At 54.1% G+C, this 61,706-nt stretch overlaps 2 protein-coding genes and 1 long non-coding RNA gene across 11 annotated transcripts; 2 read left to right on the top strand and 1 right to left on the bottom strand.

Annotated features, from left to right (window-relative positions):
- Nucleotides 1-1,604: 1,604 nt before the first annotated feature.
- On the top strand, nt 1,605-7,979 carry LOC148758271 (uncharacterized). The gene is made up of 2 exons (XR_016021343.1): nt 1,605-2,190; nt 3,552-7,979. It is a non-coding gene; the product is annotated as an uncharacterized LOC148758271 (long non-coding RNA).
- A 2,912-nt stretch (nt 7,980-10,891) lies between these two features.
- Nucleotides 10,892-59,501, top strand: JADE2 (jade family PHD finger 2). Of its 7 annotated transcripts, none has more exons than XM_019740277.3 (13): nt 10,892-11,034; nt 16,283-16,466; nt 21,389-21,446; nt 23,300-23,388; nt 33,477-33,634; nt 38,087-38,247; nt 38,938-39,149; nt 40,334-40,501; nt 42,203-42,319; nt 43,462-43,926; nt 50,746-50,863; nt 53,536-53,664; nt 54,915-59,501. In XM_019740277.3, exons 3-13 carry the CDS (start codon nt 21,389-21,391, stop codon nt 55,721-55,723), a joined length of 2,484 nt encoding a protein of 827 aa, XP_019595836.1. In that variant the 5' UTR covers nt 10,892-11,034; nt 16,283-16,466; the 3' UTR covers nt 55,724-59,501. The 7 variants fall into 7 exon arrangements, with proteins under 7 accessions (XP_019595836.1, XP_019595837.1, XP_074169623.1 ...); XM_074313522.2 differs by lacking the exon at nt 10,892-11,034 and adding an exon at nt 11,858-12,595; XM_074313523.2 differs by lacking the exon at nt 10,892-11,034 and adding an exon at nt 12,741-12,875.
- LOC148758272 (uncharacterized) lies at nt 12,877-14,628 on the bottom strand. 3 transcript variants are annotated; one of them, XM_088798612.1, is made up of 4 exons: nt 14,123-14,628; nt 13,843-14,002; nt 13,415-13,617; nt 12,877-13,299 (listed from the first exon to the last, which is right to left on the bottom strand). In XM_088798612.1, the coding sequence occupies exons 1-4, from the start codon at nt 14,126-14,128 to the stop codon at nt 13,168-13,170; spliced, it is 501 nt and encodes a 166-aa protein (XP_088654738.1). In that variant the 5' UTR covers nt 14,129-14,628; the 3' UTR covers nt 12,877-13,167. The 3 variants fall into 3 exon arrangements, 2 of the variants coding, with proteins under 2 accessions (XP_088654738.1, XP_088654737.1); XM_088798611.1 differs by lacking the exon at nt 14,123-14,628 and having other exon boundaries at nt 13,843-14,104; XR_016021344.1 differs by lacking the exon at nt 13,843-14,002 and having other exon boundaries at nt 13,162-13,299; nt 13,538-13,617; nt 14,123-14,624.
- Nucleotides 59,502-61,706: the final 2,205 nt, after the last annotated feature.

Genomic DNA, 61,706 nt, shown 5'->3' on the forward strand with positions numbered 1-61,706 from the left:
CCAGGCTGCCAAGCTCCAAAGGCAAGTCCCTGCCCAGCTACTCTTGGCAGACCGTCTCCCCTCCAGGGCACTTTGGCCTTATCAGGGCTGGATGCTGTTAGACTTGCCAATGGTGGAATTTCTGACCCAGGGCAGGTGGGAGAGGGAGATCATTTGGGTCAGGGGACCCTTTGCAAGCCCCTCAAATTGCCTCAGGTGGGCAGTGCTGCACTGCAGTCCTGGTCACTAGTGGAGCCGATAGGCTCGATGGGGCCCCAAGTGGTGGGAGCAGGGGGACCTCAAAACTCACAAGGAGCTCTTTGGAGATGCAGTGTGGCCAGAGCAAGGGAGACTGTCGAGCAGTCAGGGCTGTTTGTGTGGGATAGCTCTGCCTCAGAGGTGGTAAGTGCCCATCGTGGGGACATCCAGGCACAGTGAGAAGGCTGGGCAGGGATGGAGAGGAGGGAATTTGGGAATGGATGAGGGGCTGGACTCCAGGCCTCGGGCTCCCTGACTCTGGGTTTGGCACGGAATAGGGAGGGGGCTGAAAGGGACAGGGAAGAAGACACCCATCTGGGTACCGTGTTGCAGACTAAATGAGCCTTCAGACTGCGAGGATCTCAGAAATCAGAGGAAGGCACCAGCGCTTCCTGGTCAGTGTCTGACACTGTTTCTTGAAGAGGTAGGCGGCTGATCGAGAAAGAAAAGCTGTCAGGACAGGGGGACTATGGGAGCAAGAGTCTGGAGGTGGGAGCATTCCAGGCAGGTGTAAGGACCAGAGAGCCACCCAGGGGAAATGTTTACAAAGCTTGAGTAATGAGGTGGCAAGTGGTGGAGAGCTCTGGCCCTTCCAAGCTCTTGCCCACTGTTATGGGTTGAATTGTGTGCCCACAAAAAGGTACATTAAAGTCCTAATACCCCTTATTTGAATGTGACCTTGTTTGGAAATAGGGTCTTTGCAGATTTAAGTGAGTTAAGATAAAGTCATCAAGGTGGGCCTTAATCCGGTATGACCGAGATCCTTGTAGAAGTGGGAAATTTGGACACAGACATAGGCACACATGAAGAACGCCACGTGAAGACACAGAGACACACAGACACAGAAGGAAGACGGCCATGTGAAGATGGAGGCAGAGATTGTAGTTATGCTGCCACAAGCCAAGGAACACCAGCCAGGAGTCACCAGAAGCTGGAAGAGGCAAGGAAGGATCCTCCACGGGAGGCTTTAGAGGGAATGTGGCCCTGCTAACACCTTGATTTCGAACTTCCAGCCTCCAGGACCATGAGAGAACACATTTCTGTTGTTTTAAGCCACCCAGTTTGTGGTACATACTTTGTTACAGCAGCCCTAGGAAACTACCACACCAGGCTGGTTCTGCTGCCGAGAATACGCTTCCACCTCGTCCCTTCTGGCCAGCCCTCTCACCTGCTTCCCGTCCCATCACCTGTCCCACGCAGGCAGAGTTGAGTGCGGTGTCTCTGCGTAACCCCATGCCGAGCCCTTGTGCATTAGATCTGTAAGGTTTGCTGGCCAGCCTGCATCCCCAGCTACCCTGTAAGCTCCTCAGGGCAGGGCCTGGCCTGTAGTAGGGCAGCATGGTGCCTGGTACACAGTGGGTGCTCAGTCAAGGTGAGGGGAATGGAGGAGGAGTCGAGAAGTTTTGAGCCCCTTTCAATCAGGGATGAGCCATCTGCTCCTCCACAGCCTGGCCTAGCTCAGGTGGGTTCAGGTCAGTCCGAAGAGAGGTAATAGCATCACCCACATGGGCCACTGCCGGCCCCCTCCTGGCCCTGTGTGAGTCTGAATAATGGGGAAATTCCTAAACTTCCCTTGCAATTAGGCCATTAGCCCTCGGAGTTTGCCACAACATCACTGCTCAGGTCCCTCCAACAAGGGGACTGTGTCTGTGGCTTGATGACTCATCCCGCAGCCTTGGGCGGGACCCAGGCCTGGGGACTGTGCCAGCCAGAGCGGGCTAGGCACTTGGACAGCCCGTTGCCCTGACCCAGGCCCCAGGAACGGAGTGTACTCAAGGCTTGAGGACAAAAATCTGGAGGCAGGGAGGCGACTCTCCTTTGGACTGAGATCTGAGTGACGAAAAGGAGCAGGCAGAGGAAACCGTGAATTCAAAGGCCCTGAGGCAGGAATGAGTGTGGCACGATCAGGAACTGAAAAGAAGGCAGGAGAGGCTGGAACATGGCGAAAGAGAGGTCAGTGGTAAGACGTGTGGTCATCCACCTGGATGATCCAGAACAATCTCTCCATCTCAACATCCTTAAATTAATCATATCTGCAAAGTCCCTGTTGCTATATGTAAGTGTAATACATTCCAGGTTCTGGGGAGCCCATCGGAGCCATCTTATGGGGGGGACACACTGTCCTCTCTCATTCTCTTGTCTGTCTCTCTCACTTTCTTGCTACATTTCTGTTTTCCCATCTATCTATTGGGATCTGACCACGGATCTATTGACCTGTCACCTGGCCACAATTTATCTCTCTTCCTACCCCTTTATCAAGTATCAACAAGTTATTTTTCAATCTATCATTCCTCCATGGCCTGAATCTTTCAATTGATAACTGCCTCACCCCTCAGCCATTTATCTAACAAACTGGCTTTTAAATTCAATCTATCATTTAGTTGTCCTCTGTCCATGATGAATTATCTATCAACCATCTAGCTCCATATTTGTACATGTGTCACATATGTGGACGTTCTTTCTCAATGTCTACAAATAAATTATTAATAAATAAATAGCCCCTGAGTGCTTGCCATGTGTCCAATTCTACATCATGGGTGGGTGAGATAAAGGGTTGATGACACCCCAGTAGCCATATGAGGTCCTTTTTTGTCGTCGTCGTCATCATCACCATCACCACCACCATTAATGTCATCACTGCCAATCCATGCGCACTGTTTTTATATGGACTTTCCAGCCAAATCCAGGCTGTTCTAGTCGGCCTTTTGCTTACTAGCCATCCTGTGTATGAATAAATAATGCAGACTCATTTGAACTCGATCTTAGATAGAGTGGGGGTAGAAAAGTATATCTGCTGGGCAAGCATCTTATGCATGAAATAACAAATCCTAAAGTTAAGTGGAAATTATTTTTAGGTTGTCTGGGCAGATAGCACGGAAGATGGGGACTCCAGGCATGTGTGGGCACATGCAGACACACAACACAAACACACATGCATGTGGGTACCCACAGATGCACATGTGTACATGCAAACACATGTGTGCCTTCTCTCTTCCCTCTTCCCTGACATAATGGCTCCTTCCTGGCTCCCTCCTCCTCCCATGCACACACAGGGCCAAAGCAGACATCTCAGCACTGATTCACATCCTACCTCATCTTGTTTCCAGTCTAGGAATCTCGCCTCCCCCCGGGACACCTAAGATCTGCTTGCCTTTCCTTGAACTTTGTGGGCAGTTACGGAACAGGGATGTCCAATGGCAGAGGTTCTCCAGAGACGCCCCCACTGCCCAACATAGCTCCCTCTGTCCCCCAGGAATCTGCCTCTCTTGCCCCAGCTGGATGCCAGGATAATGCAGGGTTTTCTTCTTCTGCAGGACTCTCCTAGAGGAGCTGTATTAGGTGGATAATCGGCCTGGAGCTGGCCTAGCTGAGGATCAGCTCGACAAGAATTCCTCTGTCCAAGCATCTTCATTGCACAGGCATTCAGTGCCACTTCCTTTCCAGGCCTCTCCCGCAGACCCTGGCTGGAGATCCAGCACATTTGGAAGCAGCTCGCCACCTGCCAGAGCTGCAGGTCCTGGATGGCCAGCAGTTACAGTGTCCAAGGCCAGCCCAAGCCCACAAGTCACTCTGTCCACAGCACGAAGGAAGAAACAGCTTGCTCACTAGTGCCTGCAGGAGGCTCCCAAGGCAACCGCCTCGCACTCTGGAGCGCTTCCCAGCAGTGGGAGGCTGCTGAAGGCCAGGACACCATTTAGGAAGCCTGGACTGGGGTGAGGCACCTCTTGGGGCCAGCTGGCCTTGCTGCTTCTGGTTCCACACTGAACCTTGATCCTATCCTATACTCGACGCCATCCAAATCCAATATATGTCTCTGTCCCATCCGGTGGTACCTTCAGGGAGGGACCTCACCTAACACATCTCTGCAGCCTGCAGCCAGCCTAGAGTAACCACAGGAATTGTATGAGAACAGATCTGCACCTGCGTACAGCTCACACCATCTCAGGCCCAGAGCCCAAGTCTCGGCCTCAAGCATTCTCCGTCTCTCTCACTCAGCCCGGAGCTCCATCAGTCAGTATCATTAACCGTTTATGGCCCACCAGGTAATGAACCACCCCCACATTTGCTCCCTAAGGAGTCAGGCTGGGTCAGGTATCCTCAAGCCAAATGTGCTTGGCAGAAATGGTACTCCACCTGTCAAAGGAGGGAGCTCCCCCAGGAGGCCATGCTGCTCAGGAACTTCTCTCTTCCCACACTGGGTCCCAGCCCCAGCAAGGCCCATGCCCAAGTGCCAGCAGACCAAAGGCCAAGTGGGGCTTCTCCTGCTCCTGCTGGAGCTCAACGTCCATGGGAAGGCTCTGGAATGGACCTGGAATCTCAGGCGGGGCCCGATGGGACCTTGATGTTGGGGCCCAGAGGGGGCCAGTTGGGGCCCAGGCCACCCAGGAGTCAGCACTGAGGCTTAGACCAGAGGGCAGGCTTCTTGCCCCTGGCCACCAGGACGACACTCTAGCCCATCATTGGGCTGGGAGAGTATGTCCTTCCACCCAGCAATGCTTCTGTCCCTGGAGAAGTCTAAGCACCTGGGGGGCAACGAGCGCTGCCCAAATGCAAAGGGCTTCTTGGGGCTCCCCCAGCATCACAGGGTCAGCCCTTCCTCTCCATCTCCACAGCCCAGCCCTTCACCCCTTCCCAGCCTCATCCCTACATTCCAACACAGGCATCCGGTCATCAATGTGACGAGTATCTTTCCAAATACTTGGTTTTCTCTATGAAATCACATAGATCTGTGTGTCTGTATTTGCATAAAAATGTAGACTTTTGTAGCTATTTTTTTTAACGTGAATATTAGCCTGAAACTTGCTTTTTTTTCCAGGTGTACAATAAAGTGATTCAATGAAACTTACTTTTCACTTAACACTTTCATTAGGGCTCTTTTTACATCAGACACACAAAACCACATAATTCTTTTTCCTTTTGCCTTCTCTTTTGCGCTGTGGTTGATTTCGCCCATTTTCTAGTGATGGACATTCGTTATTTCCACTTTTTCTCTGTTACAAACAATGCTATAATGACGTTCTTAAACAGATCTTGTGTCCACATCAGAATGTCTCTCGGGGGTAGATTTCCTGGAAGGAGACTGTATGTTGTCGTCTCCTTCCACCCTGGGGCTCACCTTTCGCCTGCAAGCAGCTTACTAGTATATTCTCCTGTACAAAGGGCAGTTCCCTCTTCAGGAAGAAACCTAGGGCCCGCTATTAGCATCATATTCTATATCTCACTGCACTGCTGTGGACCAGGCAGACTCCGCCCATCTCTCTGGATCTGAATTGCCATCTCCATGCACGTCCATCTGTGGGCCTTCTCAGGAAGCTGACGGCCATTCTATCCCACAGGCTCCCAAGACAGCTTGTTTTACCTTGACTGTCCTGCAGATGCTTAAGGACTTGTCTTCCTAAATGGACCTAAGTCCCTTGAAGACAGATCTGGACCTGGAACCCACTGCCCTAAGATAGAGCCTTGTTTGTATAGGTGCTTGTTAAATGCGTGCTATTTCCAATAAAACCAAGTGACCTCCCGCGTGGCTATGAACTCATCAGTAAATGCAGGGGAGGGTCTTTGAAAGACTGCCAGATGGGAGGAGATTTACTTTGATTTATCAGAAACCCTGGAAAAGGTGACAGGGTTTTGCTTGGACTGTTCAGCTTGACTTGGAGCCAGTGCCTTTGGTTCTTGGTGGTTCTTGGATTAGGCCAGGGCCCTCACCTCCGAATGGGGCGTCTCACACTTCGATTCTGGTCAAGCTGGTCCCTGACTTGGCTGGAGTTACTGTGTGCTGCCAGCTTCCGGGGAGGCATTTAGAAACTCCAGGGATCTACTTTGCCTTCTGCCATCTGTGACCACTGGGCTGGGTCTGAGAGTCTGAGAAGGGACAGGTGGCCTGGCTGGCACATCATCCAGACATCTCCTAGGGCTGGTCACTACCATCCCTACACCAACTGGCAAAGGCTCTGGAGGGGTGCCTCTCCCAGGCATGCATTTATAGTGCACCACAGAAAGAGCCAAGGCTAGGTTTTGCCAGGGCAGTGTCTTCAGCCGCAGACACAGCCCTGGGCAGCTTTCCTGTCTGTCCCAAACTCCAGCTGCAGCCCCTGCCTGGAGCCTAGGAGGCAGAAGCTGCTGGATTTGTCCTCTCGTGAATGCCGAATTATGTGCTTTGCACAGGGCTTGTCGCAGAGTAGACAGCCGGCAAATATTTACCAAATGACCAACAGAATGAATGTTCTCCCTCCTTTAGAGGGGGCCACCTAATGCCACTCACTATATGTGGGAGGATAAGGATTGGATTCCAGAAATAGAGGAGACAGAAGAAAGTGTGAGTAAACCTCACCTGCATTTGTACAGTCTTCCCAGATTTCATTTTTTTCCCCTTCAGGATTCTCCAGAATTCTCCAGAAACTCTACTGTGAGGGCAAGTGTTGTGACCCCATTTTCCTACCCCATCTAAACCTGTGCTACAAGTGTGATCTGTGGACCAGCAGCATCTGGGGCTTGTTAGAAATGCAGACTCTCGTGCCCTAATGACTCAGAATCTGCACTTGAACAAGATTCCAGGTGGTACATGTGCACGTGCATCTTTGAACAAGTACGGCTTTAAGCAGCTAGTGATTGAACATAGGACTTCTCACCTGGCACAGAGACTAGCTCCTAGAGCATGTGGCTAACTCCGGGGCTTCTGCGTACCTTGATGATTGAGACAAATTATTGAGTCAGGTACTTTCTGTCTCTCCAGCCTTTGAATACTGTCTAGAACATAGTAGGCACTCAGTAAATATTTGATGAATAAATGTTGAATGATTCTCGTGCTGTTTTCTCCATTTTGTGCTTAGGTATGCTGGACCTCTGCTTCTGGACATAAATTACAAATTATTAGAAAAGAATTTTTATTCCTAATAAGGACCCCTGGAAGAACAGCTTTTGTCAAATGGGCAATTATTGGTGCCAGGCCAATGCTTGGTACCCGGTGGATAAGCTCTCTGTGTTTTACAAAGTGTGGTTCAAGGCCAAGGGCATCAAGCATGACCAGGTGCTTATTAAAAATGCTTAACATGTCCAACGCTGAGCCCCTTATCCTTTCCTAAAACCTCCTCCTCCTAGTTTCCCCCATCTCGGTTAATAACAACTCCATCTTTCCACTGGCTTAAGGCAAAACTCTGTCCTCATCTCTGACTCCTTGTTTTCTCATACCCCATCAACAAATTCTGCAAAATATATACAGAATGTCACTGCTTCCACTGCTACCACTCTAGTCCAAATCTCTTACCTGGTTTATTTCAGTGACCTCCTAACGGGTCTTCCTGCTTCAGCCTTTCCCCCTTGCGTCTGTCCTCCCTCTAGCAGCAGAATAACCTGTAAAATCCAGTGTCAGATTGTGTCACTCTTCTGCTCCAAACTCTCCATTTTACTCTTAGCAAAAGCCAAATTTCTAACAATACCTATATGATCTTTTCTTTGCATGTATACATATCAAGCACATTCCTGCCTCAGGGCCTTGGTACTTGCTGGTCTCCCTATAGACAGGGAGATTCTTAACCTTGGAATTTGTGCCATGGGCCCTTTATCAGTTTGTGATACCTGTGGACTCCTTCTGAGTATAATATCTTCAAATCCATAAAACCAGTTACATAAATTATAAAGAAAACCAATTCTATGGACATGCAACTCTAAAAATACTTGTAAATGTGTAATATAGTAATATGTATTTCTTTAAATTCATTAAATTACAAGAGCTGGCAGCATAATTTTGAAGTAGTGATGTGTATGATATTTTAAGCGATTTGCCAAAACTATAATGTGGTATGAAAATATCTGTGATTTCTACTAGCAACAAGTCACAGGTGCTGCTAATATCACTGTGATTTGTTGTCTGCATTCATAATTGAAGGACATGCTTTCAATTGAAGTGAAAATACAGGTATAATCTTTTTTCCCGTCTAAGGTGAAGACCCCCATGAATTCTATCCACAGACCTCTGGAGGGGGGTGTCTGTGGACTCCAGGTTAAGAATCCTGGGCTTAGCATGCTCTTCCCCCATAAACCCTCATAGCTCACTCCTTCACCTCCTTTGACTCAAAAGCCATCTTCTCACTGAGCTCTTCCCTGAGGACTCTTTTTAACTTATATCCCCACATTCTCCTACCCTCCTTTCCCATTTAATTTATCTCCATCGCACTTACCTTCAAATACAATATTTTAAAACCTTTTTTTTTCATTGTGTATCTCTTTCCACTAAAAAATAAGTTCCATGAGAAAAGGCATTTTTGTCTGTCATGTCTGTACAGTGTCCCCAGCACCTAGAATGGTGCCTGGCATACAGAAGACACTCGATAAATATTTGTTGAAAAAAATGAATGATTGTATCTCCAAGAACTCTGTTTCTTTTCTTTTCTTTTTTTTTTTTGTAAAAAGTTAATGATTTGTGAGACTTTTAATAAACATTTAAGAGTTATAATTAGCTTTACAGCTATCATTCTGTTAACATTTCCAAGGTTAACCTTAAACAGTAGCAGAGAGCTGTGGAGAACCCAAGGATGGCGGTCCTAAACAAGTCCTTCCAAGGACTCTTTAGGGCACCTGGGTCATACCCAAACTCAGAGAATCACCTCACAGGCAAAGTGCTGCCCATAAAATTCTTTCTTGCCTATACAGCAATCAGGCCTCCAACCCTAATCAAACCAATAATACTAATACTTTTCATTTCTGGCAGTGTGGTAAATGGAAAACACATAGCGTGTTTCCCCCAAAATAAGACCTAGCTGGACAATCAGCTCTAATGCGTCTTTTGGAGCAAAAAATTAATATAAGCCCCGGTCTTATTTTACTATAAGACCGGGTATAATATAATATAATATAATAAATACTAGGTCTTATAAAATATAAGACCAGGAATATAATAATATAATATAATATAATATAATATAATATAATATAATATAATATAATATAATATAATATAATATAATATAATATAATATAAATGATATAATAAATACAATACAATATAATAACATAATACCAGGTCTTATATTAATTTTTGCTCCAAAAGACGCATTAGAGCTGATTGTCTGTCTAGGTCTTATTTTCCGGGAAACACGGTGGGTCTCAAAGTCAGCTGGACTAGATGCCAGTTCTGCCACCACTTGCTAGCTGTGTGACTGTTGGTAAGTTACTAACCCTTTCTGGATAGGTAAGATGGGGTTTTGCAGGGATGAAATGGGTTGGCTCACACAGTGCACAGCAGTCTGTGCTCTATAGATGGTCATCCCCTCCCTCTTTAGGTCATTTTTCAGCTGCTTGCCAAGGATCGTGAGACCTGATGGCTAAGAGGAGCCTGTGCAGTCCTCTCCTGCGTGTAAGCCCTCTGCGACTAGACCTAACCAGAGCAGTCCCCTTGGACTGGCGCATTAGAAATTGGTGCCTTCACTCCCACCTCAGATGTGTGGCTAGACTGCCATCTGGACCTTGACCATGAAGTCCTTGACCATCTATCACAGCTTTTTCTCCTGGCCTTCCCTTTTGACCACACTGGGAGATCTTGTATATGTCCTCAAGGCGGGTAAAACAGAAATCACTGTCCCCCAGTTTTTCAGTGTTAAGAGCTTTCAGAGGGCAGAGAACACACTCACCTTTCTAAAAGGTAAGCACCAGGGAAAGTGCTAACGTGCACTACGCACTGAGCAGGCCCTGCTTTACAAATATAGCATGTCTATGTACACATATACATATATGTCTGTGTGCACACATGGCCTCAGGAACCCTGCCACCACCATTGTACAGAAGAGGAGAAAGCGAACCAGACAGATGAATTAACTTGCCTACATCAAGCAGTTTCTGAACTAACTGCAGAGCCAGGATTAGAACCCAAGTATTTAAGCATTTTGTTACATGCTCACAGCCACATCCGTCTCCAGGCACTGAGCTTGGGGTTGGGCAAATTCTACCAACTGACCACTGAGAGCTAGAACCAGGTCTAACTGGGAGGTGATACCCAGCCCCTCAATCTTGCGGGGCAAGCTTCCCCAGACTTTGTGAATGAAGGCCAAGGAAATGTTGCACTGACTCCCTTTGAGCTCCTATTTCTTTCTTGTAAAATGTGCTTATTTCAGCATCCATCATCTCCCTTTTGGTTGTGTAGACAATCCACTGTCAGATGGTTTGTGCTGTTATTATGAGTTTGTTTATTATTAGATTTATTTCTCCTATAGGCAAATGTGTTCACAACATTCCATTGGGGAATCTTAATTGTCACATAAATGTCATCTTATGTAAATTGAATATTTATCTTTCTATGGAAGGGGGTGTAGGGGAAAGAAAGAATAAACAACCTTCAGTCTTGGAGAGGGAAGGCGGTTCTGTCCCAGTTCACAACTCACCCATGTGCCTTCAAAGCCAAAGGTGAGCTGAAAAATTATTCGATCATCTTTGAGGGGCAGCCAAAACGGAGGGGGAAGAAAAAGTTGGCAATGATACTTTTGGGATGTTGGGCCAGGCTCCCAGGTCTCCCCCCGCCAAACCCCGCCTGAGACCAGACCACCCCCTCCCCAGCTGAGAGCATCCGGAGAAGGCAGCAGCTTGCCCCTCACTCCTCCCCATCCAGGAGGCCAGCCCTACTCCTTCCTCGAGAGAAGGTGAGCGCGGCGGGCGCAGCGAGTTGAGTGGGTGTGGCCCACGGCTCCGGGAACCGACCCAAGGCCCCGCCACCGCCCGCAAGCCGCCCGACAGTCCGCCCGCCTGGCGAGCGCAAGCTCTTCTTCCAGAAACTGCGAGGATCCGAGCGCACTGTTTGTGCACCACAAGGTCAAGTCGGGAAGTGGAGCCGGAGGAGGAGGGGCGAGGAGACGAAGGGTGGGGAGAGGGGCGTCCCGCTTCCTCGCCAAGTGCCAGCCCTTGGAAGTTGCCCCTCGGTTTTTAACCCTTTAGGGAGAATGGGAAGGACAAGCAAGGGGAACGAGATACCCCAGGGCAAACTCCTACTGGGGCCAGGACGTGCAGCCACCCACCCACCCATCACTGCGTTCCCCACCCCCCGGAAATGCGGGGCAGAGATGGGTGCCAGGAGGCACCGGGCGGGGGGAGGGGGCGACGAACCCGAGAGGGACCCTCTCTAAGGACCGCCCCTCCTTTCTTCAGGTCGCCCACAATTTCAAGTTTCCCCCGCCCGGGATGTTACGTTCCATCTGCTGTGGGTGGGGGAGGAGGGCCGCGCCCCCTCCCCCAGACTCGCGCGCGCCCCTCCCCTCTGCTCCTGCCAGCACTTTCTGCTCACTTCTGGCGTTGTAAAACGCCACGCGTTTTATTCGAGTCGCATTTTTAAACCAGCGATTCAGGAGCAGGGCCTAGGGCGAGGGTCTTTCAGCGCCGGAGCCCTGGGAGGCGGGGTGCTCAGTGCAAACCTCGTTCGCTCCGCGAGTGTCGCCTTCAGGCTGTTATTTGCAAAGAAACGTCTTTTTGACGCAGGGAGAAATGGCAAATTTTAAGTACGTCATTAATATGGCGCCAAAAGATTTTTTTAAGTATAAGCTTGCTTTTTTTTTTTTTTAAGGTTGCGGGGGGCACCGCCCGGGTCTGGGGCGCAAAGGGGGCGGGGTGTGAGCAGAAAGTGTGAGTGAGAGAGTGGAGGGGCGGGGTATGTGTGTGAGTGTGTGAAGTGTGAGCAGACCTGATGGGACTTGCACGGGCGCAGCCGCCGCTCGGGCCCGGCCCTGGGGACAGGGCGGGCTGGGGGCGCCTCAGAGCCCTTGGGGAGTCCGAGCTCGAGGTGTAGGCAGGCGGGCGGCCCGGCAGGGCACCCTTCTCCCAAGGCCTTGAACGCTACCTGGACCCGTTGCTGAAGCCAAACAACTGGGTGCAGGGGGTGGGGGGGCGGGCGACGGGGGGGTGTCAGGAGTGGAGATCCGAGTGAATAAGAAAAAAGTGGCTACTCCCCCTCCCTTGCTCCTCCCGCCCGCCCCCACCCCCACCCCAACACATTTTTTTTTTCTAAAGAGATCACAAGGAAGTCTTGGTTTAAAAAGAAACAGAAACATACACAGGGGGTTGGTGAATGGTGCCGACCGCGGCCATCGCAGTTGGAAGCTATATTTTGGGGGGGTGAGTAGCGTCCATGGAGTTACTTTGCTCCCACTCCTAGCGGCAAGGGGTCGGGTCCGGCAGGCTGACCGTCCCCAGTAGGGGTGCGGGGCCGGGGACACCGCGGGCCCCGCCGCCTCCCTCGCCGCGACCCCGGATGGATGCGCGCCCCCCGCCCGCCCGTGCCGGCCCCTGGAGCTCCGGATTTCGGGAGCATCCTTCCCGCGCCGGCCCCCGCCGCGGCGCGTAGCCGAGGGCAGCGCCCCTTGGAAGGGCACCACAGAGCAAGGTAAGATCCAGCCCCCAGCGATGGGCCCTGCGCATCTCCACAGCGTTATTTTGTGTTTTTGCAACAGATCTGCCAGCGCTCCTCGCTCCCTCGCTCTCTCTCTTGCTCACTCGCTCCCTCTCTCCCCTGCTGGCTGCCTGTTCTAGGAAGCCAGCGCGCGGGGGGGAGGGGGGGATGCACAGCACAGGGGAGAGAGATTGCGCATGTTGGTCAGTCGTGTTTTAAAGAGTACATTGCGGGGAGGCTGAGAGGGGCGCATGCAACAACAACTTTTGGAAGGGTGAGCTTGGCGACCTTCTTTATTAATGACTGCGGCAAAGCGCCCCCGGGCCGGCGAGGGGGCGCGGGCGGGCGGGGGCGCGCCGGGGCTGCAACTTGCCCCGCGGGCTCCAGCCGGGCGGAGGGACTGCGGCGGGAGACCGGTGTGGAGGGGAGGTCGCGCGGCCGGGGACGGGGGTTCGGAGGACCCAGAGCCAACTGCCCTCCTGTCGCCTCGAGTTTCATTTTGTTGATACGCAGCACGTCCGGGCGCCGAACCGGGCTGAGCCGGTGCACATGACCCCGCGCTGGGCTCACGTGCAGCCGGCCGGGTCCCAGACACCTTCCGGGGGCCACTGCCTCCGCCCTGTCGCCCCCTCTCCGGGTTGGGTGCACGCGGGCGCTGCACGCGGGGGCAGCATGCTCCGCTCCCGGGCGCGGAGGCACTGCACAAATTAAAACAGTTTTTTGGAGGGGTGGGGGACGCCCTTTCCAGGTGAGTATGGAGGGTGCGCGGCCCCGGCGCAGGGGGTGCGGGTTGGGGTCGGGGGCAGCTCCCACCTCCAGGGCTGCGCGGGAGTCCGGCGGGGGAGAAGCGCTGAGAGAGTGGAAATGTACCGGCGGCGGCCGGAGCGGCGGGTGCGCGCCCGCGGGGCGACGGCAGGGGGCGTGGCCCTTGTTTACCTTATCCCAACTCAGCCGGTTCGCGTCCCACTCCGGGGATGGTTCTGCAGTCCCCGGCCCTTCGCCTCCGCCCCTGCGCCCTGGGTGGTACCGGGAAGACGTAGGCAAGTGGCGGCCCCAGCCTGGGACTTACACACCTGACCCCCAAATGTGTGACACTGCAGCCCCCGCCCCCACCAAGCGCCGCTGCAGTCCCTCTCCCGGATCCCGGTCCGGCCCCGCCCCCGGCAGTGGCATCTTCCCGGCCTCACCTCCTTCCTCCCTCTCTTCCTCTCTCTCTCCCTCCCTCCTTCCCACCCACTCGCCTGCGCCTGCGGAGCGGCTCCCGCCCGCTGCCTCCCCGCCAGTGTGCGGACTTGTGGCTCCCTCTATCCATGGGCCCTGAGACACCCTCTTCTCCAGGCCAAGGGATGAGAGGGGGTCAGCTAGGCCATCAGTAGCTGTTGTGTCAGAAGATGGGGTTGTCTGCGAGACAGGCAGGAAGGCTTCACTGTAGCTTCCAGACGCCCAGGACATCTCCACACACGCACCATGTACCCCACCACACACAGCTGCCCACCCCCCAAGGGGATCGGTAGCCCTTACCCGCATCACCTAAACCCCTTCCTCCGCCCCGGGCGTCTAGTCCACCTCCCGGCGCCGCCCCGGGCCCGAACCGCCTCTTGCCCTTCCTTCGCCTAGGCTGGAGCCCCCCGCAGCCACCTCCGGCTCCTCCTCCCGGCTCCTGCGGTCGGAATCACGCCGGCGCGCCTCCAGCCTGCTGTCCCGCGGACTACCTCCAGGGGCAGGCTGGAGGCGCCTGCCACCCCACTCCCAATCCCCTTAGCTTCTGCCGTCGGCCCGGGCACTTGACTTTTTTTTACCACCTTCGCCGCAAGTCTCGTGCCCAGGGCTAGTGGGGGCGGGAAGGGCTATGTTTTCCTTTGCCCCGTGCCAAGGGCAGGCTGCAGCCGGCAACTCCGATCTCTGCAGATTTGCAAACCTTGCCCCTGCACTTGGCAACCCCCACCCCCATATACTGCGGGATTCCGAGACACAGACGAAGTTTCACCCAGGGGCTGATTTGCAGGGGGTCATCAGGAGGCATCCTGTTTGCACTCAGCATTGCCAAAGGGGAGGGGCTGAATGGGCACGACTGACCTGTCACCTTGCTTTTGTTGGAAGGGGAGGAGCGCTGAGCTTTGAGCCCAGAGAAGCTGTCAGGAGAATCCCCTTAACGGTTCTGTAGCAAACTGAATTCTGGGCCCGTGTGGTGGTAGGGCTGCCTGGCCCCTCCTCTCCAGGGTGGCATTAACTCCCTTCACTGGTAAAATTCCCAGTAGGACATTTGGCAAAAGGGCCAGGCAGGGAACTGCCAACCGGGTCTGGCCCCGTTTCCTGGGTTCCCAGGGTGCTGGCTTCTCCCCTACCCTGACTTCCTCTCTCACCTTTGGGCCCCAAGTGAACATCCCTCCTGTCCCATCTTCCTGGGGCGGGTTGGGACTTGCAGAGCCATCTAACAAGCAGAGGAGGGAAATAACAACAGAATAACTGTAAGGGGAAGGAATGAGTAATAAAGCCGACCCAGGCAGGGAGGAGGGCTTTCATGTTTAAGAGATGCTATTTGCTTTTTAGGTCACAGGCTGCAAAAACAAGCTTTGATCCGAAGTGGGCGAATAATTTATTGAGAAAGTTTGCATGGTAGAAAAAAAAGGGATGTTTGTTTGATCTGGAGCCCTCTCAGTTGTCCCAAGTGCTATTGGCTGTTGTTTAGAGTGGAAAAGCATTTGGTTCCACAGCAAATGCCTCGCAGAGGGAAGTCCTCGCAGCAGGACTCGCAGTGAATGTTGGATTTGAAACTGTTTGGCCAGGGGTCTCCCCAGCACTTTTGGAGATGAAGTGTTTAAGGATAAAGTTGTTTGGGCTCAGGATGCAGCAAATGTTTCCAGAACATTTCCCATCCAACATGCTTTTCCTTTCCCTAAATTGCCTGGCTAAATGGCCAGTAACACTGTTCCAAGAGGCGGTTAGAAATCTCCACTTAGCTTTCATTGACAGGTGAGGTGGGACTGCTGCTCCCAGTCCCCAGGTGCATCCCAGAGTCCTGACGTTAGGCCTTTGACTGACTTCCATGTCCTTGAGAGTGGGGGCAGGGAGTTCTGGTTAACTGGTAGTTAACTGGTATTCCGGTTACCAGGGAGGTAGTTTTCTGATACCCAAGATTCAGGTCAGGTTTCCAGTCCATATTCTTCACAGCTCATCCAGCAGGCTCCTTGTGGGCTTCACAGTTCTCCCTTTAAGTTATCTGAGGGGAGTCCACATCAGAATTGTGAGGAGAGAGGGTACTCCTGGCTTTCCCTGACCTCCACATAGGACCCTTACTATGTGGCTCAAAGCTTAGGAATCCAGGAAGGTTCTCAGACAACCCATAGGACTCTGGAGTACCCCAGCCACACTCTGGAGTGGCATTGTAACCTAGTGGGACAGGGCATGCCATCTGGAGTCAGATAGCTTAGATTTAAATGCTGCCTATGCAGTCACCAATGATGACAGTTATTCTGTGTCTCAGTTTCTTCATCTACAAATAGGGTCAATAACAGTACGTACCTCATGGTGGGTGTATAGGTTAAGCAATATGGCATAAAAAAGAATAAACCGAAAGGCAGGTTTGTGGGAAGCACTTGATTAGTTAGTATTAGTTTTACTATTATGAATGATCTGGAGAGGGCCCAGATACAGTTTTGACCTTTGATCTCTCCCCTTTAGGCTGGGCTGAAGAGCCAGCTCCCTTCTCTGAAGAAGGGATGAGAAGCACTCTGCAGTTGCCAGTGGGCAGCCATCTGTGGGAGCAAGCGGACTGAGCTCTGCCCTCTCTGAGGTGGAGGGTAGGGTGAGAGGTGCTGAAGGACAAAGTAGACAAAGCCCCTTTCATTCTCCCAGGAGCTCCTCGGTATGTCCCCAGAACTGGGCCTGGAGAGTGGGTGTGGGCAGCATCTTTGAGGGAAGCTGGGTGCACTCTGGGACACTTGGAATTGCAGGTGGGCCATGATGGGTGTCGGAGGAGAGTTCGGGCTTCCTTGTGCTTGGAGAAGCAAGTTTGAGGATCTTGTGTACAAAATCATTTTTGTAACGGCAATTACTGTCCCTGAGAAGGCATTAAAGTTAATGAGAGATAGGAAAGAGTGGGGCTCTGACCCCCGTTTAAAGCCATTTAAGAGTGTGCAGTTCTTGTTTTCTGAATGTCTGGCCTTGCCGACACAAGGAGGCACTGAGGACAGGTTTTCCAGCCGAAATATCATTAAATTGTATTAGCATCTTATTACACACACGCCTTAGTGGTCTGCCTCAGACAGGGAGAGTTTTTGTTTCTCTTTGAAAGATTGTGTCTGGAATGGTAAATTGCCTGTTTGAAAGCCTCCCCCTACCCACCCACCCCCCTTTTTTAAGGAGGAAGACGAAATCCTGCTGTGTGTGGTGGCAGTCAGGGCAGGCCTGGTGGCCCCAGAGAGGAGAGTCCAGAGGCCACGTTGGGGTATTTTAACTGCCCAGGGAGCGGCTGCAGTAGCAGGCCTGAAAGGCCCACTGTTCCCAGGGTCAGCTGGAAGGGCGTTAATGGAGGCCCAGGGTGTTTATTTGAGTTTATTTGCAGAAAGGTCTTTAAAGGGGGCTGGCATTGGGCATTGGTGTTTCAAGTCCAGACCTGAGGCCCCCTCTAAGACCAATGACTAGTGCTGCCAAGAAAACATCTGCCACCAAATTGCTGCCCTATTACTGAGTTGACATTGATCATTAGCCAGGAGTCCAACCAAATAAAGCCTCCTGGAAAATGTGTGAGGTGAAGACGGGGAAGGGGGCTGTGAAAACAGGACGAAATCTTGGGCTGGGGTGTTTGTTCCTGCACACTACAGGCAGGCCAGCTGGGCTGTGTGGTCCCTACTCTTCTGGAGGGAGGGAACAAGAATACACTCAGTATTCTAGTAGACATGTCTCGTGTCCCTATTATGTGTGGCGTGCAACGTGAGGAGGGCCTTGGGGCTCCAGCGGGGATCCACACAGACTTAACTCTCATGGAACATACATTCTGTAGAAGGACATTCAACAAGTAGCTCAACAGGTACAAATTAGGGTGGATACTGTAAAGGTGGTGAATAACGGTTGATGAGCTTTCTTTAGACAAGGCACAGCCTCTGTGACATTTACACTGAAACCTGAAAGATGAAAAGTCAGACACGCATAGACTGCATAAACCATTATAGGCAGAGAGCCCAACCTGTGCACAGGTCTTGAAGCATGGACTGTTAGGCTTGTTTCAGGAAATGAAAGGAGGCCTGTGTGGCTAGAAAGTGGTGGGGAAGGGGTAGTGGTTCGTGTGAACTTGTGAGGTAGGCAGGGGCCAAATTATATAGGTTCTCGTGGTCAGGAGCTTGAGTTTTGTCCTTTGGTCAGCAGGGAAGCCTTTGAAAGATTTTAAATAGGAGCATGACATGATCTGATTTATGCTTTTTAAAGATCATTCTGGCTGCTGTGTGGATCCTGGATTAGGAGGGAGCGATAGTAGAAGCTGGGAGATAAATGAGGAGTCTGGGTCTGGACTAGTGTGGTAGAAGTAGAGATGGGGGAAAAAGGGGTGATTCACGGTATGTTCTGGAGGGAGAGCCCACTGGACTTGCCAAGGGTTGGCTGTGGGGTGGACGATGCACAGAGAGGCCGTGGTGCTCTTCCATTGAGGGGACCCTCTGATACCCACACTCCCAAAGAAGAGATTCCTATCTGTGTCTCCATGCTGGGGATGGTGTGGGGGGTACAAATGGAGGGAAAAGGGGACTCTTTCCTAGAGTCTCGTTTGTAGGAAGGGTTTCAGGAGCACTTTCTGTCCCCAGAAGCAACTACCTTGTGATACGGAGGTTTTCTGCCAGAGCAGACCTTGCTTGGGAGAGATTGGAAGGGCCAGTGGAGGGAAAACCCAGAGGCCAAGGTCAACTTTCGGTGCCTGCCACCTGCATATGCAGCCCTGGATTTCAGCTTTGGGGAAGGAGTCCTCCCTGTCCCCCGGTTGGGGTGGGGGTGGGGGGGTCATGGGGCAAAGGGCTGTCCCACAGGGACGCCCAGGTCTCATCTAGGGCTTTATTAGCCACTGACAGTGGAGGCCCACCTGAGGCAGGGGAGGCCTTTGGAACAGACTTGGTTCAAAGGAAAGAAGCCTCACTTGCAAAACAGTGGCTTCCCTCTGAAGCCTAGTTATTATTCCAATTAAGCCGCCACAAAATCTGCTCCCTTAATAGCATCCTGCTAGGAGGACTCTGGGGCATTTCATGGAGGGCAGGTTGGATGGGGAACTGGCCGAGGGTGGGGTGCAGGTCTGCATGCTGGCAGGTCACTGGTCCTAGGCAGCAGGAAACAGCATTATGAGAAGGGTGGCAGCGGTCGGGGATCATGCTCCAGAGGACCTTCCTTACTGTATAGTTACTGCTCCCTGTCAGGTAGGCGCTGGTAGGACTGTCCACCTGGCCAAGGTGTTAATAACTAGCACCTATGTGGAGAGCGGACCACTGTGCTAAGGGCCTTAGGCTGCTCTCATTTATGCTCACCAGCTGATTCAGCCCACAGATCTGTTTAGTTTGGCCCTCTCAAAGTGTTTTAAAAATTCTGAATCAGTTGCCAACATTTTAAGTTCAGGAGATTTACATGAAAATCCAGATCCAGTTTGTGTCCTCTGGGAGGTGTATCTTTTCCATGGTCCCTAGTCTAGTGAGGGGTAGAGCTAGGATATGAACTCGGCACCGCTGAATCTAGAGCTGCTGCTTTTATGCTATGGGGGAGCCTGGCTTGGAAATGCCCGCTTTGCTAGAAATGAAGAGCAAGGCAATTCCTGGACAGCCCATTGCAGGGGAAAACAGGTGGGTGCACTTATAGCACCTCCTACTCCTACCCAACCTGTGGCAGGGCTGGTTGGTAAGGTACAGGCTAGAGTCGGGGTTCTGTTCAAGTCACCTTTGTCACCCTCAGACCCCAGAGGACAATGAGGATGGGCTGCCGTGGATGGTGGGGCATCATTGCCCCATTTAGTCTGTGACCTGGGCCACTGGCCTGATTGCACTCTGCTGCACAGAGGCAGGGAGGTTTAAGGTCAAGAGCATGGTCTCCTGAGTCAAATAGACTTCTTATGAGCACTGCAATCTGGGGCAAGTCACTTAACCTCTCAGCTTCGTTTTCTTCTGCAAAAGGGAAGCAACTGTCTTGCCTACCGGCACCTAAGGTTTGCGCTGAGGGCTTAGTGAGGTCCCGTGTACCAGGATGTCTCCCTCCCCTGTTGCCATGTGTGCTCTCGTTGTTCCCACCACCCTGCTATCCCTGCTGCCCACACCAGCAGGCGTCCCTCCGTACCTCCACACCCTCTGTAGAGCTGCAGAGCTGGGCAACAAGCAGCCCCCATGAACCTGTCATCCTGATCCCCGCTGCGGGACTAGGGTGGAGAGAAGCTCCTGGCTGAGGTCAAGCCCGAGGCAAGCCAGTCCTCCTGGTCAGCTCAGAGGTCTGGGGAGTCACGCTCTGCCGCAGGTCCCGGTCTCTGCAGGGCTGCAGTAGGAGAAGGGGAAACGCAGACTTGGGCAGCAGCAGGTAGCAGGTGGGATCCCAGGCAGGGTGGGGAGCCTGGTTGGCCTGCAGCTGGGCTGGGTAGCGAGGCTTGCTCCCTGCTGACCCTGGCTCCTTGTCCTATGCTGTGGGGAGTGAGGCAGCCCAGGGTCCAGACTAACAGGAGCATGGTGGAAAGCGCTCTGGGCCGGAGCCCCAGATCTGTTCTCACGTGAGGACTCAGCCACTGGCTAGCTGTGAGACCCAGGGCGTGTTAACAAGCCGCTCGGTGTGCTGCTCTCCAAGAGGGCCCGGGAGCCAGCTCTGCCACCCAGGACTCTGCAGGATTAGAGGACATAGTCAGTAGAAAAGCACTTCCAACAGGCAGGAGCTGACAAGGGCACAAAGTCAGCTCAGTGTGGGCTCAGGGATCAGGCCACATGGACTCAAATCCCAGTTCAGCCGGTTACTAACTAGCAGGACGAGGCACTGAGCCTCCCCAGTAAGCGAAGCTAATAGCTTACAACTCACAGGGCTGTTAGGAGCAGGGGTGGCTGAGATGGTGTGGGGAAAGGGATGAGCCCGGCATGGGAGAGCTGCCCTGCTTACCTTGAAGTGAAATACTGCAGTCGAGATAAAATTGGTTTGTACTTCTATCTGGAGAAGAACACTGGGGTAGAGAGGGAGCCTAGCCCAGGACGAGTTACCCTGGGCCTGGTGTGTCTCAGGGAGTCAGCTTGGAGCCTCCCTGCCCCCACCCCCATTTCCACACTCCTCTGGCTGCCCCGCTCAGGATGTGTCCTCAGTGCTATCTTGGCTGGCTTGTCCTTAGATAGCATGGTCCTACTGGAAAAATCAGTCTTGTTTTCTCTGCCCTTCCCTTCCTTGGCGCCCAGCGGGGCACCAGTTGCAACTCATGGGTGATAGTGGATTCGCAGGAGGGCATGAGTTTCCTTGAGTGGAAGCTGGGGCTGGGCAGGTCCTAGTCGCTGTTTAGCCTGGGATGCTGACTCCCCGCCCCTCCCCCCCCCCCCAGCCCTCCCTCTTTTCTTAGACTCCAACTTCTTTGAGGCTCAGGGCTCAGGAGGTGGGGGATGCAGCCTCTTCTCCTCCTACCCCACCCCTCCCTAGGGTGGGTGGGGAGGGGGTGGGACTGGCTGAGGAGAAGCCTGGGGCAGGGCCTTGTTCTCTTCTGCTGCAGCCGGTGAGTGTGGGGAGGTAGGTTCCTGGTGATTTTCTGAGAGAGTGAGGATTTCCCAAGCCGCCTGTGAGTATAATGGGGTCTGCCTTTTGTTGCAGATGGAAGAGAAGAGGCGAAAATACTCCATCAGCAGCGACAACTCTGACACCACTGACAGTAAGGTCTTCCATTTGGGGCTCCTGCAGGGAAAGCATTTGAATACTTGCCAGGCCCAGATTGGGGAAGGCTGCCCCGTGGTCTCAATGTTGGTTAAAGTATAAGTCAGATCAGGTCCCCCTTCTCCTAAGGAAGTCCCCACACCACTCTGGCTCCCGGGGCCTTGCTGTCCTCTTCACTCTAGGATCACATCTCTGGCCCTGTGGTTCTCCTGTTGGGTCAGGGCCCTAGAGGAGGTCTCGACACAACCGGAGACTTGTCACTATTCTAATTATCTGATAAGTATCATTTCCTAATCACTGGTAAGCTCCTTGATAAGAGGGGTCATGTCTTGCTCACTGCCTTATCCCCAGTTAGATCAGACATGTAATAGGTGTTCAGTAAATATTCGCCTTACATATTAATGGAGTCTGACTTTCATGGGATGTCGGTAATAGAACCCAGAGGTAGACTTGTGTATGGGCCCAGAGTGTTATTTGGATGTCTTGGAGAGGGAAGGCATTATCAATGAGAAAATAGGGCTTAGGGCGCCTCTTCTGACATTGGGGGGGACGTTTGTGTACGGTGAGAGCTTTTCTCAGAAGGCAGCTCTTCTCAGCTGCCCAGGAACCTGGGCCTGCATGAACTGGTTGGAGTAAGGAGTTCCCTTCTACCCGGTGTAGGGAGAGAACACTGCCGGCAGGATCCCACCTAGTGGTGCAGCCTGGTGACTGCCAGGGAGGCCGTGCCTGGAGCCCTGCAACTCCAGACCCTAGTGTGTTCACATATGTGGTGAGCACCTGGGATTAGGAAGATCACCAAGGCCTCTTAGAGCTCCCAGGGGTCCGCACCCCTCCCTCTGAACAGGAGCCTGAGACAGATGCACTAGGATAGTGGGTCAGGTCCTAGTCCCTTCCCCTCCTCCAGGTCTCGTTTGCTGTCCTTTGGGGTCTGTTTGCTCAGCTTGGCTCTGGTGTCTAACCTGGCCAGCCCTTCCTCCCTGCGGCAAGAGATCACAGCGTCTGGCCCTCTGTGGCTGCAACCACGCTGCCTGTGGCCTGGCTCAGTAGAGCCGAAAAGAACCGCATCCTCTACTTCTAACTTTATTGCAGGCAAAGGAAACCTTGAGGGCGGAGCGCCTGCAGGTGTGGGCTTCTGGGCAGCCGAGCCCTGGGGCTACATCAGAATTGGGTCAGACGGAGGCGAACTCCTTTTGCACCGGCACCTACCACTGTGCCCACCCATGGCAGCTATTCCTTTGACCCATAGGGATGGAGGCCTCGGACCCTCCTAATAGCTAATGTTTACTGAGGCCGTGCTGTGCGCTAGGGACTGTGCTAAGATTTACAGGCATGGTCTCATCGAATTCTCACAACCCTTGGAAAGACAGTTACTCTCTTGCTCCCATTTTATAGAAGAGTAAACTGAGGCTCAGAGATGAAGTCATTTGACCAGGGTGACAAGCTAGTAGGTGGCTGAGCCAGGGCGCTAGCCTGCTCTGGGTCTGCCTTAGAACAGTGCTCTTCCTACCGCCGTCCTGCCTCTATCCACCCCCTGGGCATCACACGAAGGAGGAAGCAGAGGAACACAGGGGGCAAGGGACTTGGCATGGGTCACACCACAAGCTAATACTGAGTCCTAGTTACTGCCTTTTCTCCCCCAAGCCCCTTCTGGTTGATGAGTGGAGGCAGCCTCATGTCCCCACTCATCATTTGAGGGGCCCCGAGCAGGGACAGTCCACCAGGTGCTCACAGAGGTGTCCACCCCCTGAACATTCAAGCCAGAGCTTTCCTTGTAGGCTTCCTGTGCGTGGGTGTGGGTGGGGGTGTTCCCAGCCTTCCGGGATCCTCTAATGAGCTGCGTTCTTTCTGCAGGTCACACTACATCTGCCTCAAGATGCTCCAAACTGCCCAGCAGCACCAAGTCGGGCTGGCCCCGGCAGAACGAAAAGAAACCCTCAGAGGTGGGTAATGACAAGTGTCCTGGAGAAAGAGGAAGCAGAAGTGGGGAGGCCGCAGAAGCGGAGACCTGGGGAGAGTGAGGTCTGCAGATAGTCGGGGGAAGAGCACTCCTGGCAGAGGGCACAGGCATTGCCAAGGGAGGCCAGTGTGGCTGAGAGGAATGAGTGGGGGGTGGGGGTGGGGGTACCGGTTCGTAGCCTCTAGGTTGTTGTCGAGATGCTCCTATTGGTCTGAGCCAGAGGAGATGACTTTCTAGGATCATACGGAGGGTAATGGCTTAGTCTGATGTTTTAATGAAAGGTCCTGCTGGCTGCAGTGAGGAGAAGGGAATGCGGGGGACAAGGGCCGAAGCAGGAAGCAGTCTTTTCAGTTGCAGTTGACCAGGAGAGAAACAATGGTGGCTTCGAGCCCAGTGGTGGTAGTGGGGTAAGAAGCAGTAGCTTTCGGGACACTTTGGAGGCTGAGCCAAGGGTGACAGACAGGACTGCTGATGCAGGGGTGCAGGATGGGGTCCCGAGTCATCCAGTGAAGTCATCTGCTCCTTATTGTGCCTGGTTCATGTGCACCTGCATTGTAAGCCTTCCTTCCTTTGACTTGGGATGTGTCTTGTGTCCGGTAGAGGTGTTTGGCTTCTGGAGCTGTGGAGAACCGCAGCATCGGGGGTGGGTGGGTGGACGAATGAAAAAAATCACACCCTAGGGGCCTCATTGCTCCCTCTTGGGTCTTCAGTGCCTTTTGCGGGGCACAGTGAGGCTGCAGTGCATTGAGTGTGTAAGGGGGGGGTGTGTTGAATCTGGTCCTTAGTACACTGCTATGCAGCCTACTAAGTACTAGGCACTTGTCCTGATACTTTAGTTTTTTAATCCTTAAAAGTGGCCCAGAGTTCTCAGTCCTGTTATAATAAGGAAACTGAGGATCGCAAGGTTATATAGCCAAGACCTGAAGTTTTGGGGGCCAACAGTTCCCAGGGTGGGAAGGCCCCGAGTTCTGGAGCTGAGCCCTTGCCTTGGCTTGGGGTGGGGGTGGGTATCTGTGTTCTGAGCCTGGTGCCCTCCTCTCGTACCCTCACCACAGGGGCAGTCTTGGTGCTGCTGTCATTAGCCAGCTCCTGGGGGGTGGGGGTGTCTTCCACTGAACCTTGCATTTGAAAAAGGACTCCCATCTCCTGGATCTGGCTGTCCCTAAGACTCTCCCTTTGTGGGGGCTGGGGAGCCTTTCAGACCTGATGCCTCCCACCCCCATCCCCCAGCCTATTGTTCTCCCTTGGCCCTGTGGAGGAGGGGTGGAGATGGAAGGAGATATCTCCAGGAATGCAGTTAGGACTGGAACATCAGCTGGAGCAGAGGTGGGTCTGGCAGGATGTTCTTCATGGCTCGGAGTGCTCTCCTGGACTGGCCCTGCTCTGGGGGTGGCATGTGCCCAGGTGCACTGGAAAGTACAAGGCAGAGTGCCAGGGCCCTGGGAGCCCCTGGGACCGTCTCTCCTCTACCATCCCTCTCTTCTCTCCTGTCCTCCCTACCCCCATCTTGAGACCTGCAGGGCCTCACCAATAGTGATGGTTAAATTAGTAAAACAATAGCCATCTTGATGTGCCTTCCTGATCCTGGGAGGCAGCAATTGTCATGTCCATTTCGGAGAAGAGGAGCCTGCCCCCTGCTTTCTGTGGCTATTCAGGTTGGAAAAAGAGAAGTTCTGGGGAGCTCCAGGGGCTGGCTCCTTCCTCTGACCCCCCCTGCTTTGCTTCCTCCACGCACCGGTGGGAGGAGGGGCCACCTCTCTGGACAGAGATCCCAGGTAGAGCGCCATTCTACACCCAGGATAGGCTGGCGGCTGGGAGGAAACAGGTGTCAACAAGACCAACACAGAGGGGAAAGAGTGATTTGCATGGGGCTGAAAATTCCCCTGCCTCTTGGGTTTTCCAGCTCAGAGCCTTTGAGCCTTTCCCCTCCTAAAAATAGAGTCAAGCCATTGTGAGGGCGTTGGTGCTGGGCCCTGCGGGGAGGGGACTACCTCTGCATGGCTCTGGGTTCCAGCACAGCAGCCCCTGGGGGACTGTGAGGCCTCACTGGAGACACCTGCCCTCAAGTCCTGGGCTCCAGGAGTGCTGAGGAAATCTTCCCCGCCTTGAACTGTCGCCAAGGACAAGCTTTTCCTCCCACAACAGGCTGGAGAGCAGCCTGCTAGGTTTCCCTCGTCCCCTAAGTGAGGAGGCTGAGCCATAGCCACCATAAATTCCAAGCTACCGTGGGGCAGAGCGGAAACCGTCAATGAAAGCTTCCAAATTATTTGGCTCATGAGAAGGCAGAGATGAAAGCGGGGATTTGGGGACAGAGAACCTTTGCACTAAATCTCCCTGGGCTGTTCCTTTCTCTTTCTGTGAATGGGGTGGAGAGGAGGGCCTTTCTAGTCTGCTGGGCCACTTGAGGGCCTAGGGCTTTAGAGTCTCTGATGAGAGGGGATCTGGGGGCCCCATCTGCCCTGTCCCCTTGAGTAAACAAACCTGTGGGGAGGTTATCCGTCTGGTCACATGGTCTGCTCCCTGTCTGGCCCAGGTTCCCAGGCAGAATATTTGTAGATTGGTGTGCGTGGTGCAGGAAGAGCCCCCTAACTGGTGGCTGCATGGTTCACTTGTCTGCCTTATCTGTGAGCGTGCGCAGTGATGGGGTGGGGGGGTTGAGGACCAGGAGTACCTAGCGTAGCAGCAACACTAGCACCTAGTGAAGCCAACAGTTCTGGCAAGGGTTGGGGTTGGGTTTAGGTGACACCAGAGGGGCTGCCTCTGTGATGACCTACTAAGGCCCCCCCCCTTTCCAGTGCACCCAGAGGTTGCAAATCAAGGGACATCCTTTATACCAGAGTGAGGTGCCCCAGGGCCGGGAAAAGTGCTCCAACCAGGAGTCAGGACCCTGGACAGGGCCGAGGCCTTGAGGCCCAGCTTCTCTTCCCGCCCTTAACCAGTGGGTGGCCTTCCTCAGTCAGAGTGAAAGGGAAGTGGGGCCTCCATGCTGGGGGCTGAACTGGCAGCCCTGGGGGTCTGGGGAGTCGGTTAGGATTTTTGGTGGAAGTGCACGAAGGTTGGCCCCAGGATCCCTTCTGGCAGTGGAGGGAGAAGGTGGGGCTGTGCCAAGGACCCAAGCTGCTGCCGTCCTCTGCTCTGCCCGGCTGCAGTATCCCAACAAAGCTGCGATCTATTCCCTGTGGCATAAGTCCTGGAGGGGAAGGCATTGGCCTGGCCTCGGGAGGTGGTATTAGTGTATAAACGGTGCTGAAGCTTTGGGTTTCTGGCCTGGCCTGTCTCACCAAATGGCATAACCATTATTGGTGCTTCAGACTTTGTGGGTCATATCTTTGAATCTGATGGAGATCACAGACCCCCATCCTATCTCACCCCCAGGAATTCTGATGTAAATGGTCTGGAGTCGGGCCGCAGGTACCTGTACTATTTAAAAGTCCTCCCCCTGGAAGCCATGGTTAAGAACTACTGCCATAGACCTTTGCCCTTAATTTACTAAGATAGGAGTTCTGGCTTGGACTGTTCTGGAAGGTCCTGAGGTTGACAGGGTATAGGGGGTGGGGGTGGGGGAGGCTTTCTAGACTGATTCAGAGACCTAAGCAGAGGCAGAGAGTGTAGGTGGGGGCAGTTCCCCAGCTCACCCCCGCCCCCCACGGCTGCCAGGAGACTGACAGGTTTCTGCCAAACCCTCAGCCTGGCAGGTCAGTTCAGGAAGAGACCTGGAGGCTGCTATTCGTCCTCAGGCCCGGCAGAGAGGCAGGTGGGAGGGCAGGCTAAGCGGTGGGGGTTTCCCCCGGGCAGGCTGTCTTGAAGTAGAAAGCTAAGCTGTGTTTTTAGGAAGTCAGAGTCCCGAGAAGTCAGCCATTGGGCCGGGACATGGGTCTTCAGGACCCAAGAACTACTGACACAGATTACACTCAGCAAGCGCTCAAGGGCACCTCATAGGCCCTGCTGGTTGTAGGGGGACAGAGAATTCAGGCCCTGTCCCCAGGGAGCGTGCCTGCTGGCTGTCAGCAGGATGCAGGTGCTACACAGGAAAGTGTCCGTTATGAGAGATGCAGCCTGCTTTGTCACTGAGCTCTGGGACCTTGGGCGAGTGACTTTCTCTCCGAGCCCCAGAGTCGTCATCCGTAGAGCCCTCCCCTGCACCCTACCATGGAATTTCTGTTTTGTGGTTGTGGAGCCTGGGGGTGGGGGTGATCCCAGAGTGAGTGGAAGTGAAGCTGGCCTCCCTGGAACGGAAGCCTGGATGGCCCCAGAACAGGGTGGGCGGGAGTTGGGATCCAACTGTCAGCTCCTTTGTAGGCCCTGGTGACAAACTAGTTTATCCTTAGATAAGGAAATGGGGCCTTTTTGCAGGTACCCTGGGGGCCCTTCACAAATGTTCAGCCTCTCGCCCCTGGGGCCAGAGCCTGGGAGAAAGAGGTGATCCTTTTGGACAGCCTCTGCCACCAGTGGGGTGTCCCCAAGACCCAGTGTTGGTAAGAGTTCCTACATAAAGGTGACACCCCCGAGAAAAGGCAGCGAGTGAAGAAGAGTGAGGCTGTAGCTCATTGGCTTGATCCATTGCTTTTTAAAATGGGACTCTTTTATCCTGGGTGAAGGCAGGGGTGGCCAGAACAGCAGGGTCAGTAAGACGCCTTCCTGAAGGAGCAGAGGTGTTATCCAGACATTTGACACAACCTATTTGTATTAAAACAATGATGGCATATATTGTAGTAACATGCAAAGTGAGAGAGAAAACAGGAGAATCCATAAAAAGGACTTGTGCTTGCCCCTGTGGATTCCAGCCCTGTTTCTAGCTAGCAGCTCCTGTGCTACCCTGCAGCAGGCTGGCGGGGAGGGGAGAGCCCTTCCAGCCTTTCCGCTGGGCTCAGCGCCTGCTTGCTGAGCCTCCTGCTGCCTTCCTCTGGGTGGGGGGCAGAATCCACTTCTTGTATGGTCGGAAACATTGCTGCTCCCGCCAGCTGGAAAGGCCTCCTGGCCTCTGGGACTTGTCTTGCAAAAGAAATGTGTGTAATAAATTCTCTTTAAGAGCAGGAAGTGCTGTTATCCTTGTGAAAGAGAAAGAGATGTTGAGTGAGTGAGTGTGTGTGTGTATGTGTGTGTGTGTGCACGCGCGCATGTGTTTTAAGTATCTGACCAAATGTGGTAGCTTGAATGGGACTGGGCAGGGGGTGGCCTTCTCTAGTGTTTTATGTCTAATTTTAAGGATCTAACTTTGCTCTTGGTTCTAACCCAGGAAAGAGATTTTTTAAAAAGAACTATCTAGGTGTTTTGCAGGTAGTATTGCAGCTGCTAAAGGACAGTGCAGACTTTAAACAAGTGGTTTAACCTCTCTGGGTCTCAGTCTCCACATCAGTAGGATGGGGGTAAATATGAGTGAGGCGAGATTATATTTAGCATGGCACCTGGCATGTCACAACAGGGCAATTACTTTTCACTATTAGCTATTGTTTCTAATGAGATGAGGTGCTCAGGGGAAAAAAATATGATGCAAATGAAGTATCTGCTAGTAATTTCACTTGGCTCTTCCAGGACAGACCCTCAGACATCTTTTTGGGGGTTGGGGGGAGGGTGCTATTCCTAGCTTTGCATTGGGACTCCTCCTGTGGACAGAGATCGAGGAGAGGCAGTCCTGGCCAGAGCCGTTTTCACTGGCTTTGGGACAGTGACCAAGACCAGGTCCTGGTGTCCCCCTAGAAGAATCTTTTGGATCAGCCCCTCCTCCACTGCCTCCACTCTCCGTACGAGGCATGACAGGAAGTGTCAGAGTTCAGTCATACTTCAAACCAATCCTGAGTGAAATTCATTCACTCACTCGTTCCACAAGCATTTCTTGAGCACCTGCTGTGTGCCAGGCACTGTGCCACAAACAGGCATAATGATAAACAGGGTACACATGCAGTCTCTGCCTCTCTCAGCTTGATTATTAGAGGAGGTAGACAGACATTAAACAAATAATCACACAAATCATCATACTTTGTAATTGTGATAAGTGCTGGACCCTTAAGTAACAAAACTTCCTCTTGGTGCCTCTTGGTCTGAAACACACTATGATACAATAATTCACCCTTGAGAAAAGGAAGCAGAGCTCAAAGTCCCAGGATGAAATATTCAAATAACATCCACAAATCTTGTGGTCACACACAAGAACTCAGCGTAGCATGGCGAAAGTTGCCGGTTGTCACTGTCTTTATTTGCTTTTGGAGATCACGTCAGACTCCACTGATAACTTTCTGGCAGAGCTTGTTTTTTGGTTCTCCCTGGGGAAATAGGTGCAGAAAGCTAGATAGACTTTTCGATGGCTGTAGAGCGCAAGGCTATGAGCTGTCCCTACATCTAAGCAGTTCAGGGTGTTCAGCTCCCTCCTGTGCTGCGTTGGCACCTTGGCACTCAGATTGGTTATTAAATTAGAGTTTAGACCTTTAAACATTCTTCGTACTGTTTGAAGAAGCTACAATTAACATCTCCTAAGCAGCTCCGCAGAACTTGGTTGCTAGGCAGCAGACCTTTAACGACAATTTGTCAATTTCTGCTAAAAGAGAAGAAAAATAGTAAACATTCCCATTCTTAGAAAATTGTTTGTTTTCCAGCTTCCAACTTTCTTGCCACGGCAAGGCCTCCCGTGGATCAGTGTCCATTTTATTCTTTACTTAGTTTTCATAAATAATTCAAAGGCGTTTTGGGAGAATAATTGAGCCTTTTTTCAAGCCTAACCCCTGGCAACTCAAAACAAAAAGATGTTTACGTTATAAATGGGTTGCCATACTTGTGGACAGGTTTTATGTGAGTGTACAGAAGCTCCTCTGGAAGGTAGAGTACCCAGCTGCCCAGATGTAGCCTTGGGCAGCAACCCAGGAAGGTGGTGGCAGATCCATGGCAGACTCTTGGGTCCTTCAGCCTTTGTTAGCACCTGGCATGTGCCAGGCCCTGGGTGTGCTGCTGGGCTCCAGCCTGAGGCCTAGCCAGACCTCACTGAGCTCACCTTCTTGTGGGGAAACATGGAAGAAACCAGGAGACTCCCTTAATGAGGCTGTGGGAGTTCAGAAAAAGCCCAGTACCCAGCCTGTGATCAGGAACGGCTTCCCAGAGCAGACGTGGGTTGCACTGAAATCTTAAGGATGAAACAGGCCAGCCCCACTTGCACCAGGGAGAAGAGCATCCCAGCAGGGTCTTCCCATGTACCAAGGGAGAAAAGTACTCTGGATACCAGATCCCTGTGGACATAGGGCCTGAGAGGCTCGCCTGAAGGCAGCTGTCACTTGCAAAAACCTCCAGCTAATTTGCGTATTCCAGCCCTTGGGGAAGCCACCTGATTTGACTTCAGATTAACTCTAGGGCATTGGCAGTGAGCCCTGTGGCTGAAAGAGGCCGGGGGGCTGTGAGGGAGTGCCAGATGGTGCAGGAGTTGTCCTGGCCTGGGTTCCTTTGCCACTTCCAACGTGTGGGACCTTGTATAGGTTATTTAACTATTAGCCTGGCTCCCAGGTCTCTCATCTGTAAAATAGGGATGATGGTGGCACCTACCTCAGGGAGTTGGAGTAGGGACGAATAATACATGAACACTGGTACGGGGCACACAGCACTCCTCACATGTTGGCTGGCACCGTTCTGGTAGGGCTGCCCTTCCTGTGCTTCCATGGGTCCTCTGGTGTCCAGTCTGCCACCTGCTTCCAGAGTGACTCAGGACAAAACTTGGAACTCTCTTGGGACCAGGTTCCTCTCTCTCTCTCTCTCTCTCTCTCTCTCTCTCTGTCTCTCTCTCTCTCTCTCCTGAATCTCCCTGACCCAGTTCAGCCTGGGATCCCTTCTTGCTGAGTTCTCAGTGCCCAGGCTGTGCCTAGGTCAGGGCCACTTCCCTGCTGGTGTGCTTGGCACCCTAGTCTCCCCGACTCCAGCTTGGGCCGCACCCTGGTCCTTAGGCTTCGAGCCCTGCACACCAGAAGCTGTGTGTGGCTCCTTTCAGGTCCATGTGCTTGGGAGTTTCAGTTCTGGATCCACGAGGTGTCTCACCCTGTTAATGGGAGTTGGACAAGCACTGCTGAAAACCAGCTGGGGGCCTCAGACTCATCAGATAATTCCCCAGAGAGGCCCATTCATTCATTGATTCAGTTAGTCACTCATTCACTATTTACTGAGTACCTACTATGTGCCAGTCTCCATGCCAAGCACTGAGAATGTAGCAGAGAACAGGACAGGTGTGGCAGGGGAGATGATGGGAAACAAGCAACATGAGTACACCAGTTAATCTTCAGAAGTGAAAGTGCTGGGAAGTGAAGCAGGAGGGTGGGATGGGAAATAGCTCTGCTGGGCGGTCGGCGCTCTCTGAAGCAGGGCGATCAAGGAAGGAATCTCGGAGGAGGTGGCACTTAAACTGTAGCCCAGGATGAGAGAGCAGCAAAACGTTTCGGATTTTCTGGGACCGGGCGATGGGCTGTTCCAGGTAGGTGTTCACTGCGGCATCAGAGCAGCATGGCTTTGGCTGTGAGAGCCCTTGGCTTTCTTGAGTCAGGAGAATGCTGAGGCAGTTATGAGTTCACCAGAGGTTCAGTTTATCTGCTGGGTCTTGTACTGGGGCCCAGAGGGAAGTAACCCAGCCCCAGCCCCAGCCCTGCCGGGCTTGGCCCAGGCTGCAGCTAGGAAAGGTCCCCACAAAAGCACCAAGTGCCTCAGTTTGTGTTCTTGTGTCAGTGGTACAGCTTCCTCATAAGATATGCAAATTATCAGGGCTATAAAATCTTCGCCACATTCCATCTTCTGTTTAATTAGCATTTAATCGTGATCTCATTTAATTTTTTTTCACACTGGCACCCTAATTAAATGTTAGGGTGTTAGTTTTAACCATTAAATTATATTGGCAAATAGAGTCTTCAAAAAACCTGACCTTTTTCAAGCCAGAGCCCTCTCTAGCAAGATGCAGACGTTAATTAGGGTTCTGCAAGATGCCGCCTTGAACCCCCTTTGGTGCACCCATTTCCGTTGTTTCCTTGCTGTTATGGCCCTAGGTTCAAATGAGACACACACACAGCCGGTGAATTGGGCCCCCACCAGGCAGAGGTTACCGAGAATGGGTTTGTCAGGAGCCTCTGGAAGGCCAGCACGTGCTGACTTTTCCTGGGAGGGGTGGGTTCCAAGTTTGGTCTGAGGCCTGGAGCACTCCTTAAAGTGGTTTCTCTTGTCTCAGTGAGGCTAACTCTTCTTTAACTTGTGGTGATCACTGGGAAAGTTGGTACCTGAGCAAGTCATAGTCTGGAGCTGCCCGCTAGTCCCGCAGCAGCCCTTGCTGGGAGGCCACAGTGAGGTCAGGCAACCAGGGCAGGAGAGGCGCTGCTGGTGCCGCTGGGGCTGGGTTTGGAGATTGTTCTGGGGTGCAGAGGAAGCAGGAGGGTGTTGCTTGGCTCTGAGGAAACTTGAATGGGCTTGACAGAGGAATTCATCCCCTCCTCCTACCCACAGAGGATGGAACTGTGGAGCCCCTCCTCCACCCCACCCCACCCCGGCAGCCCGGGATATGGTGTCCTCGTTCTAGAGGGACTTAGGAGACCTTGACCAATGGGAAGCCTTTCTCTAGGCTGCCCCAAACCCCGGCCTCCCCTCAGCTGTTTGTACAAGTCCCTGGCGTTTCCTTTACCTGGGGTTGGTGCCCTGTACTCTTCATACTGCAACTATATAAACATAATTTTAAACCTTCAACAGAAATTCCTTGAACAGTCACTTAATGGCAGTGTTCTATTCACAGAGACCTTTCTGCCATCTGATTTTTCCACTTTTTTTTTTTGCCTTTCCCAGCCTCTCCTCTTCCCTCTGAGGTCCACTCACATCCATCACTGTAACTCTGTCCTTTAACAGGTCAGAACACATCAGCACATTTACTGAACATCTGCTGTGTGCAAAGCACTGTGCTGGGTTCAGAGAAGATGCGTTATTGTACTTGGTGCATTTGTCTTGTCTTCTGACTTTCACTGAGTGGGCTTTTTGCCCACTTGAGTTGCATCTGCCTTTTCCTCCCCTGGCCTGGGAACACACCAGCCGGACGCAGTCTGAAGCCACTCTCTGCACCTTTGCTCCCTCCAGGTTTTCCGGACAGACTTGATCACAGCCATGAAGATCCCAGACTCGTACCAGCTCAGCCCGGATGACTATTATATCCTGGCGGACCCGTGGCGGCAGGAATGGGAGAAAGGTGTGCAGGTGCCTGCCGGGGCAGAGGCCATTCCAGAGCCCGTGGTGAGGTGAGCCGGTCAGCCCGGGCATGGGGACCACAGGCAGGGGATGAAGGGGAGGCTAGGACCCAACAAGGGACCTGTCGGTCTTGGGATTCCTGTCTAGCCCATCTCTGTTCTGTCTTAGATTCTTTTGGCCCATAAACCATTGAAACGTTCCAGAAATACTTGTAGTTTACTTTTGAAGCTAAGGGCTTAGGCTTAGGCTCAGCTCTGGAGCCAGACAGCCTGGGTTTACATGGCCTCTCACATTCAGTGTGATCTTGGGTCAGAAGTACAATCTCTCTAGGCCTCAATTTCCATGTCTCTGAAATGGGAATGATGACAGTAACACCTACATCTTGTGGCAGTTAAGAAGACGTAGGAAAATTATGCAGGAAAGGCACTTGGCACAGAAGTACTTGGTACAAACTGGCCATGAATTAGCTTGATGTCCATCCAAACTGGGTCCCACAAGCACATCTTACCAGGCTTTTAACTAGGCCTTACGACAGGGAGTCAAAGCTATGCTCTTGACTTCTCAAACCTTTACAAGGAGTTCTTAGTGGGAGGGAATTGTGTGCACACAGCAGATGCTCGAGAAGCAGTTGCTATGACCAGCCTCTGAGGAGTGCACCTGCCAGCACTGGGTCAGGGCTGAGCCTTCTCTGAGCTTGTGAGTCAGAGAGACCCCTGACGCTGTTGTCAGGAGGTGGCCTTGTGGCCATGGGCCTTGCCTCCAGCAGCGGAGTTCATCCAAGTGCTTCTTTTTGCGCCCTGGGAAACCCTCCAAGTCATGTCTCAGGGCAGAGGGGCCTGCTGCTCTGGCCTGCCCCGCCCACCAGCCCATCCAGGGCGGGGCAGTTTGTGATTGGCAGCCCAATTCTGGCCTTGGCAGCACCGTGGCTCTTGCTTAGGCCCATTTGACCAGGCCTGGGGCAAAGATCACAGCTGTCACCTCCTCTGACATGGGCACTGTTGCTTCCTGGCAGCCACACCTATGACTGGCTCACAGATACCCAGTGTCTGCTTGGTGCCAGGCCTGTGCTGGGCATGGGATTACAGAGGCGAAGCAGGCTAATCCCTGCTTGGTGAGGATTGGGTCCTGGGCAGACCCACCCCCCGGTGGCTCCTGAGGGCCGAGTGCTTACCAGCCCTTGTCTGGGGCATTTTGAGAATTAGGGAGCTCCAGGCCTCTCTGGAAGGGAGTACATGTGAGATCTGGAGAAAGAATTTATTCTCCACATCCCCTGCCCAGGGCCAGGAACGTGGGTCAAGCTCCCAGCCAGATCACACCTTCGCCTCTGCAGATTGAAGCCTGTAACTGCCCTCTTTGAGCCTGTTTCTCTGTCATCAGGCAGAATAATACCTGCCTGATGGTGTGGTGGTGAGGACTGAATGAGCAAACACAGGCCAAGGGCCCAGGGTGATGAGGGGGAAGGGCCACCAGCTGGGCAGAGAGGCGAGTCCCGTTTCGGCTTGGCCCAGCAGGCTGTCCCGGCTCCTGGATGTCAATGTCAGGTGCTTCCGGAAACATCCGCTGGCCTGGGTAATTAATTGCAGATGCTTCCATACCAGTAGCTTGGCTTCAGTCTGCCTGCCCGGTGCTTCATCTGTTGACATCAAGAGGAGAGCACGTGTTCAGACAGCTCTGGCTCTCCTAGGTGCGTCCCCCGCAGACGCACGGCTGCTGTAAGCCGACAGGAGCCAGGCACTGCTGGCCTGTCCCTGGTCTTTATCCGGTTATCCAGAAGATAGCTGGAAGCAGGAGGGGTGCTCTCTTAGAGAGCTCTCCATGCCCCTTCATCCCCTGTCTCCCTCCCACCCGATACCTCCATCTTCCTCGGTGCCTCCCACTGCACAGCTTGCACCTGGAAGCCAGCGTGGTAGCCACTATGGTCAGAGTTGTTATAGGAACTCTCTTCCTGAGAACTTACTGTGCTGAGCCTGTTATGTTCATCTTCTCATTTAATTATCATATTAGCCCGATAAAGTACATGCTACTGTCCCCATTTCATAGATGAGGAAGTCGGGAAATTCTGGGGAATCCCCTGCATGACCGTCAGGGCCTGGTGGGCTGGGCCAGGAAATCACAGGCCACGGAACAAGCCCTGGGTTGCCCCAGTGAGGCCCAGAGAGAAGCTTATATCCTGATCACCCTTCATGCTGGCTCTGACAGCCCTCCCCCAGCTGCTACCCCTGCCCACTTTGTCCCTCCCTCCTTGCCGGGTTCTCCCTGGCCCTTGAGCAGGTCTGCCCACCTCATGGTCTGAAAGTGATGTGGGTAATGAGAATCTGTCTTGCCCCCAGATTGTGAATGGAGCAAGGCCCTACCCTGTTCCCTTCGTGTGGCCAAAGACTCGGCCCACAGCCATACCACCCTCTGCTGTCTATCTGGCCTTGTAGAGACCCCTCCCCTCCCCCAGATCCAAGCCCAGCCCTCGGACACCTCCCAGCTGACCTCAGTCCTGCTGGCTGCAGCCTTGGCGTAGGGTCAGGACAGTCCGTTCCTGGTGGGAGAATTTCCTCCATAGTCAGAGCCAGAAGAGGCCACATGGATGAAGGTGAAAGGCCCAGGAAGCACAGGAAATGCCTTAATGGGGTGAGCCCCTGAACCCCAGCTTCTCGGAGAAAGGAATGTGATCTTGGCCCCAAGAGCTCTGGCCATGTGGCAGCTGACTGAGGACACAGACGTGGGTAGTTATGCCAGTAGGTAGTGCGCATTCAGAACCCTGACGAAGCATATGCTTGAGCCACAAACAAAGCAGGGGCACAACAAAATCAGTCTGTGTTTTTAAAAGAATGTATTCATTCAATGAAGAGCCTCATGAAGAAAGGCAGAATTTCGTAGGACTAAGAGTATTCGTCTTGCTTTTATTTGGAATGACTATTGGGGGTGGAGGGAGTCATGCCATTATCATTACCTGAGGCTTTCCTTAATCTGGGCCTCTGTGTGGGGAAGGTGACCCTAAGCCCTTTCCCTTTCTCCTTGCCCCTCTCAACCGCCTCTGGGCCTCCCTCCTGGCCATTGCTCCTCCTCTCTCCTTCATCCTTCCTGTCCCTCTTGCCAATATCTGGGGAATTTCCTGGAGCTCGGGAGCCCTCCTCATAGCTCGCCCCCGTCTGTGCCATCCAGGGCCCTGCCCTCCCCTCCCTAGTCTGCGCTGAGTCACAGCCCCTGGCAGCCCTGCCTCCCACCCCAGGAGGCCTCTCGGGCAAGTGAGGGGCCTCTCAGCCCCAGCGGGGCTGGCCAGATGGAGGCCAGGCTCTGCAGCAATAACCATGGCAACCGGTGAGTCGGGAAGAGCTGGCATCAGAAACTGAGGGGCAGCACACCGCTGAGCCAAGAGGGGAAACTGTGCTCTCTTGGGGCAAAAGCCCTCCTATTCCATTTCAGAAGGAGCAAAGTGGTAACCCAGGGGTCTTAACACACATACTCACACATGTCTAGTGCTTACTGTGTGTCAGGCACTGTTCTAAGGACATGACAGGTACTCATCCATTTCATCCTCACACCAACTGTGGAAGGTAAATACTACTCTTATTAGCCCATGTTTTGGATGAAGTCATTGGGGCACAGAGAAGTTAGGTGGCTTGCCCCCAGAATCACGCAATAAGTGGTGGAGTGGGGCTTTGAGTCCACGCTGTGCAGCCAGGACCCTTCCAGGCTGCCTCAGAGAAAGCCGTGGCCCAAGGCAGGGCTGACCTGGTGTGTGGTCCTGGGACTCTAGTAGGTGCATATTAGTATCCTGGGGAGGAGGTTTCTGTCTTGGCGGGGTGGGCACTACAGACAGAGACTCATGGCTCAGGTAACGTTCTTTCTGGGGGAAGGATGCTGTGTGGGCCACGATGTGTCCGCTGTGGCAGTAGACCTTTTACATGGAAAGGACCACCCTGGGCTGCAGCAATGTAGCCAGGGAGGACTCCCCCTCACCCCAAAGGAGACCTGGCCTCAGTTCCCCTCAGGCTGTGGGTGAGGGAGGGGGCCAGGGCTTGTGAGGGCATGGGGACAGCCCCTGGCCTCTCCCCAGCCTCCGGGGCTGTGCTGAAGGACCTAGAGCCCCCCTGCTCCGTCCCATTTGTTCCAGAGTGGCTGGCACCGACATTGCCCTCGGAATGCGTCTTACAGTCCTGAGTAGGGCACGTCCAGCTCATGAAGCCAAGGTGCCCTGATAGAGGCAGTAGGAGTGTGCTCTGGGCAGGACGGGGTTTGTGGAGTGTGCAGGGGCTGTGGGGCAGCCCCCACTCTGCCCCACACCCTCCGCCTCCTGTCCTGTGTACTCATAGGCATCTGAGACTGCAGGGCAGGCAAGTGGGAGGAGCAGGTAGAAGAAGGGAAGGGAGGAGGTGGGCCCTGCATCGTAGTCTTAATACCTCCCTTGCCCACCAGCACCTCAGCCAACTCACTGGAGGCCCTCAGACCCAGCGAGGGGAGCAGGCCAAGGGTCCCTCCCCTCATGACACCCCCTCTTGATTTCCTAGGATCCTCCCACCGCTGGAAGGCCCCCTCTCCCAGGTGTCCCCTAGCAGCTCCGAACGTGGCGAGGGCTCCCAGCCTGATTGGCCAGGGGGCAGCCGCTATGACCTGGACGAGATTGACGCCTACTGGCTGGAGCTCATCAACTCGGAGCTCAAGGAGATGGGTAGGTGACCTGCCAGGCTGAGAATGGGGTTGGGGGCAGGCCAGGCAGGGTTTTCTCCTGAACCCCAGCATCCTCACCCTCAGGAGGGAAGTAGCCGTGACTGGGCTTTGGCACCGAATGGATCTGGGGAGACAGTCTCTGTAGCATTACTGATTGGAGAAGTTATTCAGTGTCTCTGTGCCTCCGTTTCTATAGCTGTCAGGTGAGGGTGATAATAGCATGTTTATTGAGAGAGTTCTTGGGAATATTGTTATAACATAAGTGTGACTTCCGTGAAGAGTGAGGGAGCACACAGGTGATTCTAGGCTGACCGATGGGGTCAGGTCAGTTGGTTGGAGCCCACTAACATGTCTCAAGTAGGGCCAGCTCCATCACATTCAGCCACCTTCAGAGGTCGCCCCGTACCCAGCACAAGCAGTGGATTCCCCAGGGAGCCAGCTGCAACCCAGAGATAATTCCATGTTATCTGCATATACATGTGTGTGCGGTCACAGGCAGGCTGTCTAAAGTCAGAGCGCCATGACAGGCCCCAGGCCTTTGAGATCGGATGGTCCAGCCTATTCTGTTTCAGACAGTGGTGCTGAAAATGGCAGTCGACAGGTTTTCCCAGGTCGTAGTGGGTGAGTGGAAACCCCCCTATATATCTGCCCAGAAAAGCCAGGGTCCTCACATCGTCCCTTGTCCTCACAGAGAGGCCAGAGCTGGATGAGCTGACGCTAGAGCGTGTGCTGGAGGAGCTGGAGACGCTGTGCCACCAGAATATGGTGCGGGCCATCGAGACGCAGGAGGGGCTGGGCATCGAGTATGATGAGGATGTCGTCTGTGACGTGTGCCGCTCCCCCGAGGGTGAAGATGGCAATGAGATGGTCTTCTGTGACAAATGCAATGTCTGCGTACACCAGGTGGGCAGCCCCCCATCACCCTTACCCACACTGTCCTCACACGCCTCCCGTGCTGGCCCCTGCCTGGGGCTGGTCCTCCTGGCTGTAGTATTCAGCAGCAGTATGGACATGGGCCCCTAAGAAGGAAGGCAAGGGGGAAGGAAGGGACTGGCACGAGTGCCCTGTGGTGCCAGGGACACCCAGGGGTCCTTGGCTCAGCCCATCAGCCAGACTTGAGTAAACACCCATTGGATGGTCCTTCTGTCCTCTCCTGTTGGCCTCTTCACACTCTCCCCAGTGAACACCCTGCCCTCTGCCCTCCTCTCCTGCTCGTCACTGTCCTGAACTTACAAAGAGGCAGCACAGTGTCGTAATTGAGAGCAGAGACTGCAGCCAGGCTGCCTGATTTCAGATGGTGGCTCTGCATTTTATAAGCTCTGTGGCTTTGGAGAGTTTCTTAACCTCTCTGGACCTCTAGTTCCTCAACTATAAGTGAAAGTAAGTTGTTGTGAGGATTAAGTTCCTATGAGTTATTTGCTTAGAACAGTATCGTAAGGGCCATAAGTATCTGTTACTGTTATTGGTGTTAGAAACTGTATCCATCCAGCCTGACCAGTCCCCTTCTTGATCTTGGGCCCAAGGCTGTAGGTCTTGAGCATCTCTGGGCCTTATTTGCAGAAGACCTGACTGGAACACAGTGGACCCACACTGGCCCTGACTTTGAGCCCCCTCTCCCCCTCCTGCCACCCACTGCTACTAAAATAGCTCCTGGGGAACTCAGAGGGGCTTCGCCTGGCTGGTGGGTGGGTAGGCAGTAGGCATAATCCCTAGGCATGACCAGGAAGAGCCCGCTTCACAGATCCCTGTGAAAAACAATGAAAGCTCTGCTCCTTGTGCTCAGGCCACGTATACACCAAAATGTGTGCTCTGAGGCCGTTCCTGGACACTTCTGAAGTCCATCACTGATGAGGAACCACTGGCTAAAGTGACTGTCTTCCCAGCAGAGGGCAGACCTGAGCCCCTTCACAAAGGACTGAAATGGTGACAACACAGGCAGAGAGGAGCCCTTGCACAGTAACCCTCAGCAGGTCTCCTTGCCGAGCCTGGTAGCTCCGGGCTGGGGCTGGGACGGTTTGCCACTGACTGCTGACCAAATGCAGATTGGCCAGTGCCTCTGACTCGTGACCACCCTGCTCTCTCCCCAGGCATGCTACGGGATCCTCAAGGTACCCACAGGCAGCTGGCTGTGCCGGACGTGTGCCCTGGGTGTCCAGCCAAAGTGCCTGCTCTGCCCCAAGCGAGGAGGAGCCTTGAAACCCACCAGAAGTGGGACCAAGTGGGTGCACGTCAGCTGCGCTCTATGGATTCCTGAGGTGGGCAAACATGGGGGTGGGCGGCCCTGGGGAACAGCCATGGGGAGGTGGGTCTGCATGGAACTCAGAACTCAGGTAGCAGAGCGCTGGGAAAAGCAGGTGATGGGCCCACATAAAATGGAGGAGGTATCTCGGGTGTTGAGCCTGGGAAGAACTAGGAGAGCAACCCCCCAGGGAACTTTGCTTATGCGCTTGGGCAGAACTCAGGGATGGTTTCCATGGGAAAATGGGATTAGGGGCTACTGGGGGCAGGGGCTCCAGTGGTAGGTCAGAGCTAGACAGAAATCAGGCAGCTGACTACAGGGAAAGCAGGTTGTGAGGCCATCCCCATCTAGGCAATGGTCCCAACTGAAGTCAAGCTGCCTGTTTAAAACAAAAATAAACCAGGGGCAGCCGATTAGCTCCGTTGGTTAGAATGAGGTGTTCTTAACAACAAGGTTGCTTGGTTCGATCCCCACATGGGCTTCTGTGAGCTGCACCCTCCACAACTAGATTGAAACAACTACTTGGAGCTGATGGGTCCTGGGAAAACACACTTAAAAAAAAAAAAGCCAGCTGACCTGAAAGCAAATCAGGCAGTGAGCCCGATTAAAAGGTAGAGAGTGGGCCTGCGCTATGGCTGTGGCTGGATGCAGGAGTGAGGTTTGGTCTGGGGCTAGGTGCAAGGACGGATGGTGGGTAACAGGCTGCGCCCACAGTGAGTTAGCAGAGGCCCTGGGCTGCCAGAAGGCATCCAATTTTATTTGAAATGGGGAATACTGAAACATGTCAGTTTCAGCCCCAGCCCTGCTGTGTGCCATGACCCAGAATGAGGGCCCACTCTAAGGCTGCCTGTGCACAGAAGCAAGCCAGGTGGCCCTATCAGCAGGTGGCCCTCGCCTTCTTGGGCTCTCAGTCTGAAGGTCCTTGCTGGGACCCACATTGCAGGCTTCTGTGACGATAGTTCTATCAGCAATGGTTGCTTGCTCCCAGATCAGCATCTTGAAGGCTGGGACTCCCTGTGAGTGTACCCTAGGCTGGGCACAGAAGGGGCGGAGAGAATCAACATGGACCCCATCACGGGGGCCCTTTGGTTCAGGATCTCTGCACAGGGGCCCTTCTTCCATCCTCAGGCTTGGGCAGTGGGGAGGGGTGGGCTGTACCCAGGAAATCTGGGCATGGTTGTAGGCCTGTCCCCATAGGAGACTAAAGGAAGACACATCCCCATTGGCCGGGAAAGCCCTGAGGCCTGCAAGATGAGATGCTGTCTTGGGGACTTTCCTTGCTGCCCAGAAAAACAAATAAAAAATACAAGTTACGATAAGAACTCTGAAGACGCTGTTAAAGGCGTGAGGTACAGGACAGAGGAACCTTGCATGTACTCATCTGTATGTGTGCATACGCACACACACATGCGCACGCACGCACACATGCACAAGCGTCTGTCTCGAGAGCCACAGTCATAGTCATAGGCACACACACAGTCAGTTACATGCACTGAAGTGCACTCCTGTCACACACACAGTGTAAGACTTGTGACAGGTGAGCACACACTAAGGCACCCAGTGGACAGTTGAGACTGTCAGGAAGCACTTGCAATTCAGGGGCTCTCTTACTGCCCCGCTGGCCCCCTGCCTGGCTTGAGCAGACAGCCCCCATTCGGGGCCCCTTGGGGCAGGCTGAGGACGAGAATCCTGACGGAGCTCCCTCTGCCCTGCCCAGGTCAGCATCGGCTGCCCCGAGAAGATGGAGCCCATCACCAAGATCTCGCACATCCCAGCCAGCCGCTGGGCTCTGTCCTGCAGCCTTTGCAAGGAGTGCACGGGCACCTGCATCCAGGTACACGGCCACTTCAGCCTGCTGCTGCCCCACAGCCCCTGCAGGAGCCAGCTGCCGCCACTCCCCACCCCCGTGGTGCTACAGACAGAGCCACTGATGGGCGCAGGGGACCTGTGTCTGGGACCAGAGTCAAAACCCCACCTGGGGGGAGTTCCTTGGGCACAGGGGTCCAGGCCTGGGAACCCAGGCTCCCCCTTGCGCCCCCCCCCCCCCCACTCCGGAGTGCTGAAGACTCAGACTTGCCCCAAATACGTTGATCTCGCCGCCAGCATCAGACATGACATGTGGGAGGGGTTTCGTCCAGCTCAGCTAACAGGCTCTCCTGGCACAGGGCAGGGCCACACTAGTCTGACAGCAGCGTTTCCCAAATTCTAGTGTGATCAATGTTACCCAGAGGGCTTGTTAAAACATAGATGGCTGGGCCTACTCGCAGAGGTTCTGATTCAGTAGGTCTGGAGTAGGTCTGACAACTTGCATTTTAGCACGTTCCTGGGTGACACGGATGCTGCTGGCCTATAGGCTGGGGTGGGGACATCCTTTCTCCTCTCTCCGGAAACAGTTGTCACAGCAGACACTAGGTGTGCCTCCACCCACTTGTAAGACTTTCAGAATGGCGTATGAGTACAGCAGAAGTGGTCACTAGTAGTTGGATGGGTTGTTGCTGAAACCGTGATCAGCCAGCTGCCCACAGCCACCATCTGAGACGGGGAGGAAGGGGCAGGCCTGAGTTGACCCTGGCTGCCTGGGGTCAGCCTCTCCTCCGAGAGGACAAAGGAGGGGCACGACTCCCCATCTTAGATAATGTTGCAGTACAGGAGGCAGTGACCCATTGCCAACCTTTCTTTTGATGCCTCTGATTCCAAAATCTTTTTGCCCAAAGGACATGCAGCTTGCCCCCCGAAGGGTTTTTCAGTTTTCTGATTATTGACTTCCCCAGGCTGTAAGGTGCTGAACCCCATTTCTTTTGCAGCTCCCCTTTCCCACCTGCCATAGCTCCCTCCATACCCCACGGGATGTTGGGAGCCCTTGCCATTTTATTTAGGGTCATTCCGTATTCTTGGAACCCTGAGAGATGCCCACAACCTTCTTCCCTCCCGCCAGGGATCCCTTCATGCCTGACGCTGCCCTTCCTGTCCCTCCAGTGTTCCATGCCTTCCTGCGTCACGGCATTCCATGTCACATGCGCCTTTGACCATGGCCTGGAAATGCGGACGATATTAGCAGACAATGATGAGGTCAAGTTCAAGTCGTTCTGCCAGGAGCACAGTGATGGGGGCCCAAGGAGTGAGCCCGCCTCCGAGCCTGTAGAGCCCAGCCCAACTGGTGAGGACCTGGAGAAGGTGACCCTGCGCAAGCAGCGGCTGCAGCAGCTGGAGGAAGACTTCTACGAGCTGGTGGAGCCGGCCGAGGTGGCCGAGCGCCTGGACCTGGCTGAGGCACTGGTCGACTTCATCTACCAATACTGGAAGCTGAAGAGGAAAGCCAATGCTAACCAGCCACTGCTGACCCCCAAGACCGATGAGGTGGACAACCTGGCCCAGCAGGAACAGGACGTCCTGTACCGCCGCCTGAAGCTCTTCACACACCTGCGGCAGGACTTGGAGCGGGTGAGTGCCCCTGCTGCCTGCTGGCCGTCCCGGGAGGCCGTCCCACCCCACTCTCACTGCCGTGGCTCACTAGGGCTAATTGGAAGCTCTGGCCCAGTGGCGGAGGGGCTCCAGGTCCCAGACAGTGTCGGGGTAACTTAACTTTGCAGAGCAAGGAAGGCTCCAGCTCTTGCGTCTGAGTCCCTCCTGTCTCAGCCCTTCCAAAGGCCGGCTGAAGCGTGGGGGCCCTGCCAGGGTCATGAGCTGGGAGACACCAGAGCTGGGGCAAGGACCCAGGTTTTATCTCCTCATGGCCTCCGGCCCCATTTGTGGCCCCTGTGGGCCCTGCCTGGTCCCAACACGCGAGCTTCTGCTTAGAGTTGGCAGCAGGGAGGGACCACGGTGCTTGTGCGAGTTGAATCAGCCCACAGGTATGTGCTGGGCCAGGGCAGGGAATACAGGTGTGATGGCTCCCAGGGGGGCTGGACGGAGGGAAGGGTGTGAGTGGAGGGGTGAGGGTGGGCCGGAGACCAGCAGCCGCCTATGTGGGGTAGAAGGAAGGGGGCGAGTTGGGTAGACCAAAGTGGTCTGGAAGCTGCAGAAGCATTTTAAACAGGGGCTGTCCTGCTGTGGCTGCAACTTCCAAACACTCACCCCAGAGGAGGAATCACAGGGCGCAGGTGGAGTAGAGGGTTGGCTGAAATCCCCCAGCTGCGTGTGGGGAGACGTGATCTTGGCTTGGTCTAGTGTGGTGGCTTTGGGGGACCGAGTGAGATGAGGAAGGAATGCAGACTCCGTGGGTTGGGGCTGGGTTGTGGAGGTTGGGGGGCAGTGAGAGTTGCTGTCTGAGAGCATGGAGGCCCCCAAAGCCTCAATTCCTCCTACTCCCCTGAGAAAGGTGAGGGAGTCCTGCCTTCTATGCGGTGTGCCCTTGAACTTGGCTTTTCTGGCACCCCTCCCCTGCCACCTCCAGCTGATAAAGTACCACCCCCAGGTTAGGGGCAACCCAAGAGGAAGCAGTCCTTGGTCCAGTCCTCTGAACCTCATGTGCTGTCCTGGCCTCTCCTCTGTGGGACATTCAGTTCTAGGGTTCAGAACACGTGGGATCTGATCACAGCGTCCTCCATGGGTACAGACACATTTCCACAGGCCATGTGAGGAATCAGCCCTGGGGCGGGGACTTTGTATGACCTGAGACAGCAGCTTTTGGCAAGTCTATAAAACAAGTAGAGCAACTCTGCAGGTGTATTGTGGGGGGATGGGGGGGGACATGAGTTGGAGGCTCTGAAAGGACCTGGCTTCCTCACCTTCCTTCACCCCACTCATCTGCCCTGCCGCCTGATCAAGAGGAAATTACCCTATTGGCCTGGGAGGGAACTTATTGCCTGGCAGTCAGCCTGACACCAGGTCAGAAGTGAGAGGCTGGGGGAGGAGGGCACCAGATGTCCCTGGCTCCAGCCAGGGCAGAGGGCAGGTCCACCTACATTGCAGCCACCACTACCCAGGCAGCCCAGCCTTCTGTCTCCTGTGGCAGGACAAGCAGGTAGGAATCCTTCTGGGACCAAAGGTGCTGCCACACTTGTTCTTGGCCATCCCTGAGTCTCCACCCCCGAATCGCCAGTGCAAACACCTGCTTTTACTCTTGCTGTTTCCATCAGGTCTGACCGTCCTTGATCTGGGCTGGTTGGCCAGTGTGCCTGACGCTGGCTAGGCTACATGGGGAGCACAGGGGTGGACTCACTGATTTCATCATTACCCTAAAAAAGGAGGCGAGAAGTAGATACTGCCAGCCCCAGTGAGCAGATGAGAAAAATGGGACTCAGAGAGAAGTGACAGGAAGCCTTAGAGGTCTGTGTGTGTTCTAGGGTTTGACTTGAATTTGGGCCTGAATGAGGGGAGGGGTTTGTGAGCAAGAGGATTGTTGGCTTATTCTCTATTCTGTACATTCCTGGATAAAAGCATCCTTGTATCAGTCCCTGAACCTCTCCCCCACCCCTTGTTAGCTGGTACAGGTGAGCCCAGGGGTCAGGGTTGTCAAGGGCTAGGATGCCAGCGAGCTACTGAGGCCAGCTCGGGGGTTCCCACGCAGTCAGCTGCCACACAGACCCCTCTGGTCAGGGGACAGAGCCCTCCAAAGCCAGGCGTGAGCCCACCCACTCTTCCTCCAGGAAGAGGAGGCAGGGCTGGCTTTAAGCCAGTGCAGCTTCTCAGGGCTCAGGAGGGCCCTGTCATAGTAAAGTGCTGCTTCTCCAACAGCCACCGAGCTGGGCTGGTGGCACCAGCTGGGAGGAAGGTAAGGGAGTAGAAGAGTCAACCACCTGGGTCTACCCGCTCCAGGTCCAGCCTCGGGGCCTTTCACAGCCATGCTTGGTGACTGCAGTGAGTGAACAAAGCCGAGAACCTTGCCCCAGGGGTGGCTTTCTGAAAAGACCCTTGACTGTTGGTGGCCTGGCCAGTAGGTCCAATCTCTGACCATGGCCCAGTGCTTACGACTGGGCACCAGACCAGCTTGCACTGGACTCATCTGGGAGGCAGGGTACAAGTTGAGATGGAAGCCTTGGGTGGCCTGGATTTGCATCCAGTTCCAGCACTTCCCAGCTCCGCGCCTTCTGAATTTCAGTTTCCACTTCTCTGAGTTTCAGTTTCCTGTCAGTAAAATTGGAATAAGGATGGAGCTGACCTTGGTCACAGTGAAGGACAGAGCCGACTCTAAGCAGAAGCTCGACTCTAAGCAGAACTCTCTGTTGTTAGTGGTGGTTATTGTTGTTGCCCTGCCTCATAGACAGTGGGGTCCGTGAAGGACCGAAAGGCAGGCCCGGTGCCGGGGCCAGGGAGGTCACGGGGCATCCTCCCTGATTTATGTGCCCTGAAGTCCAGGCTGGGGTTTTGCTGAGAGAAGCAGGAGCCAGGGCCATGCTGCTGCCATGAGCATGAAACCTCATTTTCTGCTCTGCCAGAAGGTGTGCCTTCCTAACCTTTCAGCTGTAGGCCTCGGCCCTGGCAGGCAGCTCTGGAAGGCATGGCCGCTGCAGCCTCCCAGTTGTTCACAGCTGACAAAAAAATTGCAGCACCGACCATCAGCCCGACAAGCTCGGCCGGCGTCCCCTAGCAACGGGAAGGCAGTTCAGGCTGTGCAGGTCTTCACAGCCCATGGCCCTGCCTCTGCTCACCAGGAGTTTATTCGAGAGCCTGACCTGGCCTGAGTGGGGCCAAGAGGGCAGGGGCAGCTCTCAGACACCCTCCCCCCAGGACAGTCATGTAGGAACTCCCCCAGGCCTCGTTTCCGATAGCTCTCCCAAGAGAGGAACATCCTGCCACCACCCCACCCCCCTGCCCCTACTTCCGTGTCCATTCGTCACACCCCATTCGTTGCATCCTCAGTGCCTGGATGGCGGTCTGCTTGGCCTCCCACCAAAGCCTACCTCGTCCTGGGCAGCCTCTGCCGCCAGGCCCCTCAACCTCCATCTCTCCCATCTGCTGGACTTTCTAACCCATTAGTGCCCCCGTCCCACCCATTAGTGCCCCCGTCCCACTCAAACCCTGTCACCACCCCCAATCACTCCCTGGTCCCCAGATCCCCACATTCCCCTCCTTAACCACAGCCTCCAGTTCTCCCTGCGCAGTTGCCTCCCAGGTCCTCTACCCTTCACTATCCCTTGTTTTCTTTGTGCCCACCCACCTGGCGTTAGCTTACTGCCTGTGCCTTATGCAGAGGCCACACCTCGGGCAGAGTCTCACCCAATAGGAGCCACTCTCTGCCACCAGGAGCAAGCCCGTAGCAGTGAGCAGGTGGGTCTCCGAAGGTGCATGCCCCCTCCCCCCCCCCGAGTGTTGGCAGGACCCAAGCCAGCAACATTCTGGGCTCCCAACCCACCACCTGTCTCCACTCCTGCTTCCCATCTCTTAGCACACCTCCTGTTCCTCAGACCAGAACCCTCCAACTTTGCGCCAGGGGAGCCCTTTGTGTGCATTCTCTGCCTTTCCTCCCATCTCCTCCCCTCCCGCTCAGGGGTCCGTTTCCAGTCCACACTCCACAGCACACGAGTTTCTCTTTTATTCCTCCCCTCTCCGTCTCCAGGATCCCACCAGCATTTGAATCTATTTCACCTTCTCCCATCTTCAAAAAGAAGTCCTCCCTCCCTACCTCCCTCTAGGCATGGATTTCTCCCCAGCTCTCCTTTCTCATCATCCTTCACTGTTCTTATTTTCTTGGCCAAGCTCCTGCCACAACCCTAATCCAGAATCTTCCACGAGGACCAGTAGCCCCCAAGGCCAGGCTGTGCCCAGTGGTTCTGTCTCTATCCTTGGCCCCTAGCCCTCTCAGCAGTAGTTGCCACGGTCAAATGTGCCATTGGTTTTGAAAAACTTTGATGCCCTTAATACCCCAGTTGTCCCTCCCCCTCTGAGTTCTCCTTGGACCAGTGTCATCCGCCATACTTGGCCTGGCCTCTCGGTGCCACATCTACTCCACAGCTTTGCTCTCCAGCTCCAGCCCACACCTCCCTCCTGAGCTCCAGCATCTCATGCCCAGCGCACCCACCGGTCCAGCCTGCTCGTCCGACCACTTCCCCCTCTCCATGAATGCCCTCAACCCTGGTCCATTCTAGCTCACGCTCACTGGCTGGACGCTCCCCTGCCCCTCCCTTTTCCTCAGCCTACATTCAGGTTTTCTCTGCAAAACGTGCTGATATCAAAACAACTTCATCAGAATATAAAACCTGCTTTTATGACCAATCCCTGCCCTAAGTTGGGGCACTTTCCTACTTGATTCATTTTTCTACTCTGATAATTCTTTTTCAAGAGGACGTTTTACCTTTGTAATCAGAAAAAAACAATAATGACAATGCAAGGAGCCTGAGAGTCTGCGTGAGCTTCTAAGATACCCTGTTTCCCCGAAAATAAGACCCAGCCAGACCAATGCGTCTTTTGGAGCAAACATTAATATAAGACCCGGTCTTATTTTACTATAATATAATGTGGTATGATAAATATAAGACCGGGTCTTACATTAATGTTTGCTCCAAAAGATGCATTAGAGCCGATTGTCCAGCTAGGTCTTACTTTTGGGGAAACAGGGTAGTATTAATACTTTATCCCCCAAAGCCATCATGGAGGAAGACTTCTGCAACATGCAGTAACAGGTAGCTGTCTTACCGAGAGTCTTGGAAGAAATTAGAGAAGTAGTTGATGAAACCAGGGTGAAGTGGGAATAAGGGGTCACATGTGAGCAACGTACTGACCAAAGAGTGTTGGCATCATTGGAAGTTTTCCTATTTTCTACAGCAGGAATCTCCAGACATGACTGACTGTAATGTGCCCTTCTCAGGAAAAACAAAAAAGCGTATTTCCCTGCAATATATTGTATTTTTAATATCTCATTCCTATCTACCCCTGTATATTGTAAATGTAGTCAGAATTTCTAATAGGATCAAAAAATATTCCAGTAATAAAAGTTCTGGTATTTTCTTCCTGTCCTGTGATAAGCTATTATATTTAACTCAATAGCCTGTGCAGCTCACTTTGGAGGCCTCCTGGCCTAGGTGGTCAGTAGTTCTGATTCCACAGTGTGACGTGACATGTGTATTTGAGGGCCCGACCCCAGGGGCCTTGATGCCAGCCATTCATTTCGGCATGCTTTAGGAAACCTTCCTCTAGAGTTTCAGATGGAAGGTAAAATATACCCAAAAGGCTACGTGTATATTTTAATAGGACGTAATTGAGTATAACTCTTGGTTCTTTTGGGGAGAAAGCTGCGACTCTGAGCCTCAGCTCACCTGGCCCCTCACCTTTAGAGGTCGGGTGTAAAGGTGAGGAAACTCCAGAATGGTGTGTTTTAGAACATTTTTGAAAGCTGGACCTCGACCGATTTGTTTTTCAGTTGGATGTATTGACTGGTTTGTTTTGAGGCCTCTAAAGTAGCCAGGAATCCATCCACCTGTCTTCATCCCCACTGCCCCCCTGCACCCTGGGCCATGTGACTGCCCGCGAGGAAACTGCAGGATGCAGGGAGCATGACATTGGGCTGCTTAGATGCGGTGGGCAGGGAAGGCCTTCTGGAAGTGACATTTGAGCCAGGACCTGAAGGACGAGGTCCATTCTTGGGGAGAGAGGGGGGAAGATCATTCCAGGCCCAGAGTTAAATCTATACTAAGGCCCCAAGGCAGAAGTGGGCTGGGCACAGAAAGAAGGGACTGGAGGGCGGCGTACTTGTTACCTAAGACTGGGACATGGGCTGTGAGGTGACAGTGGGTGAGATTGAACAAGGCTTTGGGCTGTGGCTGTGGTTTTGTCAAGTGTGCTAAGAAGGAAGCTATATTTGTTTCCTAGGGCTACTGTAGCAGTACTGCAAACTCAGTGGCTTTACACAACAGCCGTTTGTTTTCTCACAGTTCTAGAGGCCGGAAGTCAGCAAGGTTGATTCCCTCTGGGTGCTCTGAGGGAGAATCTGTTCCATGCCTCTCTCCTAGCTTCTGGGGGTTGCCGGCAACCCTGGGCGTCCCTTGACTTGTACACCCATGGCTTCAGTCTTTGCCTCTGTGGCATTCTCCCTGTATGTATCCACTGACGAGTGTGTCCTTATAAAAGGCCATGTGAAGACACATACAGGGAGAACGGTGGACTCACCAGCCTGAGCTGACCAGATGCTTTCTCTGCCCACGGCTGTGCCGGACCTTGTGTTTTGGATCAGAGAACTGTGGCTTAGGGCTGAGGACATACTCAGGGTCTGCGAATTGATTCCCAGATGTCCTGGTCTGGGTAGGCAGTGGTGCCCCCCAGAGCTGGGAGGTCAGGGGTGGTTGCCCTTGGGTAAAGTGGAAAAGCTTTCTTGTGTTTCCTCAGGTTAGAAATCTGTGCTACATGGTGACAAGGCGCGAGAGAACGAAACATGCCATCTGCAAACTCCAGGAGCAGATATTCCACCTGCAGATGAAGCTTATCGAACAGGATCTGTGTCGAGGTAGGCGCCTTCCTGGCCCACCGCCGGCGACCTCAGTGTGCACCCTCTCAAGGGGCTGGGTCCCAAGGATGGTATGTCTTTGGAGCCCAGTGGGGGCATGAGCGTGGGGCTTCCACCCCTGCCCTCCATCATCCGGTTAGTAGGCCAAGATGGGCCACTCAGGACCCAGGTGTGTATCGTTAGGCAAGGAGCCAGAGATTGGAATGTGGCACCAGGCCTGCCCTCAGAGAGCTTTCTGGCTCAACTGGGGACACCCAGGTAGTGCCAGGGCCACAGCAGTTCTAGGAATGAATTGCATGCAAACAGGTGTAGACCCGAAGTCCTAGTGGCTCTGTGCTGGCCCTGGGGCAGAAAGAGCTAGAAGCCAGGGAGCCTCCCTAGCCCGTGTGTTGGTCCTGAACAAGGCAGCTACCCCAGAGATGGAAGAGGCCCTGTGTGTTCTCTCTCTCTGGCCTCATCTGATAGGATTCAGGGCCTGTGCCAGCAGTTTTTTCCTCTGTCTTCTATTCTCCTGCCATCAGGTGCATTTAACAGATCTGGAAATCCAAGTCCCGCGAATCTCTTGACATTGCTTTTATGGTATTTGTATGGCTGTTGCCAGACAGGGGGCCCTTCTTGGAGAATTCACATGTTAAGGAGGCCAATGCTTAACCTAAAGAATGGTGCTCCCATGTTGAATTGCACGCAGCAGAAATAGCTGGATGGAGACAGGTTTTGAGCCAGGGGCTACCACTGCCAGCTCAGCCTCTGGGTCAAGCTGGGCCTGGAGTAGACAGCGAGGATAGCTGCCAGGCCACCACCGGGGTAATGACTGAGGACCGGGTACTGCCCACCACTGCCCGAGAGCCAAGCTGCCTCGTCTGCATTTAGGAATCACCACCCACTCTGGCCCAAGAAATCAGCACTGCCAAGTACAGGTGCTGGGTTAGGGGTGGGTCATAGCCAAGCAGACAGAGCTCAGCGCTCACCATGCACCCCCAAGACTAGGGCAGCTTCCTAGCTCCCAGCACTCATCTGTTGATTGATTCAGTGAGCACTAACTGAGCACGGACAGAATGCCAGGCCGTGTGCTGGGCACTGCAGGACACACAGCTATGGACTAAATGAACAAGGTTTCTGTCCTTGTCTGTGAAGATAAAGGACAGTGGTGCCCAAGGGGCTACAGTTGCTGCCAGTGCAAGGGCAGAGGTGTAAGGGCCGGCTTCCTGTTGGTGGTGATTCTGGAGCAATATCTAAGGCTTTCTAGACCTCACTGCAGGCACACATCCAACTGCAGAAAGAAAGGCTCACAATCGAGGCAGCAGAGTGGCAAGGCATGCAGTGCCCTCAGGCAAAGGATTCCAGAAACGTGGTCAAGAGCCTGGTGGGTCTGCATCCCGCATTCAGTCTGGAGGCATTGCAGCTCCTAGACCTGGGTGGCAGCCACAGGCAGCCCTTGGTTCAGGGCAGGACGTTTGGAGAGGAGACTGGTTTGCCTCTGCCTGAAGTTGATGCCCTCAGAGTTGTGCACTTGACCCCTGGGGTGGGACAGGGCTGCAGGCATTTTGCCAAGGCCTGTCTGGCCAGAGAGCTGGAGGAGGCTTCCCAATGGCAGTGATATTTAGACTGTGAGCTGAACCAGGTGATGGACACGATAAGTAAGGAAAGGGCATTTTTGGAGACGTAAAGGCCAGAACCTGTCTTATAGGGAAACTGAAAAGAGACTGACATATCTGCAACCAAGGCAGGAGAAAGATGTCTCAAGTGCAGCTGAGGGGTTGCTGGGATCGGCCAGCCATGCACGATGTTGCAGCCCTTGGATGGAGCTCAGCCTATGCTGGAGACAGTGCAGATATCTGGGCGCTGGTCCCGTGTTATAGATGAGGAGACTGACGCCGGGCCTAAGGTGGCAAAGGGAATCAACAGCAGAGCTGGGGAGATTCCAGAGCTGGGGCCACACCCCTCAACCCTCTCCTAAAGCCTTATTCAGGAAGCCCTCCAGCCTCTGGCTGAGAAGCTGAGAAAAGATTCCCAGCAGCTGGGCCTCCCCCTGCACGTGTCCCTCCCTGCTCCGGTGTTTTCTGTGGCCCTCTACACCTGTGTGGGCATGGACTGAAGGGAATGAAGGCCAGGTGTGCACCCAGGTCTCCCATCTACTGTCTGACCTCAAAAGCAGACCAGGAGACCAAGGCGGAGATTTGCTCAAGGGGGCTGACCAGTGTGAGGACCGGCAAAGCCTCTTGACTTCTCAAATAGTGCTCTGTCCACCACGTCCATCTCCTGGGCCTGGCATTCAAGGCTCTGCCCTGTCCACTCACCTCCAGCCAGCCTCCCACCCACTAGGACTCTCGCCCAAGATCTGTAGGCGAGGTAGATCAGGCTGCAGAGCAGACCCTGCAGGGTGGTCTTCCACCCTCTTTGTGGTGGCCCTGTGTCCTCCCCTACGCCCTGCAAGGGCAGCTGTGGGCAGTGACGCCTCACTCTCCCATACCAGCTGTCCCTTGATTCACTAGAGTCCCAGTTATCCCAGGGCTCCTACAGCTCTGAACCTGGGGCACATAGGCAGGGCCAGGTGATTTGAATGGTGAGGCGCCAGGTGAGGGAGGACTCTTGGGGTGACATGCAATGACTTTGGTTCTGGCTGAGGATGTTCGAGGTAACCACTTCCCTTCTGCTCTCTCTTTCCCTGACAGAGCGGTCTGGGAGGAGAGCAAAGGCCAAGAAGAGTGACTCAAAAAGGAAAGGTCGTGAGGGCCCAAAGGGCAGCCCTGAGAAGAAAGAGAAAATGAAGGCGGGGCCTGACTCAGTCCTGGGGCAGTTAGGTGAGTAAGTGGCCATGCTGGCCTGGCAGACTGGCCAGGCTCACACCATCACTCCACTTGCAGCCCTCCACCCCAACCCACCCCCGGGACCATCAGCATCCCTGCTGTACCACTGCACAGAGTAGGAGGCCCAAGAGGAATAACCACGCTCTTCCTTGCCCAGGCACTCACATCTACTGGCCATAAAGGACACGAGGGTCTCAGAACCCCATCTGCCATCCCAAGAAATTCCCCTTTTGTAAACCTGGACTGGAGTCTGGGCCCAGGAGCTCAGGAACTGCCCTCTCATTCCGCTGGCCAGGGTCCTGCATGTCCAATTTGCCCAGAGGCCCTCAGTGGACCTCTAGGTTATCTGAGCTCTTCTCGGAGCCCAGCCCCATGACGGGAGGTAATGGTCTGTCAGAATTCCCCATCCTTGTCCCACTCCGCCAGAATCTTCTCAAATGGACCCTCCTTTCAGTACCAATGAACTTTCCTGGAACCACCCAGAGGGATCCAAAGGAATAGCCACAGGCAGTGGCCCTTCACAGGCATCTTCACTGTCACAGACCTTACTGCTGCCCCATCAAGCTGAGTAGCCCTTGAGGGGACCCCTGCTGTGGGCTTTATCTCCCAGAATGTCACATGTCTCTGTCTCCCAGGATGTCACATGCTTTCCCTACAGCACTTCTCAGGGAATCCAGTGGAGTCTCCTTCCAGACCTCACTTCTAGCACAGCAGCCCAGGTCATCTTTTACTTCCCTGCCTCAGGAAGGGGACAACTTGGGTGCCTAATGGGAGGCTCAGTCTCATCAGCTGTCCCTCCCAAGACCTCAGGAAAGGAGGGAGGGCCAATAGCCTGAACTGGTCTTGGCATGCAAGAGGGACCTTCTACCCAGATGTACCTTGCCACTCTATTCATGCTGAGTTCCTTGCTGTGGAAGTTCTGGGAGGCAATGCTCATAGAAATGCAGCACCCCCTGGTGGCCATAGGGCACTTTCCTCCTTTCCTCCATCCCTTGCCCCCACAAGACTGGGGACGTGGGCAGGGTGTGCCTCTTGGGTATGCTCCTGTGCAGTCTCAAAGCCCTCACTTGGTTTAATGCTCTACTGTTGCCACCTTGAAATTCTTATAATTTTTGAACAGGGAGCGTGGTAGGAAGGAAGGAAAATACACAGTGGTGTGCTGGGGAGGGTCAGAGGGGCCTTCCTGAAAGTGAGTGGGACATATACTTGCTGGCATCTCACCTGCCTCCTCTCCGCTCTGCCAGGCCTGTCCACCTCATTCCCCATCGATGGCACCTTCTTCAACAGCTGGCTGGCGCAGTCAGTGCAGATCACGGCAGAAAACATGGCCATGAGCGAGTGGTCACTAAACAATGGGCACCGAGAGGACCCTGCTCCAGGGCTGCTGTCGGAGGAGCTGCTGCAAGATGAGGAGACGCTGCTAAGCTTCATGCGGGACCCCTCGCTGCGACCCGGTGACCCTGCCAGGAAGGCTCGTGGCCGCACCCGCCTGCCTGCCAAGAAGAAACCACCACAGGATGGGCCCGGTTCACGGACAACTCCAGACAAACCCCCCAAGAAGCCTTGGGGCCAGGATGCAGGCAGCGGCAAGGGGGGTCAGGGGCCACCTGCCCGGAAACCACCACGGCGAACGCCTTCGCACCTGCCGTCCAGTCCTGCAGCCGGGGACTGTCCCATTCCAGCAGGCCCCAAGAGCCCCCCACCACTGGCCCCTGACACCCCCGACGAGGCCGCCCCAATGGCTGCCGACTCAAATGTCCAAGTGCCTGGCCCTACGGCGAGCCCCAAGCCCTCAGGCCGGCTGCGGCCGCCGCGTGAGAGCAAGGGAGCCCGGAGATCATTGGGTGCCAGGCTGGACGCTGGGACAGGACCGCCTTCTACTGTGGCCGAGAGGCCAAAGGTCAGCCTGCACTTTGACACTGAGACTGATGGCTACTTCTCTGATGGGGAGATGAGCGACTCAGACGTGGAGACCAAGGACAGTGGGGTGCAGCGGGGTCCCCGGGAAGCAGGGGCTGAGGAGGTGGTCCGCATGGGGGTTCTGGCCTCCTAAGTCACCCGTACCCCTGCCACAGGCCCTGCCCTGGTCCCCCCATGTGGCCTCAGCCCAGTCACAACTGCCATTTCCAATCTTTGCTGAGTGTCCCAGACCCTCGAGGCTGCCACTCTGTTGTGGTTTTATTTTTAATATAGAGCGAGTTTTGAATTCCACACTGTTGTCTTTCCTCTGTGCTGGCCTAGGACATTAGGATTCCTCCATGGCTCCGGCTGCAGGGACCGGGCCAGGTCCTATGCAGCCTTTCTGCCACAGCAGCGTCCCCGCCCTGCCCACGCAGCATTGCTGGGCTCCTGGCTAGATGCGGGCAAGGGGAAGAGCTCAGGACGCCAGTCCGCTGCCACTGGGTGACAGACTGTCATTTGGGCATTATTTCATGGCAGATGGGCCAGCCCAGGGCCTGCCCCACCTTGTCCCCAAATCCCACTGTAGTTCATTTGGGGGTGGGGGTGGGGGTCCTGCTGCACCCCACTGATCCCTGAGGAAGTATAATAAGTGATACCCAGCCAGAGTCTACTCACTGTCACAAGCACAACGAGCTTATACGAGAAAGCACTGAGGGGACACAGAGGGCCCCGCTGGTTCCAGGGGCACCTCAGCTGCTCCTGATCAGCCCACATCTGAGGCCTGCCCGCCCACCCCGCGACCCCCCAGTCCCTTGCTGCTCCGCCCCTGCCAGTGCCCAGCCCTGCAGCTCTGGGTAGGGGTTCCCAGAAATCCTTCCTGAGCTGTGCCACTTACTCAGGGGACTCCCAAGCAACCAGCCACCGGGCCGGTGGAGGGCTGCCAGGGAGGGCCAGTGCCCAGATGGGGGCGTGGGGCTCAGGCTCGCCCGCTGCAGAGAATCACTCTGGGGCTCCAACTTCCTTCCTTCGGGGCCAGTCCTGCTGAAGTCTGGGCATTCCTAGACAGCTGACCAGACCAGACCGTTTGCCTTTTCAAGTTTCCCAGTCCCGCTAAGAGATGAGCTGCTTCCTCAGTTTCCTTCTGGAAACTCCTCCTTCCAACTAGCAGTGGGATCCCGGGGCCCAGGCGGCCGTGTTGGCTGCTGGGGCTGTTTCAAGTCTTGCTGGAGGCTCCTGGTTCCTCTCCCTCTGAGCCTTAACCTCCTTTCCCAGCCGTGCCCTCCCTCCCCACCACCTACCCGCCTTCCACCCCACCCTCTAGGTCCCAGGTAGCTGCTCTGAAGCGTTTTAGTGGAGTGGCCCCAGGGTGATAGCTCAGGGAACAAACAAAAAAGGAATTCAGTGAAAACATGTTTTTTTTTTTCTTCTGTGAATTACTCCCGGGTCACTTCTACCACTGGTAAAGCCAGAACTTCTCCAACAAGAACCTTGCAAAAGTCCAGTGGATCAGTCGAATCATTCTGTGGATGCCAAAGAATATTTTGACCATAATACAGCACAGCCTGGACCTGACAACTTGTTACTTGGACTTTTTTTTTTTTTTAATGGAGTTCTTTAGCAACAAAGTACCAGAAACACGTTCATTGCGCACACCCAAGGAAACTCTCGGAAGAGGATGCTATTCTGCTCAACTCTGGGAACTGGGAACCGGGTGTGGGATTTCAGATCCTGGGCTGGGCCCACTGTGAGCTCTCCTAATCTCAGGCTCACAGTGGGGAGGAACACTGGTGGCAAAACCAGCATGGCCAGTCTTGACCGTGTGGTTCCCCCCACGCAAATACACACCACGCAAATCAGCGGGATGGGGAGCAGCTGGACCACCCACCCCCGACTCCAAAACTATCAAGGTACGACAGTGGCATTGTCATTGACACTCAGTTTCATGTGAATTTTTGCAAAACAGGAAACAAAGATAATGACTAAGTTCAGAGGCTCGGACACATGTGTCCAGTTGGAGTGGACTCGGAGCAGGCTTCAAGGATTCTGGACGTTGGGATGTCACAAGCTACCATGTAGAGTTTAGTCTTCCTGCCGCCTTGATAGTAGTGGCCAGTGCAGTGTCAGCTCAACGTCCCAACCCCATTCTCTGTTTACTGCCTTTGAACAGACCTTCCCTCCCCGTGTTTCGGGTCACAGCCTTGTCTGTGCTGGATTGTCCAGTCTGACCTTGCAGGAAGCAAAGGGACGAGCTTAAAGAACAACCAAACTCTGCCCAGGGGGTGGGGGTCGGGGTGCCAGCGATGGCTCAAGTCCAATAGACTCAGCACTTACCCCTGACCCCTTCATCCATCCTGAGGCAGAGACGGCTCGCTGGCAGTGGGGGCGGGAGAAAGCCAGGGAGGGAGTGCGGTGGGTCTGGCCAGGCGAGGCAGCCAGCACTGTTCAGGGGACCTCTAGATTCCAACCCTCTTAATTGGCTCTTTTCTCTGGTTGGCCTCTCCCTGGGGCCATGTCCAGCACAGAGCCTGGGTGTCCGTTAGGCTGGCTGGTGGGAGCCCCTTCACTCCTAGGCCAGGCCCTAGTGCTGTCCACCTATAGGATGTCCTCCGGGCTGCAAGGAGGGTAAGGATGCTGAAACCCACCACTGTCCTTTCTGCCATTAGCCAGGGCCCCTCCACTCTTTCTGGTCTACTGTCCACCGTGCTGATGGCTTTGCTGCCCCTGAGGTTAAGGCGGGAAGCAGAAGACCTTTTCCAGGCCAGAGGCTGAGGCAGATCTTGCACTTGACCACACCTGCCCACGCTCAGCAACCCTTGGAGGGAGAAGCTGCTCTGTAGTTCATCCTGGCTGGCCTCCCCATTATCCCAGTCCTGGCTGCCCACCACCTCCCTCCCCTCATCGGTGACAAAGTATTTTTATGGGTCATAAGTGTATTTTACAACAGATAAGGAGAAGACAGGTAGAAGAGTTCATTTCATTACATGACCTCTGATTTGGTGACTGAGCGTTTGCGGTGTAAGGGTCTCGGTTTCCTTGGAGAAGCCACCCAGGTTTCCAAACGTGGGTGTTAGCCTGTGGGTGTGTGAGTGCTATGCCAGGGCACGTCTCGTGCGTCCACGAGCCTGTGTGTCTGTTGTGGATGGGTGCACTGTGGGACTTGCTGGGGCAATTCCTAGAGAATCAACTGCCCAACTCGAAAACACATCGGCAGCAGCTGGACTTGGCATTTCCTTGCTCACTGCCAGATGTGACCAACCTCTGCCTGTGCCCGGAGCCCTGCAGGATGGTCTAGATGCCTGTAGCAAGGCCCTTGGGGAGGCCACTTCCCACGCCTCTGGTCCAGCTGGCCACATTGGCCAAAGAGCCAGGGCTGGAGTCTGGGACTTTTGGTTGTTCTTTAAGGTACTTCCTGCCACCTTGTCCCTCAGATGCACGACACTCTGCTCCATGTCGGCTCGGGGTGGGGGGATGATATGAATGTCACAGGAGGAACACCTTCTGTCTTTGTTTCAAAGAAAGTGATGTGCCATTTGTTAATATACAAGAGAAATATTGAAAATATATTGAAAAGAGCAATTTTAAATTATTTTTGGCTTATGTTGCAATATTTATTTTCTTGTATTAGAAAAGATTCCTTTGTAGAGAAAAAATGTATTTTTCATTAACGCAAAGACCTATCTCCCCTTTTTGTACATTGTCTGTGTTCCTGCCCTTAACAAGCAATAGAATGTACGGCCGCCCCGGTGCGGCCAGAGCCCGCCGTGCCCTGCATGACTCTGTGTTGCCACTGCTGCATAGCTCCCAGTCCCATCCTGTCCTGCTCACTCATGGGGTTTCCAGACCTGGCCCCACCAGGGCCTGTGTCTCGGGGAGCCCTTTGCACTCCTCGTGTGTTGGCAAACGCAGTTAATAAAGCAGTGTTTTCTGTGCTGGCTGGTGTGAGGTTCTGTTGCATTGAGTGGGGCAGGGAACTTGGGGGTCCTAGGCCCACACCCGATAGTGGGCTCAGTGAAACACTGAGTGTTCCCTGGGTGTCCCAAGGGACCTGCTGCTACCCCCTAAGTTGTCGTAATGATGGTCAAGGGTTGTGCCTCAAGGCTGAATTTTTTTCGCTCCTTACTGTTGTCGCTCCCTGGAATTCAGAGCGGATGAGGGATATACCCAAAGCCACTCCTCTGGTAAGAGTTGAAGTCCTGCATCACGAGGCGGGACTGCTGGTTCATGAGCCACCTGCCTGGGACGGTGGGAAGGTGGCAGAGGAAGCTTGGGCGTCTGTCCCTATGTCGGGGAAGAATTTTGCCCAGGTTTGTTTTCATTATTTCCGGAGCACCAACACTACACCAGGCTCTGGAAAGTGGGGAATGTAGCCTGTCCCTGCCCTGTCAGGGTAGTTCACAGTGCAGTAGGGATACAGTCAGTGAGGGAAGTGGGCATCATGGGGGCCTGGGCTGGGTGGGTGTTCAGGAAGGGTCGCCGCGGAAGGAACACCACTCGTTTAACAATATGGACCCCACGCCTCATTTGCTGTGTGCTGGGCTGTGTACCGTGTGTGCGTGTCAGTCACCAGGCCCCTGCCCTACAGCTTCTAGGCACTGGAGACCGAAAGAAGAAGTAGTTGCTTGTCCAAAAGGGAGCTGGACAGACGGAAGGGACAAGGAGCTTAACTGGTAGAGGGGGCCGTACTGGCAAAGGGGTCAGCTATGTGTGGAGGGGACTTGCAGCTCCTCGAAGCCCAAGGGGAGGCTGTGTGGAGAGAGGGTAGGATTGGGACTCGCAATCTAGCCTATGGCCGCTGACTTAGTTGTTTGCCACAGAGAATTGCCCTATTTTCTCACCGGTGCAATAGGTGGCAGATCCCCAAGGGCGCCTCCAGATCCAAGGTTCTGTGACTCCACAATGCAGAAGGTGTTGGAAATAAACCTGGGGGCACCTGGGTGGCCAGCCCACCTAGCTGTGGTTTGGAGCCATCAGCTGCCCTGGACTCAGCACCCCAGGTCCCCAGCCACCCCCCATCACTGCCAGTCCAGCAGCAGGCCCACTTGGCCACAGTGGTCCAGAAGAACGATACCGCAAGGGCCCGCGCCTGTCAGCTCACCCAGCTGATAACCGTGGGCACCTATGCGTCTGAAGCCACAATGTTCAGTAGAAATACAGTACAAGCCACGCAGGTAATTCTAGTAGCCACACATTTCAAGAGTAAAAAGTACAGGTAAAGTGAATTTTAATACTTTTATTCAATCCATTATATCCAAAATGTGATCCCTTTAACGTGTAATTAATATAAAATAATTATTAATGAGCTATTTTACATTCTGTTTTTGTACGAAGTCTTTGCAATCCAGTGTGTTTTACACTCACGGCACATCTTACAGCACATGTGGACCGGCCACATGTCAAGCTCGATAGCCATGTGGCTAGTGCTTACTCCATCAGGCAGTGCAGCCCTAGAGATGGTCAGCTGTCCCCCAGGTTGTGTGGAGTGAGGGACAGACAGCCCTGAGGAGCTGTGACCCCCTCCACAGGGAAGGCTGGAGGCTGAGGAACAGGCCTGGCCTGGCATTCCTAACCCAGGTCCCGCTGGGACCCTTTCTGTACCCCGTTAAGTCTACACATGGCTTTAGGGCAGGGGTCTCACATCTGATCAGTGCTCCTAGGCCTTCACCCCTGTCACTGCCCCTGCTCCCCTGCCCTCTGAGAGCCCCGAGGACAGGACAAGTGAGGGCTGACCTGGTGGCAGCTCCCCTATCGCAGGCCAGTTCTCTGCCAGCATCTCCCAGGTGTCATGCCTGCACTGATTCAGCACTCACTGAGCATCTGCTGCTGGGCTCTGAGGCCACCAGGGTGCCCACATGCCCCTCTGGAGAGACCAGGCTAGTGTGGGAGGCAGACTTGAATCAGATAATCCCAAAGCAGTGTGCAATTACTCATGGAGACTGTGCAACCAGTGGGTATACGGCCTGGGAGGAGGGAGGTCTCCTCGGCCCGCCCTGAACTTCCCGGGTTCTCACTAAACTCCTGCAAGGCAGGGTCTGGAGCGCCATCTACCGCCCACTGGGTCCTAGCCCGGATGCCTCCCAGTCTGAGGCCCGCAGGGCCAGGGCCAACCGTACATCCCTGTCTCAGAACCCCAGCCC

This window comes from Rhinolophus sinicus, chromosome 5 (assembly GCF_057876585.1).
Source record: "Rhinolophus sinicus isolate RSI-liver-muscle chromosome 5, RSI-T2T, whole genome shotgun sequence".
NCBI classification, from domain to species: Eukaryota; Metazoa; Chordata; class Mammalia; order Chiroptera; family Rhinolophidae; genus Rhinolophus; species Rhinolophus sinicus.

Coding starts and splice junctions, on each gene's coding strand:
- LOC148758272 (XM_088798611.1), bottom strand. CDS start 14,053: ATGTCCTGGGCGTCTGGAAGCTACAGTGAAGCCTTCCTGCCTGTCTCG. Junction 13,618..13,842: donor GAGCCGCTCCGCAGGCGCAG/GCGAGTGGGTGG, acceptor GGTACCACCCAG/GGCGCAGGGGCGGAGGCGAA. Junction 13,300..13,414: donor ACTCCCGCGCAGCCCTGGAG/GTGGGAGCTGCC, acceptor TAATTTGTGCAG/TGCCTCCGCGCCCGGGAGCG.
- JADE2 (XM_019740277.3), top strand. CDS start 21,389: ATGGAAGAGAAGAGGCGAAAATACTCCATCAGCAGCGACAACTCTGAC. Junction 42,320..43,461: donor GCACGGGCACCTGCATCCAG/GTACACGGCCAC, acceptor CTGTCCCTCCAG/TGTTCCATGCCTTCCTGCGT. Junction 53,665..54,914: donor CTCAGTCCTGGGGCAGTTAG/GTGAGTAAGTGG, acceptor CCGCTCTGCCAG/GCCTGTCCACCTCATTCCCC.